The 72,089-nt window shown below is 39.0% G+C and overlaps 1 protein-coding gene and 1 long non-coding RNA gene across 9 annotated transcripts; one reads left to right on the top strand and one right to left on the bottom strand.

Annotated features, from left to right (window-relative positions):
- Window positions 1–26,359: 26,359 nt before the first annotated feature.
- On the bottom strand, window positions 26,360–39,915 carry LOC110713328 (folate-biopterin transporter 1, chloroplastic). Of its 2 annotated transcripts, XM_021891784.1 has the most exons (10): window positions 39,582–39,673; window positions 39,157–39,317; window positions 33,305–33,537; window positions 32,046–32,110; window positions 31,785–31,947; window positions 29,108–29,256; window positions 28,772–29,026; window positions 27,657–27,825; window positions 27,491–27,583; window positions 26,360–27,145 (listed from the first exon to the last, which is right to left on the bottom strand). In XM_021891784.1, exons 3-10 carry the CDS (start codon window positions 33,419–33,421, stop codon window positions 26,846–26,848), a joined length of 1,311 nt encoding a protein of 436 aa, XP_021747476.1. In that variant the 5' UTR covers window positions 33,422–33,537; window positions 39,157–39,317; window positions 39,582–39,673; the 3' UTR covers window positions 26,360–26,845. The 2 variants fall into 2 exon arrangements, with proteins under 2 accessions (XP_021747476.1, XP_021747475.1); XM_021891783.1 differs by lacking the exon at window positions 39,157–39,317 and having other exon boundaries at window positions 39,582–39,915.
- Window positions 39,916–46,688: 6,773 nt separating this feature from the next.
- LOC110713326 lies at window positions 46,689–61,742 on the top strand. Of its 7 annotated transcripts, XR_002509855.1 has the most exons (13): window positions 46,689–49,519; window positions 49,651–49,818; window positions 50,364–50,419; window positions 51,342–51,450; window positions 51,561–51,594; window positions 52,661–52,803; window positions 53,133–53,269; window positions 53,366–53,438; window positions 53,544–53,721; window positions 57,409–57,661; window positions 57,766–61,114; window positions 61,214–61,234; window positions 61,335–61,742. It is a non-coding gene; the product is annotated as an uncharacterized LOC110713326 (long non-coding RNA). The 7 variants fall into 7 exon arrangements; XR_002509856.1 differs by lacking the exon at window positions 61,335–61,742 and having other exon boundaries at window positions 47,512–49,519; window positions 57,766–59,146; window positions 59,285–61,326; XR_002509858.1 differs by lacking the exons at window positions 57,409–57,661; window positions 57,766–61,114; window positions 61,214–61,234 and having other exon boundaries at window positions 48,353–49,519.
- The last annotated feature ends 10,347 nt before the right edge of the window (window positions 61,743–72,089 follow it).

Here is a 72,089-nt window from a genome sequence, read left to right as displayed (position 1 = left end):
GATACAAAATGTAGTGATTCTCAATAAGAATAGGAAAATAGATCTGAAACAGCAAAATTAAAAGAGATTTAGACAGAGCATATCATAAACAGAACTCTTTAAAATTTATGACATTAAGTTTAGCATAAATATACCAGATCAGCATCCATTATATCACATTTTGGATTCTCATAGCTAACCCAACCTTCCCATAGATCGTGCAAATCCTTAACATCACTAGAAATGTTACCTTTGCCAATATTGTCACAAACATGCAAGAATGAAAACTATTAAAGTATAAGATCTCAATTATATATATATAAAGTAAATGTGTTAAAATATATATAAAAAAAGAATGAAATAACTTACACGCTACCTAACACCAAAAAAGAATTTTCGAGGACCAGTAGCCTCAAAACATGCTTTCTCATTCAAATACAGGCAGTAGCAATCAATAATGCACCATCAAATCCTGAGTGGAGCAACAAGGGACACCATGTCTTCTCTTGGAATTAAAAAGTTCATTCCAAAAGTAACAAGGATTTCACTCAAACAATAAAAAAATAAGATCAGCATTAATATATATATATATATATATATATATATATATATATATATAAGAAAAAAAACAGATAAAAAAATAATTATCATAAAAAATGACACATAACTTCCTATTCATTGAAACATCCTTCAGCAAACAATAATCGAGAATTTCCAAATGTAACTGAGGCAAATTCCTGAAAATACGAGCATTGCTCTTCAAAAACAGAGTTACAAAAGGCACCTGCACACCTACAGGTCCACAATCCAAAGAGCATAGAGATTTATTTGCTCTGATGATACGTCGAGCAGGTTCATTTTGATCAATATGCCCAACAGGAATATTTTCAGCAGGACCAGGAATGATAGCAGAAGGTCCAGAACCATTAAGACCTTCATTAACTATTTTTCCATGACCATTGTCATCGTCCTTAGGAATATTTTCATTGAAACCTTGTGCAGGTTCTTTTTCAGGAACAACATCTTTATTACCTTCTATAGGTTCATAAAAACCGCGAAACAAATCATGTACATACTTCATTTTATTACACTCATCAATTAAACCATCTAAAATCTTCAGATAATGAGGATCAGAGAGTAGCTGTTCAGTTTGAGAAAGTGAAACAGAATCACCATAAGATAATGAAACACTTCCGCGAGAAGTAATCAGATCATTCAAGGTTTGAAAACCAGTTGATTGAACAAATAATAAAACATCCATATTTCTTTTAAACAAAAGAAATGTTTCATGAACAACCTACAAACATATAAACAAAGAAAAATAAATAAATGTTACAAATAAAAATAATAAAATAAATAAAAATCCAAAATATATGCTTAAAGTGACCCTTTTAAATGCATAAAGTTATCCTTTTATATGCATAAAGTTACCCTTTTAACTTAATATTTAGGATATTTTTAATGCATATAAAGGGTAACTTTGGTGCAAATAAAGGGTAACTTTTGTACACAAAAGGGTAACTTTTAAGCCATAAAGTAATAATAACTAAACATATAAGAAAACAGAACACTTACATCAGTTGAAATTTCTTTAATTTCTTCATCAGTCATAATACCTTTTGGAAGCTCAAATGCAACAATGCGGCCAGTGGCACCACTTGTAGAAGCACCCTTATCATAACCCAAAGTAGGAGCTGGCTTAAAAACAGTTTCCCTAAAATTAAGCTGTGACACAGGATATGTAAAAGTATCCAACGGTCCCTGCCCATAACCACCAGCTTTGATCTCTAACTTAATCCGCTTCTTAATCTTTACATCTGTCCAATGTTGAATCAAAGGAAGAGTACTACTTTCCTTTTCACCTTGAAAATGTAGACGATGAAAATACATAATTTGCAAAGCCAACAAACAACCACTAACATTTTGAGCAGTTTCATCATCCTTATACTTCTGAACAGCCTTCTTTAATTTTTTCAAAACATATGAACACCAATCGAAAGTTTTAATTTAATCAACTTTTTCAACAGCTTTTAGCAACTTTAATGAAACAGTCCTATTAGTAGTAGGAGCTAAAAAGCTAGACATAGCTTGAAGAACAAAAAACCTCTTAAATTCTTCCCCTCCATCAACCAAATCAACCATCCGAGACTCCAATTATGACAAATGAAGAGGTTGCTTACCAAAAAGACCATAATCAGATCTCCATGCCTGAATGATACGTTTATCTACACTTTCATCCTCAGAATTTTTATTAAGTTCAGGAACGCAAATATCACTCAAAGGCAAGCAAAACACATCGCATATATCATTTCTAGTAGGGGTGTTCAAAAAAAACCCGACCCGATTGTCCAGACCCAATTCCCGATGACCCGGTAAATACCCGATGGGAAATTTAGGAGAAAAAACAGTTTTTTCGAGTCGGGTGCCCGACCTGGGAAAATTGTCTTCTATCCGGGTCGGGACATGGGGCACATTTTTTCAGAAACGGGTACCCGAATACCAAATTAAAATTAAAAAAAAAAACGCTACTAAACTTGGTAAACTAAGCCCAGCCCATTTTCAATATTAGGGTTATCATTTTATCTCTCTCTTCCTCTCTCTCTCTCTCCGCCGTTTCTCTCTCTCTTCCTCTTACGTTGTTCCTCTCTCTCTCTCTCTTCCTTCCTTCTTCATCCTTGATTTCCTTCTATGTTCTTCCTACTTCCATTGCTTCTTCTACTTGTCTATTCACAAACTCTCAAAATCGATTCTCAATCGCCTTCTCATTCAATTCCCTCACTTTCGATATGCAATCCCCACTCCGACCGCCGCTTTGCCACCTCCGTCTGAGGCTCGCTGCTGCTTTAAGTAACTCCGTCGTCGGTGGTGGTCGCTTCTACTTTGCCCAACAATAATAACTATGTTGGTGGTCGCTGCTACTTCGCCCAACTGTACCAAATATTTTTTTTGTTTATAAATTTATTTATTTATTCGCATATGTAACTATGTAAGATCTAGTTCCTTGATAACTTGATGCTAATGCAATTTCTATTTATATATTTTTTTTCTTCTAATTCTTTGTATATTTTAAATTTTATTATTATTATTGAATCAAAGCTTTGTGTAATTGGTCATTTTGTATCTTGGTTGTTCGATTGTGTGGAGTTTGGGTAGTAGATCTAAATTGTTTTTCAATTTTTTACCTTTTGGGAGCAAATTAATTACAAGCATTCAAAAATCCGGGTACCCTATGTTCCGGGTACCCGAGATATTCGGGTCGGACATGGGACAAATAAACAAGTACCCGGATTTGAACACCCCTAATTTCTAGTAACAACAAATTCTTTACCACTAGCGATGGTAAACATGCAGCTACCACTATTGAAGTTTTCAACAAGCCAAGGTAGCATTTGATGATTAAGAGTTTTCAATTTCAGATGTAATAAACCTCCAAAACCATTTCTTCAACAACCTGTTTTTGCTCAGGACTAAAGTTCTGCAACAAAATTTCCAATGAATAGGGTCTACACCTTGCAATCAAGCTTCTTTACTCCCTAAATAATAATAATAAAATGTAACTGGAACAATATAAACTAAAAACAAAATATAATTAAAAAATGTAAAAAAAAAACTATGTATACTTACACAAAAGATTCAGAATCAGAATCAGAAAGCATTTCATAATCAGAATCTTCCACTGTGTTAGCTTTCTTAGGTACAATTTTGGCCTTCTTAGGAACTATTTTGGCCTTCTCATACTCTGGTTTGTCATTCTTAGATATCATTAAGCCCTTCTTAGGAATTGTCACAGCCTTTTCAGGTACTACTTTGCTCTTCTCAAGAACTATCTGGGTCTTTTTTGGTACTGCTTTAGCCTTAGCAGGCTCTTTAGGCTTTCTTTTTCCTTTTGTAGGCATTTTATAACGATAACTACCTATTGAACCACCTGTATCTAATTATTACAGAGAAATAACAAAAAATTACAAATTCAGAAATTACTCATGGAAAATTTTTGAATAATGTGCATAAATGACCCTTTTAAATGCATAAAGTGACCCTTTTAACAGCACGAAGTGACCATTTTAACAACATAAAGTGACCCTTTTAACAAAACAAAGAGAACCTTTTAACAGCACAAAGTGACCCTTTTAACAGCAAAAAGTGACCCGTTTATGTGCATAAAGTGATCCTTTTAACAACATAAAGTGACCCTTTTAAACACAACAAGTAACCCTTTTAACTGAAAAAGTTACCCATGTACCAACATACAGTGACCCTTTTAACAGCATAAAGTCACCCTTTAATTTTAACATCATAAAGTGAACATTGTCAAAGCATATAAATGACACATATGTCTATTACTCAAACACAATGAGCAATGCACATATGCATGTTAATCAAACACAGATGCACAAACACAATGCACATATGCCTATTATACTCATACTCAAACCAAAACATAAAACCTAAACCTAAAATCAGTTTAATTAGCATTCTCTGCTAAAAATCTAACATGAAAAATTAAAATAATAATAAGCAATGATAAAAAAAAAACTTCTGAAAATAAACATGAAAAATAGGTATAACATACAACAACACAACGACACATATATAACAAATTTTTAACAAATTATAAACAATGAACAAAAAAAATAAAGCAATATTAAACATATTAACTTCAAAATTCAAATTCAATACTCAGAATCTGCATGAAAAATCAAGTAAAACTACAAAAATAACATGCACTACTAATTCAACATATATTAGCGAAGATTCAATTGAAAATTTTGAAAAAGTGATGAAAAATTAAAGTAAACACACCTTCTTCAACATCTGAAAACTTCTTTGTAATCTTCTTCTTAACCATTGCAGAATAAAACACTACGAAAATCGAAAACAAAAACAAAATCAAAAAACCTAAAAATCGAAGATTCAAAACAAATTAAAACTAACAAAAATCGTAGAAAAAAATAAGTAAACGAACCTGAATTCAGCAAATAAACTTCAAAATCCAAACGCAACAATCGATTGTAGAAGAAAGATTGAAGAGAGCGAAAATATTGTTCGAAGAGAGAAAAAATGGCGAATTGGGGAAGAAACAAGAAAGAGAAAGTAGTTTACTGAATAATGAAGAAGAAAGAGAAAATTAAGCTTTTTGTTAAATTTGAAAAAACTGACAGGCGTACCTGTGAGTAAAAAAGGAAACAATATTTGTTTCCTTTAAGAAGCAGATTTACACTAATTTAGTGTAAATCCAATTTTAATAAACATTTGTGTTGTTAGATTAATATTACTATTTATTTTCATAATCTTATAACTTATATTTCTTATTAATGTATATTTTTATTTATTAATGATTAAACTAATACGTTTGCATGTGTCATCTATGCAGATCAAATTGTTATAAATGCTTTGAAACTAACCCTAAAACTAACTTACAATTATATTGAATTGGATCAGACACGTACCACCATGGGGGCATAAATTCCATAAATTCTTATAATGTTGAAACTTAAACCACCACCTGAATGAGATTGATTAATCACATGTCGGATTAGAAGAATATGTACGATTTAATGAATTTCAATCAATCTCTATCTTATTTAAAAGCAACTTCATGTTTAAGGTTTAAAATATATATTAAGATTTTATCATAAAAGTTCCATTATCCGATTCAAACAATCTCTATCCTAATTAGTTATACAAAAAACCCCTAGCGAGTCGCCTGTAAATGACCTAATGAGTCGCTTCAAAGGCGACTCCACAGCCACCGACACAATAGCTTCCAACTTTAAGAGTCGCCTCTGAGGCGACCTAATAGCTTTTATACAAGTCGCCTATTAGTTGTTAGGCGACTCTATTTGTTAAGCTATTGCGTCGCTTGTGTTTAAAGAGGCGACTCCATAGGTCAATCTATTGTGTAGCTTGTGTTGAAAGAGGCGACACGTAAAAAATCAACATTTTTTTCCAACTATTTTTATTAGCTCATATAATGTCATTGTTTATGACACTGAGTATGCTTGATCTCTATTTCTTTGCATGGAAGGTTGAAGTTCTTGCCATTATGCCAAAGTTACTTTACACACACACACACACACACACACATATATATATATATGATTTTGTAACTATTTTGAATACATTCTTAAAATTAACCTATCGAGTCGCGTCTTACGTATTAGGAGACTTATTAGGTAGTGGTCATATAATAAAATACCTAAAAGTCGGACTTTTAGAGTCGTCTATATATAAAGTGCGACTTGTAAACATATTGATGAGTCGCGTCTTACGTATTAGGCGACTTGTTAAGTTGGGGTTAAAATCAACAAAGCACCTAATGAGTCACCTTATATACATGAGGTGACTTGATAGGTTTACAAGTCGCACCATATATGCATGTGACTCTATAATAACCCAACTTTTTCGGTGGCTTAAATTAGATTTTCAACATAACCTGTATATAAGGTGCCCCTCATTAACCTATCGAGTCGCCTTATACATATTAGGCGACTCATTAGGTGAGAGTTATAGATAACAAAACGCACCTATTGAGTCGCTTAATATGTATAAGGTGACTCGAAGGGTTTTCGAGTCGCACCTTATGTACAGGTGACTTTGAAAATCTAATTTAAACCACCAAATAAGTCGGATTATAGAGTCGCATGCATATATGGGGCGAATTGTTAACTTATCAAGTCGCCTCTTATATATTAGGCGACTCGTTAGATGCTTTGTTGATTTTAACCCCAACTTAACAAGTCGCCTAATAAGTATGAGGCGACTTGATAGGTTTATAAGTCGCACCTTATGTACAGGTGAATCTAAAAGTCCGACTTATTAGGGGTTTTTTGTAGTAGTTTTTTTTTTTTTAATAAATCCTAATTAGTTATTTGGGAGTCAGTAACCTAACTCATAATACAGTGTTATAAAAATTAATAATGATTGCAAAACTTTCGAAAAGTGTTAAGCTCATCCTTATTAATTATGTCCTTTTGGGTGTGTGAAGTCTTGCAAGCGTCCGATGTCCATCTCCAAGAAACTAGACTCCCTTATCACAAGGTTTTGCATTGGTGGGCAAAAAGTGGAGATAAAGGTATTCATTGGATAAACAGGCAACGAGTTCAACTTCCTAAAGGCATGGGGGGTTTGGGGATCCGCTCAATTGCCACTTAATTACAATGAGGCCTTACTCTTTAAAAATATCCACATAATGCATATGAATCCTTAGCTACTTGCGGCCAGGATTTACAATGCAAAATCTGATTGTCTCCTTTTCCCTTCTGGTGACTTGCGTAAGCCGCCTCCAGCTTCCTTTTCGTGTATAAGAATTGAAGGACAATGCACTACCTAGATATTAAAATGAGGAAGGATTTTGCGTGGAAAATTGGCTCTGGTAATAACGTCTTAGCTTCAAGCTCTACTTGGGTCAATAATAAAGTTCCAGTGGTGAATTCAAACCAGAATCTCAAACAAAGTGCTTTATGGAAAGAAAGTGAGATTATTACTCCTTCTTGGAATGTGGGAATTGTTCAAGAAAGTTTTGAGTGGTCGGGGATAGTGCACATGAGATTTTCACTATCGATCTTCCGAAGGATGAAGAGGATGACTTCTTATATTGACCTATGGCATAAAAAAGGTACATATACTGTTAAAACAGGGTATGCTTTTCTTACTAACCTTGGAGGGGGAGAGAGTCCCCTCATAGAAAAGAAATCTATGATTACTTTAGGATTTTATGGCACCTGGATATTCCTTCAAAATGGCGTATCTTCATGTGGAAGCTTGTTGTTAATGGAATCCATGTCAAAGCTAATCTTCGTGCAAGAGGGATTATCACTGACACCTTATGTGACTGTTGTGGCTCGGTGTTAAGGAGGAGGATGGGTTTCATCTTTTTCTTGATTGTTCAATAGCTCGGTATGCTTGGAAGAATTGTCAAATTCCAAATCACAAAAAACCTACCGGTTCCATTTATCTTCAAGATTGGATCCGAAGTCATATTTTGCTTTTTTATATTCAGGATGGAATACGAAGTAAGCGCATTCAGGCTCTAGTAGCTACTCTGTGGGGCTATATGGATTACAAGGAACAAGTGTATTTTGTCAGGGAGATAATGGGTACTTGAGATGTTACTTTGGTAATTAGAAATAAGCTTTTCTCTTGTTACATGACTTCAGTAGGCCGGATTCCAGGCTACAGAACCCAGGGCCTCCTACTGATTTAACCCTTATGCCCCCTCCGTGATTTTTACAGGCTTCTTTAGGACAACTGGATCATGTCCTATTCGAGTTGATGGCTCTTGGCACAAGGCTAGTAAACGCTATGGGGTTGGTTGGACGATCGAGCTTCAAGGCCACAAGGTGAAATTGAGGCAGGGGGTTTCTCTAGCTTTACAATCAGAGTTTTGGGCTTGCCTCTACATTTGAGGTGGGCTAGTGACAATGGCTACCGAGCAATAAAAGTTTTAACTGATGACTCTGCTTCTCTTTTCATGGATATTAGAAACAAGAAGCCCCTAGATATTCACATTTTCTGGACTCTGAAGGAGATTAGTAAGATCGGGAGCACCTTTCTACATTACATCATCCTGAAAGTCGATAGAGTGGAAGTCCATAACCCCCACCAAATAGCTAACTAGTGTCTGGTTACTTTGAATAGTTTCTCCATTACGGCTGTTTTTGATGCTTTTTAGTTGTTTATTTTTTTTTCCTTTGTTTCTGTTGTTGTTGTTAAAAAAAAAATAATTATAATAATAATAATAATAATAATAATAATAATGATGATGATGATGATGATAAGAATAATAATAATAATAATAATAATAATATTTGTTTTCGGTCTGGGATTTTTGCTCGAAAGGAGGTTAACGTTGGGTTGACTGGAGGGAACGATGGGGCTCTTCGACCAGCAGATGTGTTGCTTTATTCCTGGGATAGAGGCCTTGATGTATGTGTTGACTAGACGGGGTCTTCACCTTTGACACAATCGGGGTTGTCTGACTTCGTTCCTGGTCGTGTTGTGTCTGCGGCCGCTCAGCGGAAGCGAGACAAGTATGGGGCGCGTTGTAGGGCTATTGACTATGATTTTCTTCTTTTCTCCTTTTCTTCGTTGGGGGAATTAGAGAAGGATACTATTGCATTGCTGAAGCGGATTCAGGAGTTCGCTAAGACTCGGGATATTGGTGCTTGTGCAGCTGCTCACATCTTTAGTAGGATCAGGTTCGCTATAGCTAGAGGGATGGGGGCCCATATTGTATCTCATCTCCCCACCAATTTCTTGTAAATTGATTGACTTTGTAGGTTTTTTATAATAATAATAATAATAATAATAATAATAATAATAAATAATTAATACTCCGTGTACATTTACATGTATGTTTGAGTTCAATTTACCAAATTCTAACACAAGTTTAAAAGGAATTTAAAATTATAACTAATAAGTACACAAAATCAAGTACTTCTTACTCCCTCCGCCCCTTTATTAAAGTAGTTCAATTTACCAAATTCTAACACAAATTTAAAAGGAATTTAAAATTATAACTAATAAGTACACAAAATCAAGTACTTCTTACTCCCTCCGCCCCTTTATTAAAGTAGTTCAATTTACCAAATTCTAACACAAATTTAAAATTATAACTACTAAATACACAAAACCAAGTACTTCTTACTCCTTCCGCCCCTTAATTAAAGTCGCTTATTCCTTTTTTGCAAATCATATTAAAGTCCAATTTTTAGAATCTTTCCCTTTTTAGCAAGTATTTTTTTAAAATTACCATTTTAACCTCATTTTCCTAATTTAATCCCCAAAATATCCTCGACTTTTACTGATTTTTTGTTTCAAATATTTTTTGCATTTAATGTATTGTGAATAACATCATCTGTTTGGTCCTTTTTTTCTCCCATCCATTGATGTATTCTCTTTTTTCTTACTGTTCATTTAATGCATTTAATGTAATTTTGGAATTTCAATTACATGGTTTAATAATGAATCTACAATTACCTTAATTCCCGTGAAAAATGAGAAAAGAGACTTTAAAAAAGGGACGGAGGGAGTACTTTGTAACAAATTGATACTTCATTGCGAATATTTAAATATCATCATAGTTTTGTGTACATATTTTAAATCAAGTAAGATCTTTGGGAATAAATACTTTTATTTAACACTTAACGTATGGATTAAGTTGAGTAGCTCACAAGCCAGGTAGATTGCATCAGAAACAAATACATACCAACCTATTAAAAGAAAGCCACGTACGTCTTAGTACATAATAAACCAACAAGTCAAATCAATACCTGATCGATGTTCACCCATGAATGAAGATAATTACAACAATTAATTTAACGAAAAATATATAAACTCCAAGCTTTGCATTATTTATTAGAAAGCGATACAATGGAGTATTACTTAATAATAACTGCTATAACCAAAATCAATTGAAACAAGGGATTCATTAATTTACCAACAAACTAGACAAAAATTCCATGGTAATGTACCCTTTCAACTCAACAATTCAACATGTACCATATATGTAGTAATTATCTCAATTAGATAAATGTTGCTTCATCCATCATCTTTTGGATAAGAATATCACTTCTATTTTTGTGGTTGAACTGAATTCTGTGAGTTTAATTGCATAAACACAAAATCTTGTACAACGTATAAAAATTGACACCCTCGTGTTTATGTTTGAAGATAAAGGGGTTATTAGAGAAGCTCAATACTACCCGGCCTGACCGGTTTTTTTTTTATATATATATAAATATGTCGATACTACAACGTATAAAAATTGACACCCTTGTGTTGGACAAGTAATTTAATTAAATGTATTGAAACTCCTTGACACTAACCCACCTTTTCTCGACTTATGTCTTTTCGATCTCATGCTAATATAGAAATAAAATTGATGAGATATTTTTTACAACAGGAGGAAAAAAAAAAAGAAGATTAGTAGCAAAGTAACTATTATACCCTTATGGTGAACTCTTTCATTCTTTTCTGTCTCATTTCTTAATAATTGATTGGTTAAATATGTGTTCATTGAATTTCATAAACAAAATTGTGTCACACTCAATTACAATTTGAGAGCTTAAATCAATTGTAACACTTTCAACTCCACCCGTTCCTACCTTTTATTGGTTGTTGCAAATTAACAATACCCAAATGAACCTATCAAATGGTAAATACAACATAGGCGTCATAAAGGCAGTTGCAATATTTAGTCGCTATACAACCTGTTTGGGTCCAATTTAGTCCAATTGGGCCTAGGCATTAAATGATCCAATTAAAAACCCAAGGTCAAGGTTCAACTCTCCAATTGTGCTAAAGTCAAAGGTCAGCCCTCAAAGCAAGCCAATTGGGCTAAGGCCCAACTTCTCCATGTATGAAGAAGTATAAAAGCCATCAATATTCATGCATTCATAGATATATTCATAGATTCATATATTCTCATATACTCAAATAAAGCCTCAAGCAACAAATTCTCTTGCATAGTGTTCACTTTCTACACATTGTACTGACTTTAGCATCGGAGGGGCCTTCCTCGGCAACACCCCCGAGGCTAGTTTACGTGTGTTTACTGTGCAGGAAACCTTCGGCCCAACATAACTTGGACCGAATCCAGTCTTCTCCGTTTCAGCGGACCTTCGGCAAGGTCCCATTGTTTTCACCCGAAACAATTTGGCGCCGTCTGTGGGGAAGACTTTCAAAAATCTTTAAGCCAAATTTCTAACCAAGATCATCTTGCAATTATCTTAGAAGCAATGGCTAAGAACCGCAAGAGCAAAAGCCTCCGTCAAGGAGCGGGCGAAAAGCCTAAAATCCCTACACCATCACCCTCGCCGGACCAGAACTCTCCCAAGGGTGCCAGCTCGGGGGGAGGATCATACAAGGAGGATTCCCTTTCTCCTGTAATTCATGACTCTCATCATAGGCCGAGTCACTCTCGGTCTAGCAGGGGTGAGTCCGATCATAGGACACATTCAGTGCCCCAAAGCCAACCATCGGCTGTACGCCCTCATTCCCATACTCGGCCGAGGACCCCTTTGACGGGGCCCAGCTCGGAAGAGGTGGCAAGAGCGCTGGCAGTACTCATGGAGGCGATGAGGGCACAAAATATGCCACCACCTCGTGATCGAACTCCTCCGCATACCCGGCATCAGCGGAGGAAGTTAGACCATGATGGTGGGAAGCTTCCTTCCTTCCGGGAACTGGAAGAGTGGGAAGAGGATACCTGGAAGAATGAACAAGAGAGGAAAAATAACCCTCAATTTTTAAAAGGATCCTCATCCTCACGACCAGAAATGCATAAGAGCAGCAGCTCAGCTTCTCGGCCAGAATCTACTCACCGAGAACCTGAGACTGTTCGCCGAAGCGTCCTCGACCGACTCGGCGACAAGGAACCGAACGTGCGCAGTCGCCTTTCGTTCCCTGCAGCCGAGGCCCAGACTTCCCAGCCAGGGACGAAAACCACTCCTACCTCTCTAAGAGGGCGGAGCGCGGTCCCTTCGGCCAGGAACAAGGGCAAGGCCGTTATGCTACCCGCCAGTTCACCATTCGAGCAATGGATACTGGAAGAGCGCGTGCCCACGGTTAAAATACCGTTGCACATCATATATGACGGGACCTCGGATCCGAAGGATCATGTGGCCTCGTATGAGACTCATATGCATCTTTGCCCCAGATCCGAAGCGACTTGGTGCAAATATTTCCCAACCACTCTCAAGGGGGTCGCGCAAGCGTGGATCTCCAAGGGAGTAAAGCAAGGCTCCATAACAGGGTGGGATGATCTGTCCTCCAAATTTAGGAGCAAGTTTTCCACGGCAAACCGCCGAGAGAAGACTACTGCAGAACTCATGAGTCTGCAACAGGGGGAAACCGAAAGCCTCCGAGACTATCTGACCCGTTTCAGTAACGAGTCATCCAGCGTCTCTCAGCTAGACCAGGGGCTAGCCGTTTTTGCGATGCAGAATGGCCTTCAGCCCGGAAAGTTCCTAGACTTCATGGTCATGCATACCCCGCAGACCCTGGAGGAAGCTCTGAATGTCTCGGATAAGTTCATCCGAGCCGAAGAGTGGAACAAAGCGAAAACCCAACCTCAATTTGGGGGAGGGAAACAAAGACAAATACCCTTGTCTGAAGGCCAAGGCCATAAGGCAAAGGGAAAGTCAAAGGTCTCGGAACAATCTTCGGCCAGCGACCCAAAGAAGGAAAGATCTGCCTCATACACAGGCAGATACGAGTCCTACACTCCGCTCTCTCTTCCACGCGCCAAAATTTACAGCGTGACGAAGAAAGAGCAGAGTTACCGAAAGCCGAGACCACTCCCAGAGTGGTATCAGCGAAAAAATAAAAATCAGTGGTGCGAGTTCCACGAGTCTTCGGGACACAACACTGAGGAGTGTATCCAACTGAAGGACCAGATAAAGGACATGGTCCGGAAGGGATACTTGAAAAAATACATCGCGGATCACCGCGAGAAAAAAGAATCCGAGAAGTCAGCAAAGGACTCTCGGCAAGACCTCGACTTCCCCCGGAAAAACAGTAAAACGCCGGAGGGAAAATTCCCTCCGATCAATGTTATCTCGGGAGGAATATACTCTCGGAGGGAGCACAAGCGACACCTTAGAGCTTTGACTCACCAGGTGAACAACGCTGACATTCAATCTCCCCAGTCGCCGGTGCCGAACATGACGTTCACAGCCGCCGACTGCCGGGGGATTACGTTCCCTCACGAGGATCCGTTGGTGATCATCGCCACGGTGGCCAACCACGACGTCAGTAAGGTCCTTGTTGACGGTGGCAGCGGAGCAAACATTCTGTTCCGAAAGGCCTACAATCAAATCAAGCTGAAGCCCAAGCACCTTACGCCGGTACCCTACCCGGTATCCGGGTTCAACGGGGCTTCAACTTATCGAGATGGGAAGGTGACACTTCCTGTCACCATCGGCTGCGATGAGGCAGCCAGGAACGTCATGATTGAATTTTTGGTAATTGACGCTCCTTCAGTGTACAACGTGATTTTGGGGAGACCCATAATTCATGAGATCCAAGGGGTCGTCTCAACTTATCATCAGCTGATGATTTACGTCTCAGACGCCGGCTTCCCCGAAAGGATACAGGGCAACCAAAAGGACGCCCGAAGGTGCAACTACCTCAAGCCATCCAGTAGCCGCCCAGATGACGACAAGGATGAGGAGGAGAAAGAAAAAGAAAGAGAGCCAAGCACAAAAAAGCCGAAAGGCCTAAGTGCTTCGGCCCAAGGATCTGTACCCAGAGGTAAAGGGCCCGAAAGGGAAAAGGCTAGCTCTTCAGCTGAGCCGCAAGACTCAGAGAGCCAGCCGAAGAACAAAAAGACTGGGACACCTGCTGACATTGGCAGCAGGCCAGATTATGAAGAGTCTAGTCCATCAGCAATGGACATGGACCAACAGACTGAAACAGTTGAGTTGGTTGAAGGAGACGTTGAGAAATGTGTAACAATCGGGATGGACCTTGATCCGAACACCCGTTGTGAACTTATTCAGCTCCTTCGGGACAACAGAGATGTGTTTGCTTTCTCGGCAGCTGATATGCCCGGGGTAAGTTCAGACCTCATCTCCCATAAGCTTAATGTTGACCCAACGTGTCGACCAGTTAAGCAAAAGAAGCGGAATTACTCCGCCAATAAGAACCGAGACATCACAGCCGAGGTCAAAAAATTGCTGGAGGCAGGATTCATCGAACCTTGCCAATATCCAGAATGGCTGGCAAATGTGGTGATGGTTCAGAAGGCCAATGGTACCTGGAGGATGTGCGTTGACTTCACGGACCTAAATAAGGCTTGTCCAAAGGATTTTTATCCCTTGCCGAGGATCGATCAGCTAGTCGATTCGACAAGTGGCCATGCCTTGCTTAGTTTCATGGACGCATTCTCGGGGTATCATCAGATCTTTATGCACCCCGACGATCGAGCAAAGACAACATTCGTCACGAACGCTGGGGTGTACAATTACAAAATGATGCCCTTCGGATTGAAAAATGCGGGGGCAACCTATCAAAGGCTGGTGGATCAAGTTTTTGCCGATCAAAAGGGTCGAAACATGGAAGTCTATGTTGACGATTCGATCGTCAAAAGCAAAAAACCAGAGGACCATGTAAAGGACCTGGCTGAAAATTTCGCCACCTTGAGAAAGCATCAAATGAAGCTGAATCCGAAGAAGTGTGTCTTCGGCGTGAAGTCAGGGAAATTCCTTGGGTTCATAGTCAGCAAAAGGGGGATTGATGCCAATCCCTCTAAAGTCAAAGCGGCGCTCGACCTTCCTGAGCCGAAAACGAAGCGGGATGTTCAGCGGCTCACCGGAAGAATGGCAGCCCTCTCGAGGTTCATTTCCAGAGCTTCGGATAAGGGGTTACCTTTCTTCAAAGCCCTGAAACTCCCGAAAACAAAAGAGCTCGTTTGGGAGGAAGAGCAAAAAGACGCCTTTAAACAGCTTCGGGAGCATCTGGCTCAACTCCCAACGCTGTCTAGCCCAGCTGAAGGAGAAACTTTGTACCTATATGTGGCCGTTAGCCCAGCCACCATCAGCGCAGTATTGCTGAAGGAAGAAAGTAAAAGTCAGCAGCCGATCTATTTTGTCAGTCACACACTGACGGATGCCGAGACTCGCTATCCACTACTCGAGAAAGTCGCTTTCGCGGTAGTAGTAGCTGCTCGGAAGCTGAGGCCCTATTTTGATTGCCATCAGATAGTGGTCTTAACTGATCAGCCGTTGGAAAAAGTTCTCGACAAGGTTGAAAAATCTGGTAGGCTAGCCAAGTGGGCTTTTGAGCTCACCGAATTCAGCATCAGCTACCGTCCGAGGGCTGCCATTAAGGCTCAAGCTCTAGCGGATTTCTTGGTCGAATGCTCATACCAAGAAGCGCTAGACAGTGAAAAGAAAGTCTGGACCGTGTTTACGGATGGATCTTCCACCGAAAACGGTTCGGGGGCAGGAGTGGTGATAACTTCTCCCGAAGGCAAATCCTTTGAGTATGCACTAAAATTTTCTTTTAAGGCCTCGAACAATGAAGCCGAATATGAGGCAGCAATCGCCGGCCTAGAATTGTGCATCTCCCTGGAAGCCGATCATGTCTGCCTGAAAACAGACTCTTAGCTAGTTGCATATCAGATCAGCGGCAGCTACGAGGCCAAAGAGCCCTCCATGATAGCTTATCTTGCCAAGATCAAGTCAGTCATTGCAGAGCTGAAAACTTTTGACGTTCAGCTGATCTCAAGGGGTCAGAATACTCAAGCCGATGCACTCTCCAAACTTGCCAGTTCATCTCTTACCGAGCTGAACAGATCTGTATATGTAGAAGTGCGCCGAGAGAGAAGTGTCGACGAAGCACCTGAAGTGTGCTGCGCTGACCCAGAGCCTAGTTGGATGGACCCCATCCTAGCTTTCAAGCTTCGGGGAGAAACTCCCGAAGATAAAGCTTTGGCCTCCAAGATAAAGAGAACCAGCTCTAGGTTCATTGTCTTCAGGGGGGAACTTCTGAAAAAGTCCTCTCAGCCCCATTGCTGAAATGCGTGGGACCAACAGATGCAGATTATATCCTACGGGAGATTCATCTCGGCATCTGTGGGAACCACATTGGGGGAAGGACCTTAGCCCACAAGGCATTGAGGGCTGGATATTACTGGCCCACCATGATCGCAGATGCTAAGGAGCTGGTTCGGAAATGCGAAAAATGTCAAAAGTACGCTCCAGTTATCCATCAGCCAGCAAGGGATCTTCAGCCGATCCTTAATCCACTCCCGTTCGCCCAATGGGGACTGGATATACTGGGACCATTTCCAGAGGCTGTGTACCAGAAAAAATGGCTGATAGTTGGTGTCGACTACTTCAGTAAATTGATCGAAGCCGAAGCAGCCTCGAACATTACAGAGCAAACTGTCAGAAAATTTATCTGGCAGAATATCATCACTCTATTTGGCGTCCCGAGAGTATTTGTCTTCGATCATGGGAGGCAATTTGATAACTTGTCGCTGAAGCGGTATACAGATCACTTCGGCATCAAACTGGCATATTCAGCGGTATGCCACCCGCAAAGTAACGGACAAGCCGAAGCTGCAAATAAACAGATCTTAAATGCCCTCAAGAAGAGGGTGGAAGATCAAAAGTCCAAGTGGCTGGAGGAGCTCCCAGGAACACTTTGGTCCCTTCGGACAACTAAAAAAGAGGCAACGGGCTATTCACCTTTTGAACTGGTGTATGGTGCCGAAGCCGTCCTTCCAGTGGAAATTGGCTCTGAGAGCCTACGAGTGCACCACTTCTCGGCTGAGAATGAGCGACTGATGAGGGAATCTCTCGATTTCCTCGACGAAGTAAGAGACTCAACCCGAGACAGAATGGCCGCCTATAAGCAGAGAATCAGCAAATTTTATAACCGAAGGGTCCATGCAAGGCCTCTCAAAATTGGAGACCTTGTCCTTCGGAATGCTGCTGCAGTTCAGAAAGGCCGAATCCATGGGAAACTCTCAGCTGCATGGGAAGGACCTTATGAAATTTACGATGAGCTTCAGCCAGGGACATACCGACTTCGGCAGTTGGATGGAACTGAGTTGAAAAATCATTGGAACGCTGATGTACTGAAAAAATATCATGTGTAAACCCTTCGGGGCAGAACAATCTTTGTAAGTACATTTTGAACTAATGAAAGGCCTTGGAGCCGCCATTTATATAAATGTTTACAACTTTTTATCCTTTCAAAGTTTTCTTTGTTTTATCTACTCTTTAAGGGTTTTTTATTCAGCCTCGTCTGAAACCTTCGCCTTCGGGTAACTGGGTTTCAGATTGCTGACAAAACTCGTCTTTTTAAAGAACACTGGTCTTTCAGCTGAAGTCAAACCTCAGTAAGACTTGTTCTCCAAAGACATGAGTCCATGGACAATTCTGGGATATTGCCTTAACTGAGCCTTGTATCCCAGAGAGCCATTATCCGAAACATTGCCTTAAGTTGGCCCTGTGTTTCGGGTATCCATTTTTCAAAGATAGACAGAAAATCAAGGATAACAGCAACAGTTGAAAATTGTTTATTCAGCCTCGTCTGAAACCTTCGCCTTCGGGTAACTGGATTTCAGATTGCTGACAAAACTCGTCTTTTTAAAGAACACTGGTCTTTCAGCTGAAGTCCAACTTCAGTAAGACTTGTTCTCCAAAGACGAGTCCATGGACAATTCTGGGATATTGCCTTAACTGAGCCTTGTATCCCAGAAAGCCATTATCCGAAACATTGCCTTCAGTTGGCCCTGTGTTTCGGATACCCATTTTTAAGAAGTGAAGAAATTGTTTATTCAGCTGAAGCCATACTTCAATTTCTGGGGGGGGGCAAGAAGCACTATCAGTGCAAGTTTATGTTCAGCAGAATTGAAGAAATAGTAAAGCATTCAAAAACAAAGCAGCTGAAGAAAAGAGCATCAAATTAATAATTTATGCTCAGAAATTGAGCTACAAGTTCAATTAAACTGTATCGGCAGCCGCCCACAAGCGGAAAATAACAGCTGTCGAAATACGTACATAAGCAAAAAAATAAACTGTTGTACGACAAGGCAAGCTGAAGCAAAAAACAAGGCAAAAAATTCAGAAAAGCGGCAAGTCTAAAGTTAGGCGCATGATGAACCGCAAGATTCTGAAGACGACTGCCCGAGTTCCTATGCTTCAGCCCGAGGATCAGACTGATCAGCATTGTTGAGCCCCATGGTGGCCTCAACCCCAGCAGCAGAAGAAGCAGGCTTTGCACTCTGCCGAGCCTCCCTTTCTGTTCAGCCTCCAACTCCATTCTCTCAGCTTCTTCTTCGGCTTCCTCAGCCTTAAGAATTTCAGCTTCGACTGGAGTTGCATACTTCATATGAGGGTCTTCGGGATTCTGGACCCATTCAGCACACTTGGACCAGTCCAGCTTCGGCTCAGCATGAAGGCAGACTCTTCGACATACTCTGAACCCGTTTCTGAAATCCATTTCATATTCTTCCTGGGTATAGACACGGACTTTGAGTAGAGCCTCAGCGTCAGTCAACTTCTTCTGGGTCTCCTCCAAGTCTTCCTTGGATTTCTTCAGCTCATCGGCGAGCTTGGAGGAGGAACCTTTCAGCTCCTGCTGAACTTGGGAAGCCTCTGTCTGAGCCTGGGCCATTTCTTCTTTTTTGGCCATCAGCAGATCCTCAGCCTCTTGGAGATTAGCTCTCTGAGCTTCAGCAGCAGCAGCAGCCTCTGAGAGTTGGACATCCTTGGCCTGGAGCAGCTCTTCAGCAGCCATTCTGCTGGCTTCAAGAGCTTCTAGCCGTTGCTGCACTTCAGCTTGTGCAGCAGCTCCTTCCTGAATACGGCTCTCAACGGCAGCCTTGAATTTGGAGACGTCCACTCCCATGTGCTCCTGGAGGAATTTTTCCCCTTCCATCAGTGGGGGAAAAACTTCCTTCTCTATAGCGTCGCAGAAGGTTTTGAGGGCTTCAGCAGCTTTTTTCTCGTACTCCTCACCCTTCTGCTGCTTCTCTTCAGCTGCTGCTTGCTTCAGCTTAGCAAGCTTTAATTCCTCTTCAGCTACCTTCTTGTCGTGCTCGGCAGCGTCTACCCTATCTTGTAGGGTATCTATTAGCTCTATAGTGAGAGTCTGATTGTGCACGAACTGAAAACAGGAAGACAAGTTAAAAAATAAAAATAAATAAAAATAGAGCTGAATTTTAGAGGAAATAAAGGCAAGGAAAATCACCTGCATCACCAGTAGTTGGTTAGACCTGGCTGGGTCAGGAACTGATCTGCTGGATTCGCCCATCCCAGCAGTGGCCTTCAGCGACCAGATTCTTGCCCTATCTACTTCGGACATGCCAGCAAAATCGCCGAAGTAGGCTGCAGCACCTTCTCGGTTCTGACCCCATATGAGGTCCCAGATGTGATCTGGGATTGGAATTCGGGGGGCCGAGAAACCCATTTCTCCAGATTGCAGAGTCTGGAAGGAGGGAAAAGATGACGATGGAGCTTGTTTAGCTTTGAATGGCTCAGCATCATCCTTCTCAGAGGAGTCAATTACTATGACCTCCTCTTCTTCAGGGGTGAGGACGAAAGCCTCAACCTCTCTTGCAATGTCTGCCGTGAAACCCTCAGCACTGGGCATCACGGCATCCTTATTCTTGTGCTCAGCAGCACTCTCCTGAATTTCTTCTTGGACCCCTCCCTCAGATTCGGGAGTGTTTTGATCCACCTCCATCTCAGAAGGTGGCGGAGGGGTCTTTTGAGGTGATTGAGGTTGGGGCCGGGGAACCCTCGGCGATCCATTGCCTTCCTCGGGTTCCCTTATTTCAACGCCGATGGTCATCGGCCTCCGCTGAAAGTCATGCGGCCCGATGATGGCCATTCTTCGGCGCCTTTTCTGAAGGGGCTGCTCGTCCATGTCTGAGTCTGAAGACTCTTCTTGTATTTGGTCTTCGGGACGAACAGGGGCTTTCCCTTCTCTGTGTCTGTTACTCTCTTCAGACTGTAACAGACAATGGGGGAGGAAGAATGTGAATACAAAAACAAAAAAAAAAAAAAAAAAAAAAAAAAAAAAAAAAAAAAAACAGAGAAGAAGACAAAGTTAAGTCTGAAAGCTCACCGAGGTCTTCAGCAAAGCCTCGTCTTCTTCAGCTGCCCTAGCTGCAGCTTCCTCTTCATCAGCTCTGGAGGACCCTTCTCCTCCTTCGCAAGCTTCGAGAACCCGTGCAACCTCTTCGGCTGTACGGGCAGCTTCAGCTTCTTCGTCCAGCAGCTGAAACCAGGGGTCTCTCTTCTTCCACCAAGGCTTCTGCCTCTGATACAGAGCAACAGCCTCAATTTGGAAGTGGGAAGAGTCTAGATGAACTTCCCTATGCCTCGGCTCAGTGATAGACGGGGCCCGATCAGTTACAACTCATTCTCGGTTGACGCCAAGACGAGCGTAGTTAATGCCAACGTTGGTCTCGTCCCGCTCTGAAAAAAAAAAAGGGAAAGGTCAGTTCAGTTAGGTTGGCACAGCATAAAAAAAAAAAAAAAAAAAAGCGAAGTGAGGAGAAAAAGAGATAATTAAAAAGCCTCGGCCCCAGCCGAAGAAGCTTACCATCCTTAAACTTTCGGCTGAGGCCAATAGCTGCTAGCATGTTCTCTTGGAAAACATAATGCGTATCGAGGAGCCAAGTCTCCGGGATATGCTGCATTCGGCCGCTGCCCCCCCGGTTCGGCAGCTTGCCGAAGATATTTTGTTGATCAAGGTTCGGATCCGGCCCGTTATCTGCGGGGGGACCTAGACTTCCCATGTCGGGATCAGGCTCAGCAAGGTACCAGGGAGCGCTGAAGACGCAAGGGTGGCCCGGATCTGTGGGTGCCCTAACCCAAATCCATTGACCTCTCCAGTCCTTGTCTGAAGAGTCGTTCGGCCACATGGTCAGGTACTGGGGCCGAGACTCAATTCGGTACCACCCAGAACCATGGCTTCCGTGCCCACTTTGAATATTTGGCACTAGCCGATGAAGCTTTTTGAAGCAGTGCAGATTCGGCACATACTTGAAGAACTTGCAGACCCATAGGTATGTCATCACCCTTCGGATGCTGGTAGGAGTTAGCTGACATAGGGAGATATTGTAATGGATTAGCAAGTCTCGGACAAATACGTCCAAAGGGAACCTCAGCCCGTACTGAAGTTGTCTTGTGTACACCCCCACATACCCCGGGGGTGGACGATGGATTTTATCGGATGTCGCGGGCATTCGGCACCAATACCCATCAGCTTCAAAAATGCCGTAATGCAACTCAATTTGCTCGGCAAACCGATATTGTTCGGCATTCTCCACCCACCATGAGTAGGGGCGGTTCTTTATCATGGCCGAAGCTACTTCGGCATTCTCCCACTCTGAAAACCCGGGGAGGATATCCCAAAGGACAGCGGGAACTTCATCGTCCCGTCCAGAAGCGCTCGGCCCCTCCGTTCTCTGAGGAGGAGCCGAGGAAATTGGAGTCGCCCTAATCCCTTCAGCAGGGTCAGACTCTGGCCTTTGTCCATTCCAGGTCCCAATCCTGTTCCTAGGATCGGGAATTGGCCTTGCTCTTCTTGGAGCACGGGCTCTACCTCTAACTCCTCTTGCCATAGATTATTTCGAAGAAAAGAGTCGAAGAAAAAAAAGGGGAAGGAGTTCGAATTCGAAGAAAAATAAACTGAAATCAAAGGAATTTACCTTAATCTGAAGCGAAAGTTGCCGATTTACGAGTTCGTAGTGGCAAGTCTCAGTTTCTAAGCTTAATGCTCGGGGAATTTGCGAAGTTTTGATGCGGGTTCTTGGTTTCTCTCGAGAATTCTGGGTTTGTGTTGGTGAATAGGTGAGGAGAGATGACGCGCCTCTGTTTATATCTCCAGGAATGGGAATACGGGGAGTCCGCGTTTCAATTTCTCTTAAATACCCCACTAAGTAACCGTTAAACACACGACCTTGCGATTAAACTGCCCATTATCCGTCCAACTTCCACAATCATCCGCCTTAACCGTTGTTATCTCATTAATTACGGTTTAAATTCAAATTTTTGGATTAATTAAATCATTTACTTCCCTCCTTTTCTGAATTAAATCAAACCCGACCCGTCATCCTTCCAAATCGGGTCTGGGGGGCAAGTTGTTTGGGTTCAATTTAGTCCAATTGGGCCTAGGCATTAAATGATCCAATTAAAAGCCCAAGGTCAAGGTTCAACTCTCCAATTGTGCTAAAGTCAAAGGTCAGCCCTCAAAGCAAGCCAATTGGGCTAAGGCCCAACTTCTCCATGTATGAAGAGGTATAAAAGCCATCAATATTCATGCATTCATAGATATATTCATAGATTCATATATTCTCATATACTCAAATAAAGCCTCAAGCAACAAATTCTCTTGCATAGTGTTCACTTTCTACACATTGTACTGACTTTAGCATCGGAGGGGCCTTCCTCAGCAACACCCCCGAGGCTAGTTTACGTGTGTTTACTGTGCAGGAAACCTTCGGCCCAACATAACTTGGACCGAATCCAGTCTTCTCCGTTTCAGCGGACCTTCGGCAAGGTCCCATTGTTTTCACCCGAATCACAACCTAATACATGTCTTTTTATGGCAGTTGCTAGTCGTGTCCTTTAGTGATGGAATGAAACAAATGAAAATAAATCATTTTCTTCATTTATAACCAAGACTAGGACCCCTTTTGTACATTATGATCTAATGGATTAATGGATAGAAAACAAGCAAGAACCATGTGATGGTTTACCATTTATGTCCAAAAATATAGCAAACTCACATTTTAATGTTAAGGTCCACAAACACCCCATGGTTATAGCATGTGGGGTGGTATTATTTTTATCATATTATAATTTCATAATTTGGTACCAAATAATATTACAAAGGTTGTCATTTTATGGTAGCAATCCTCATATTTTACGGAGTTTAGGTATACCACATAATTTTATAAAGGGAGGGTCCATTTTTAGTTGGAGTCATCAGTTCAAGTGGCTATGAGGCCAAAGACCTGTCATTTTTAGGGTTTATTGACTAGCAGGAGAATCAACGTATAACACCTTTATCAGGTTGGTTTTGGTCACATTTATAGCAAATAATCAAAGGCGATGTCTTGCTTGTATGATGAGGCGTATTTAGAATTAATGTATTGGAAGATTGATGAGATGACACGATAATTTTAAGCCTCGTTATATACGTAGTAAAATAATATAGTCGTCTATCAAAACTATGTTTTGGACGATTACATAAGCTTTGTTCTTTAACTACTTCTAGTGTTCAAATCAATTTTTATTTCCCTCCATTATATAAGTTTTGTCCTAAAACACTTTAAAGCATAGACTCTTGAGCTAGGATTGGTTCATGTGAGGATAATTAATTTTTATTGTAGCTCTTAAGTTGTGCAATGAAGTCAACCTGAGAAATCTGGTATCCAATCTAGTTTCCCAAATTTTGGATAATATAATTCTGACCTTTGATAGTAGAATTTTAACTCCCTCTTAAGCCAATTAAGGGCAAATTTTTTGTACAGCAGCAATCAATCTTACTGAATTAATCAATAGGTTTTAATACAATTATATTAATCTTAATAACAATTCGTTTTTCATCTTGTATCAATTGTCACATGCATATGCACCGCCACCTAATGTCCTAATCCAGATCCTTATTAGTAAGAGTGCATTTTATTTACTTGATTTTCAGAGAGTGAGGGATAACTCAAGTGGTTAGAGTTTTCTCTCCAATTTCATGAGATCATGGGATTGATTCTCACCCCCACCCTTGGGCTCTCTAAATACCCAAAAAAAAAAAAAAAAAAAAAAAAAAAAAAAAAAAAACGTGATTTTCACTTATTTGAATTTACATGAGCTTATTAAAACTTATTTACATTGTAAATAGCAATTGGATAACTCAAGGAAAATTCTCAAATGAGTCCCATAAGACATAATCATGGTTTAGTTGATTCCTAAAAAATGATACCGTATATTATCCAATCATCACCTACAATAATTTGACCTTTCCTAATACTCCTCGTCAATTAACATAGTAGTAAGACTAGTATTACATCAAATGTTACCTTTAAAATGGGGTTATCAATTCCAAACTGTAAAAATACAAATAAACATTAAAGATTCCTTTCAACCAAGTACCAAGAAAATTTAGGTGAAATATAACCATTTATATCCAATCAAATTGGTTCTAAGACTTTTATGAATGATTAACTTATCCTTTTAATTATCCAATTAGGATGATTCAGGTACTATGAATTCATTTATAAGAGCAGCAACATATATTGGGATAACATAATTCATGCAATTAGTATATAACTTGTCAATTATTGTTGTTACATTTGTCTTGTATATAACAATTTAAGAGATGTTGGGGACTAGGCATGTGCAACAGTTTCAGGTACATCCAAATATTTGGGGCTATCACTATTAATTATTCACATTTCACGTTCAGTCTACGCATAGTTTAATGTAGATTTCTAGTATAGGCTTCTAGACTCTAATAAGATGTATATTTGTTTATTTATATGATATTTAATTTATGAACTAATCATAATGTAATTATGTTCACTGAATATTAGAGGGTAGTTAAGCTATGTAGCCGCAAATTTGCCTTGAGGCAGTCCAAATTATTAAAAAAATATTTGTCTTGAATTATTGAAGTGAGATAAGAAATAAAGAATTTTGAATAATGTCTAGAACTAAGGTTTAAAACAAAGCTATTTGGTATTTTATGTTTGTAACAGATCTGAAATTCCATTCTCCTTTGTTACTAATGATGCATTATTATTTGGTAGGGCGGAGAGATTTTCTTTGTTGACTCTCTTTGTAAAATAATTTATATTGCAAGTTAAAAAAAAAAAAAAAAAAAAAAAACAACCTCATTTGTTTGTTTCATCATTGAATACCTTTTATTATTTATACTCCAAACTCCATTTTTTTATTCGAGTAAGGCCCTGTTCTCTTCACCTTAAAAAAATAATATTAAGTAAAAATAATTTCAGTTCAGTAAAAATAAGTTCAGTTCAGTAAAATTAATTTCAGTTCAGTAAAAATAATTTCAGTTCAGTAAAATTCAGTTTTCTTAAAGAAGAATTATAATAGAAAATTAGTAAAAATAATTTAAGTTCAGTAAAAATAATTTCAGTTCAGTAAAAATAAGTTCAGTTTAGTAAAAATAATTTCAGTTCAGCAAAATTAAGGTGAATCAAATAGGGCCTAAACCCACATCGAGTAATCTATTTGATCATTGCAGTAACCTCATAATTAACTAAATATATTGTCTTATATGTTAAGTAGTCAAACTATATACTAATAGTGTGGCTCACCAAATATAAGAATTTCTGAAATATCACATCTTTTGATGATAACTAAAATTTTGATGATAACTAAGGGCATCCACGATAAGAGGTTTGTTTAGAGTTTGTGAAAATAAATTAGAGGTTTGTCCACAAACCTCTTATTGTGGAAAGAGTTAAAGAGGTTTGTTTTCAACAGGTTTGTATATACAAACCAGATCAAGGAGGCTTCCATGGCCCACTTTTAGTTTTTTTTTGTTTAATTATTAATTTTTTTCGCTTTAAACATTTAACTTCTTTGTTTTTGTTTTTTTTTTTTTTTTTTTTTGATGAGTTGTATTGACAATGGATCCCATACATAAATCTTTGAATAGGTTTATCTATTGTTGATAAAAGATTTGTTAAATGGGGGGTTTGTGTGATAATAAGGTGGCAAGTGAACAAACCCATTAGAGGTTTGTTCTATTGCTCATGCCCTAAATTTTGCTTCCAAATAAACTATTGACATTATTGCACACAATGCATCGAATATAGGGCTCGCTATATCAGTAACAACTTTTCTTAAATCAACAAAAAATGTAATAAATATATACCCCACCAAGATATAAGGAATTTTTATCCTTGAATTATAATTGCAAATTCACAATATTTATGTTTTTCCTAAACAGTTCTCCGTGTGTAGAAAGGTCCCATTATAATAAAGGGACAATATCATCTGCCATTAGTATATGCTTATAGCTTCAAAGAGATCTTGAGCAACTTAATCAAGAGTCTCGGTTGTTTTATACAGATAATTGTATCCGAAGAACTATATTAAGAATCCTAATGTCAACTGAAATATTCTACACATCACAATTATCTGTGTGAATTCTTTCGGTGAATCCTGAGGTGTTAGACCATCGCAGGAGAGATGATTCCGTCATCTGCAGGAAGCAACGGCTACTTGGGAAAAGAAGCAACAGCTGCTTGGCGAAGTGCAACTCGTGTCACACAACATATAGCAGCTAAACACTATTGCCTAAGGCTCAGTGAGTAACAAACGACTTCTGCATGCGATTGCTACTTGAATACAATATATTAATTAAGGGTTCAATTCGATTTCATTTCAATGTCGCTCTCATCATTAGTTTTCTCATCAAAATCATCGGCAGGAAGAAAGCTGAGAAGTGGTAAGGGCAACAATGAGCTAAGGTTGCATAGGATAATGAGGGCAGCCAAATGATCAAATCTGTCCTTAGTGACACCAAAGACCTGGGTCAATCCAGCACCAATCAAGCCACCTAAGACACTTCCAGCATTTGATATAGACATCAATGTTGCAAACAGAGTAGCTTCAACTCCTTCCGGACATAATTTTGCGGCTAAGACAAGGATAGGCATAAATGAAATCTGTAATAGAGAGAATAGTCAGTACAGGGCTTATCTAAAAAATGAGAAAAACATTATCAATAACCAATCAGCAGGGATAAATGATTCAGAACGGCCTTGACCTTATAAGAAAAATTATTTCAAGCTAGAACTCCTATATAATGTCAGAAAAGACTAAATATGAGGCAATAATTTAACTCGGCACCACACTTTCAACAAATTGACAAGGCATCAGAACTACTCTATTAAAACTAATGATTATTCAAAACTAAACACATACTTGAACTCTCAATTCCATGTCATAGGTTTTAACAAACAGCAGAAGACTGAAAGACATGAACAACAAACAGCTTTAGGTGAACGTACCTGAGAAAGAACAGTGAGGATTAGGGAATCTCCCACAGCAAACCACTCGTCACTGATACCTAACTGGCGATTCAGTCCAGTTACAAGGAAAACCTGAAAATTGAATCCAAAACTATTTGTTTGAGTATTTTTAGCACCAGCAAAACAATGAATGTCATCAACAAACCTGTGTCATTCCTAGAGCAGTTCCAGCAATAGTTGTTGCCAAAAATATACTCCTCAATTTAACTTTCTTCAAAAAACCATTATAGAGTCCAACACCAAGCAGCGATGCAACAGACGTTACAAGCTTCACCCGCCCAAGAAATTCAGGGGTAAAACCAAGTTTATTTGTTCTGAAATCCAAAAAACTTGCAACTATTAATAATTTACAGAAGTAATCTAAAAAGTTAGCAATAAAAAAAATAAGAAAAAGATATGGTCCTAGATTTAATGGTAAATGATAGAACAGGCGCTAAACTTGATGAGTAGCCTAGAAAAAAAGCAGCTTTAATTCAACAATAACAATAATAATGTCTAAGTATTTAATTCCAATAAAATGGAGTCAACTGCATAGTGCATACACCAAAATAATTTATCTCCAGTGGTCGTCGATAGAGATCCTCTTCCTCCAAGTTATTTCCATTCCAACTCAATTTGGTCAGTTGTGAGGTTGCTTGATGAAGGATATATTAGGTAATTTTTTTCCTAGAGTTGAAAATGTTTAGAACCAGATGATACAGCAAACCCAAAAGCCACCTCCACAGAAGATTTCTTACAAAAGGAGAGATGACCTGTAAACCAGAGTTACTAAGCTTAATGGTAAATACATTGGAAAGGCTTATAAAGAACAGGGTGAGGAGAGGGAAGAAGGAGAATGACTTTTGGATATGATCACATTCCATAAGCTCCTTTGTGCTGTGGCTTGCATTAATTTGTCAAAGCTATTCATCTATTTTGTACAGTATCCTTGTGAAACGTACAATGTATAACAATCAGTAAAGTTCATATAGGCAGTTGCTGTTTATATCATATGCAACTTAGTACAGTAATATGGTGGTTTCACTTGGGTCATATGTGGGGGGTGGGGGTGGGGGTGGGGGGTAGGGCCAGATATGAGATAGTCCTAAATCGCAGCTATGTCATCAACAGTATATGATAACTGGAAGTGTAGATATATTTTTCAATGTGGTGACACAAGCATATGTAGCCCAGATGAAATTTAATGTGTTAGCATGAGGATCTATTTTTACCAAACGTGAAAGAATAAAAATGATTTACTGTATATTCACAAGTACATACGTGAAGTAGAACATAGCAGAATCCGACTGAGGTGTTGCCTGCCAAAGAAATACAAATAAGGTAGGATAATACACTCTTGGTTGCTTGACAGCATCCCACAACTGGACAACACTCAGGTGAAAGCTTTCTCTTAAACTGGGTACTCCAGCACTACGACTATAATCCCACACTGGCCCAAGTACCTGCTGTTCTCTAACCAGAACAGCAACTGCAGAAGTGATTAGAGGAAGCAATGCAGTGACGCCAAAAACAAATCTGAAAATCAAATGTAAGGAATTTTGACTCAGAAAAAGACAACAAAAGAACTATGACCACAATGTAAACATCGGAACAGACCTCACACCATAAGCATCCACCAAAGAGCCACTAAAATAGGCACTCACAATTCCCCCAAATGCTGAAGATCCCCAACACAATGACTGCAGAGAACCTGAGATACTTTGTGACTCACCACGAGCTCTCTCAACAACCATGGAATCTACAACCTAAAACATTAATCAGTGCCTGACATTGTAAAGCATAAAATAAAATCAAGAGAATAAAATTTCTGCTAACTCAATACCAATACATCCCCTATATTAGATATTTGGCAAAAAAGCATCATTATTTATATTTTATAAGACTGCAAACATTGTTTAGTCAATATACAGCACTATGTTCCTTCATTTACGTTCAGGGAAATAACTAAAGAATCAGAGCCTATGTATCACGATCTGGGATTTTGGGCACCACAACGTGCGGCGCGCTCTTGCCTTTTGGTGGCAAGGGCGCAAGCCTTGTGCGGAAATGGGGCTTGTGAGCACAAAGCAACACAAGCGGGCAACTTATATCTCAAGGACGCTCACATCTATTGGCGACAAAGTGTGAGTGGTCGGGACTTATGAAGGCCGACAATTCAAAGCATCCACAAGCGGGTCCGAACCACGAGTTCTTTTAGTATCAAGTTAGTGGGGAGGGGGAGTTATTATGCAAGCAAGACACAATATCTATAAAGGTCTATCAACAAACAAGCATAAAAGCAAAGCAATACTGGGTAGAAGGCTTTTTTATTTCATACAATCATTCACACTCTAAAGAGCTTAATTTAGCATTTACATTGAATCCCTAATGAAACCTGCAACGGCAGTAACGCAATAATTGCATCTAAATCCTAGAAAACTTAAAGGTGAACTCTAGGAAAGCATTAAAAGGGCATCTAATACATAGAAAGGAGGTTGGATCCTAACACTCTGGCTATCTGATGCTCAGATTAGGCCAACACTAGAGCAAGCAATGGTTTCCGGTAGGCGAAGGAACTGAAAAGTACAACATCCAAAACACCCCAACAAGAACTTACATTTATTCATATTACAATATTCCAAGGTTATCTAACACTTCTTATTTTTTTTCTTTTCTTTTTCTTGATTAATGTAAGAAGTTATCTGATTTCAAAAATCTAAATGAAAGTTTGATACGTATGATAACAAGTAATATATTATCGTGTGCAGATACATATCCAAGTATAAGACATGGGAAGAATTAAAGTTTTGGAGACTGTAACATAGCTAGAATTGGACACAGATTAGAAAAATGGCATTCATAAACCATTTTTCTGATTTTTTAAGACTTGTATGTGCTTTTCACGTTATAAATACATAAACACACTTGAATCCTTTGCTCTTAATAAATTTATGGTCTAAAGCACATTTGCAAGCTAATCATTACATTTTCTCTTCTTTTTCCTATCAATATATACATTTCTCTCCACAAATGTGGTTTCGGATAAATGAATGGTCCAATAAGGAATAAACACTGTTGTAGAAGTGTGGAGGGTGTAACACACAGTTTGATACAAATGGCCCATCTGTCCTTGAGATGAAGATTAACAATAGTATATAACCTTAATATTATTCATTTTGCAAAAAGGAAACCAGAGAAAGCATAGTAAGAAAGAGGGACTAGTATAGTTCCTACAATATTTTTCAAAAATTTCATCAATAAGCACAAAGTGTAGGATAAGGATATTAAAATAATAAGTATAGAGCAATCTAGGTGCATATGCCCTTCAAATTGAATTAATGAATCTTACTCAATATCCTTTCCAGAATAACACTGGTTCATGGAATCCATCAATAAGTTATTTGGCTCATCCAAGGAACCAAAAATGATGACTAGACAAATCATGAATAAGCTGGGCAAATGCTAATGATATCTCAAGTGCAAATCGATGTAGGAGTCATGAGCATAAGAGCTTCAGCATATAATGAACACTGAGCAATAAACAGTAAGCAAATGCACAATTATTGAACAATAGCATCAAAATTCTGACTACCAAACTCTAAGCAAAAATAAATTAAAGGGTCTAATACTACTAGAATTTAGTGAATTGTTTTGAAAATTCAATTCCTATGACCATGGATAATCATATCTTTGCTCAATAAAAGGAGCAATGTGCGAGAAACAATTTTTACTTAATCTTTTGACTATGGATGCTGCTAATATGAAGATATATCAGACAAAAAGACCAACATACACTTTTCTTTTCTTTTGTTATTTATAATTGTTGTATTATTACTGGAATATTATCAAAATTGATCTTGAAATTGTAGCAAAACAACATATGCTATTTATTAGGAGTCGACTCACATAACATATGTGTTTGAACAACCTTAAAGAAGTAATATTTTCTCATTATCAATTAAATTATTGTAGTAGACACTGTCCTCTATGGATGCCTTGGATGGGTGCACTCTCTATTCTCCAAACATAAGTAAATACTTTGTATAATTTTAAGACCTACAGAAACCAAAATCTGGTACATGTAATGGAAGTTACTATGTGCGACCCATACTTTTAATTAAATGGCTGTAGGATACTAGGATCTCATGAATCAGTTAAATACACATTTAGAATGCAGGCTCCTCATTATGACACGTCAAAGCTGTCTCCAGCCATAGAATTTTAACTAAGAGTCCAACACTAAGAGCTATAAAACATAATATTTTTCAGGTAAAAGAGCATTAGAAATGCTTACAACATCAGAAAAGGCGACTGATAGAGATCCAAGAAGTATGCAACAAGCAGCACTGTATTTGCTATCAACCATAGTGGCCATCAAAGTCCAGGAAAATGCACCAAGAAGGCCAGAAAGTACCAAATATGATCTTCTTCGATATCCAAAAAGAGGTATTGAATCACTGCAAACATTATTTTTCAATAAATTAATACAACAATATAAGAAAAACAGACAATGTGATTAGATATAAAATAAAACACACTTAGTAGGAACAGGTACCTTATAAATCCGTAAAGAGGCTTAACAAGCCAAGGGAATGAAGAGAACCCAGATATGACAGCTGTCTAGTCAATCAACAGTAGGTTTGTTAGTATTTCAATGTTTGGAATTGAGTAATAAACTTACCTTAAGCATACTACATATACTAGGATTACTATCAAATTCATGTGGATAAAAAAATTACAGCACCATCATCACATCCATATATTGCACCTTTCAGTGCAGAACTTATGACATTAGCAAGCCATTTGAAAAATCAAATGCTGCAGATTGTGCTAAGAAGTATCATGTTTATACACAAGATAAAAACAAAATACATACATTTCAAAGCAGTAAAGTACATAATAACAAAGAGGTCAGTGGTGAATCTGGTGATTGTTTAACACATAACTTTGCAAAGTTTAATAACTTGTATTGTGTAGTTTTGCCATTAGGGATATAACGCTCTAACCTATTTATTTCAATTTTGTTTACTACTACTTTACACAGAAATTGGAGCTGTCTAAGGTAACAATGTTATTTTTTTTATATACTGAGCTGTACCAGCCAACTCAACCTTATCTCTCCATTCGAATCAAAAGGAACATGAAATACAGCAACAGCAACCCATGCAGTGTTGCAGCCCACCAGTAGGAGCCCAAATTCGGGCCAAACTCTACAGTTGGCCTAAGTGCAATGAATCAGCATCATTCTTCAATTAATCAATTTAGACCCTTTTGACTGGAGCTGGACTTAATATTTGCACCTCACTTCTCATCAACTCTGTTAGAGCTACCGAATTATATAATCATTTATTAGTTCAGATCAGCATGACGCCTGACTGATCTAATGGCTAAATACACTAATATAGTTTAGATTGCTGATAACTTTGAAGAGATAAAGCAACAACGGAATAGGAGAGTGCAGCTTACGAGAATCGAGAGATATATTAGGGGGTGAATGAAGCAGAGAGAATTTAGGGTTCAGCTAGGAGCAGAAGTAGGCAATAGTTTTAGCTTTCTCTAGCAGTCCTCGACTCCAGCTAGTTAGTAGCATGACATATGTTTTTCACTCTAAGTTATATGGGACTAACTTTTCTAGTTTTATTACTTCAGACACCATGCAATAGTGGTTTGCTTGGTTTCCATCGAGATTCGCAAATAACAATACATACTGTTCATTCATGTAATAGTACTTCTGGCGACATGACATACATCAATGACATTATATATACAACTAATAATGAAATTGAAGGGTAAAGAAAAAGTTACATAACATACCTCTGCAGGATCTAGATGCAAATCATCTTTCAGATAAAAACTGACAGCAAGCCGTGAGAGGCCTAAAACACCTTGGACAAAGTAAACCATGGCAACAGCAATTGTATCTGGTGACATGTCCACACCAAAACAGCTAAACCAGCTCTTAGATTTGATTTTGCGCTTGCCTAATAATTTACTTGAAGACGCCTCATTCTCTGCCTCGGCTGTTAACAAATCTCCTTCTCTTGAATCTGGATCAAGAAAAAAAAAAAAAAAAAAAAAAAAAAAAAAAAAAAAAAAAAAAAAAAAACTCAGACGTCTAAGATACACAAGGGTAACTAACGTGATGATCCTTCAAAGAAGCCATGAGACAACAACTTTCTAAAAGACCATCTCATATATGACCAAAAACCTATAGCAAAAAGACAGACCTTAAAGAAAAAGATTTAAATTTGACAGATCCATACATTCTTCAAATAACATATGAGAACTTCAAGAAAATTAGAACCCCAAATATTAGTTGACCCTCTACTAATTAGACCCTTATTAACAAATGCCCTTCCCTGACATCTGCTAGAAGTTATCTTGGCATCTCCTACACAAATTATTTTGTTTTTTTTAAGTCAATGCAGTAATAATGCAACGAACGTGGTGGTTCGGACTAAAAATAAATGGTCGGAAGGTTAATTTGACAGGTAAAGCACAAGGCTTGCATACAAAGTAAATGGCTTTAGGCCATCACTCTCCAATAACACTAATAATTTTCTGCCTAAACTTCCTACCCTAGAATACTTCTATTTATACTACTACTAGGTCTACTACATTGCATAAGTTGGCAACAAGGCCTTAATTACTACAATTACTACTCTTTTCTTCTTCCTACTTTACCACAGTATCAAACAAACACCCAGACTGCTTGCCTGCAACTTTAGGTTCCCTCCCTGATTTTGTATGGGCCACGGCTTGTTGTTGTTGTTGGTCTGCTGCTCTGCTGCTGTCCCTTCTGTTGTCTGCAGTAGGTAAGAACGGTGGGTGGTGGGTGCATTGCAATACCGCACCCCAAAAGAGCCACCTTGTCCTCAAGGTGGAAGTCAAAAAGCTCATCCAACGGTTCCTCAAACACCGTGCTGTATGCTGCTGGTGCTCCTTGTAAAAATTTAGGTGGTTCACTCACTGACTTCTCTTGCTCATCTTCGAACTGATTTGACTCATCCAACAGCCCCCCCTTTTGTTTTCTAAAAGTCTCAAACATAGCCTTGCGAGTGATCTCCGTGTGATCCAAGCCCGAATCACCCTCCTCCCTTCCACCGAAAAACTCATCTCCTGCAATTTCCAGTTTGCCAACACCAACCCTAGTTTTTCCAGCCACTGTACACCTAGAATGACGTCAGAGCTCCCTAATTGAAGACGTGAAAAATCCTCTTCTATCACCAACTCATCACTGAGCTTCAATCGTACTCCACAACATTGCCCACTCCCTGTAATGATCTCACCGTTCCCGAGGGAAACTCCGAAAGTAGTGATACCAGAAATTGCTATCCCGAGCTCCTCAACCGATTGAAGCGAAATAAAGTTGTTAGTGGCGCCGGAATTGATCATTATCACAACTGACTTCCCTTTAATTTCACCAGTAAATTTCATCACATTTGGTTTGGGCAACCCGACCATCTAATTGAAGGAGGCGTTGGCCGGGATTTGTTCTGACGGAATCTCCATTGCCATAAACTCTCCCTCAGCGCCCTCATCCTCCTCCTCTACAAGCAGGACGCTCAGTCCCTTAACCGCGCATACGTGACTGGGGCCGGTCCACCAACCGTCGCACTTAAAACACAGCCCCTTTGATTTCTTCTCTTGAATTTCCCGCTCAGTCAGCCTCCGAACTTCGCCGCTGAAACGAGAGGAGCTTGGTTTGGTTCGATTTTGGTAGGCGGTGGGTGGGTGGTTTACTGACGCTATAGAGCTTTGTGAGGTTGGGTTGGTTTGGGAGTTAAAAGGTGGGTTGGTTTCAATTGGATTATATTGTGAGGTTGGGTTGATTTGGGAGTTAAAAGGTGGGCTGGTTTTAATTGGAATATAAAACTAGGGGGTATTATTTTGGGCTCGCCGGTTTCCAGAATAGTGTTAGTTGGGTTTCTAGTAAAATAAGAATACTGCCCAAACTTAGAAAACACTCCTCTCGTGTTCTGTAACCCTTTGAACCGATTACGTTCTTCGACCCAACTCACTAGGTCCATGGCCTCTTCAAGGGTTAATGGGTTTAGCAAACGGATCTCTGCCTTTACCTCCTCCTTCAAGCCATTGATTAAATGTCCTCTCATCAAACTTTCTGGAATGTCCACCAAGGGGGAAGCTTTCTCGATGAAGACTCGACGGTCCTCCACCTCGAGCCACTGCTCATGGAGGCTCCCTTCATTCACCGGCCAAAATTGATTCAAAACTCGAGTTGTGAGATCCTCCCACCCGATTAGTGGTCGGCGGCGGCTCTCCCATTGATACCACCTTAACCGTCCATGACTACAATGGCTGCCTGAAGCTTCTCTATCTCCGAGAGACGATAGAATTGAAAATATTGCTCGCTCCGTAGGATCCACCCATCTGGGTTATACCCGTCGAAAATCGGCATATCCAACTTTCGAATTTTCCAGTTTACCCGATTTTCATGATTGTCGTGGTGGTTGTTGTGCGATGGTCGTTGTAGGGGTCGTTTTTGTTACCAAATCTTCCTCCAGCTCCGGGTTCCCAACTGCTGAAACGGAGCCTGTTGAAGTCTCCAGCTCCCAGCAGTGGTCCTTTTAAACCTCCAGCACCTTGCGGCGGCTGCTCCACCTCATCTTCCACCGTGATTGGTTGTTTGCCCAAATCTTTGATGGTCGCCAACACTCCTTGAATTTCCTCAAAGAATTTATCTTGATTGTTCTTCATCAGTGTGTTCCGTTGGTTTTGCTCGTGTCGAAATTCGGCCTTCTAGCGTGGGTCAATGGCCTCTCGGTTCTTGCGCGATTCCTCCGCCTGGCTCTCATCAGAATATGTTGGAGAGAATTTTCTCCCTCCCCGATTTTCTCAAAAATCTCCTCTACTCGTTCCTCTAGCGCGGCTATTCGTTCAACGGTGACTGTCGGGGGCTGTTGGAGCCATGGTTGCTCTAATACCAAGTGCAACGAACGTGGTGGTTCGGACTGAAAATAAATGGTCGGAAGGTTAATTTGATAGATAAAGCACAAGGCTTGCGTACAACGTAAATGGCTTTAGGCCATCACTCTCCAAGAACACTCTATAATAATTTTCTGCCTAAACTTCTCTACTCTAGACTACTTCTGTTTATACTACTACTAGGTCTACTACATTGCATAAGTTTGCAACAAGGCCTTAATTATTACAAGTACTACTCTTGTCTTCTTCCACAGTAGCAAACAAACACCCAGACTGCTTGCCTGCAACTTTAGGTTCCCTCCCTGATTTTGTATGGGCCACGGCTTGTTGTTGTTGTTGTTGGTTGCTGCTCTGCTATCCCTTCTGTTGTCTACAGTAGGTGAGAACGGTGGGTGGTGGGTGCATTGCAGATAAATACAGGATTCTGAATTAATTTATCATTTTCAAACAACTACTACCTCCGTTAATTGTTATGTGCAACTTTGGGGTATTATTTGTGAGATATAAAATATTCTAAAGTTGCACATAACATTTAACGGAGGTAGTATATCAAAATTCAGTTACAAAGAGAAGCTAACGATTATTTACGGATATACATCAATGCACATGACGATGAAAATAATGATAGATTGATATCACCTCCATCTCCGTCTTCTAGACTTTAGTGACCTTCAATGATTAATTATGCATGTTCTACCATTTCCATAACTTTTAAGGTGTTTATTGTAAATTTACAATGTGTTTTTCCTTATGCACAATATTATGTGCAGGTACAATGCTGGACAATTTCACTCTCCAATGCAGCTTGTACCACGACGACCAAGACAAAATTTTCAGGCATTACTCAAGAAAAATATTCTCATACCTTGGCAGTTCTATGATTACAGAACATATTTTCCATAGTCAAGGAGTTCTACTCATTAGAAAGTAAATGCCTTTTGACAATTACCAATACCGACAAGGGTTGTATTTTTGGTGCTATTACACGGTAGAGAATTATATATTACAAAATTGATGGATACATACATAATTTTTTCAAAAGACTTTCAGAATCAGCAAGAAAAACCAAGAAGTAATTTAAGCAAGCGACCTGGAGTCCTAGAATCAGGGCAATTTTGTCCCTTTGATTCGAACGTTTAAATTTTGGTTGCCTAGTTTGATTTAAACCCCTAGTTATGTGTCTTGCATTGCTAATAAGGAATGTAAAGTACTCTGCATTATAAGACCTCTTTTCGCTCTATTACCCAGTTAATTATTATATCAAGCAACAGACACCAATCACCCAGGTCAAACTATCTCCTTTGCAATAATATTACCTCTAGAAATGGCACTTGGTTTTTATCCGTAAGATGTCAACTATGATTACACCGATGACTAATACAGTGGCATATGGTACAACAAACATTCTGGAAAGATTATTGGGTGGACGGGAAACGTCAATCCATCATCCCAAGTTCCCAACTTACACTGTCTCATGATGGTAACTTAATACTCAGCAATGGCGAGGGACAATCCATTGTAACTTGATCAAGCATATCATCCTCAGATCTTAATTCTAATACATTAGTTCTCGAGGACAGTGGTTAACTGGTGCAAAAGTCAATAAGCTAACCAACACACAAGAAGTCTAAGGTTCTGGTAGTATTTCTCTTTATATGGATATCAAGACATTGAGCTCTATTAGTCTTATAAGGATATTCCTTGAATGCTAAAGGTAACTATGTTAATGTTTTCCTATCTGGTTTCATGCTTTTAATAACTCCAAAATGTGCAAGAACCTTTTTCTAAATATACACTTTATAGCAACTGAAAATAAAAGGACTTTTTTCTTAAAAAGTTTCAAAAGAGTTTTTGAAAGGTTAAGATTAAGAACGTAACCTAAATTTGAAGTCAAAACATGACTGAAGCTGTAGGCATTAGGGTCCATGAAAAGAGCCCCTGATTCTGTATTCATGTAATATTGCCTTGGACTTTTTTTGTGGTCATCCTTTGGATTTATTCCTTATGAAATTGAACATAATATTGTTAGGTTAAGTATAAAGAAGAGTGACAAACTTTGTACTTAGATATGTTGGCTTTTATACCTCAACCTGTTGTTCGTCCCCCATAAGTGTCAAAGCTTAAAATGAAATTAATATTAATCGCATTAATTATTAATCGTATCAGAATATATTATTTAAATCATACATCATTGCAACACTATTAAGTTTTACAGATTATGTTATTGTGAGCTTCAATTTCAATAAGTTACTTGCTTTTAATGACTCACTACTTTTGAGCTTATTTTTTGTACCTATACTTGCAAGAAATTTGTCTCATTCTTAAAAACATTTTTTTAGATATCGCTAGATTTGTTTAATATAAAGTGCAAGTTGAAAATCCCAATTGTTGAAAATACCACTCCTTTGGTATCTTTTTGATGTTCTTGTTTCTTTTTTATGTTCTTGTTTCTTTTTGATGTTCTTATTTTGATTGTACACGCTTGACAATGCACGTCTTTTACCATTAATATCTCTTATAAGGTAAAAATTATAAAATATGTGATAAACGAATCAAAGAATACCCCATATCACTATATTTTTTCTTACATATTTGGAATAAAATATAGGAGATTCCCTCAAATTTTAACTAGTTGCAAGATTCTAATCAAGAACATCAAAAAGAAATAAAGGAACTAAGTAAGACATAGGATGAGGAGTATCCCGAGTAAATTAACATACTTTATGAGGTAGTTCAATGATATCCAAAGGTCCTAGTACATCGCCCTCTCTATAGTAACCAACATTTAGGGCTTTTCTTCTCCATATATTAAGAACTTCCGCTTCCTCATTGCTAAGAACTAATCCCCCTCGAAACTCGTCGTAAAATAACCCTCAAATTTCTAACCACAAAATAACATCACATTAACATCATTTAAAGATAGATAACATAATCAAATCAACAAATACTCACTTCAAATGCAATTAGAACACCTCAACTTTGAGCCATGCCAATATCATAAATCAAGATCATAAACAATATTCAACAAACAATAACCACAAAAATTCAACTTAGTAATAACAAAGCGTAACAATTAAACAGCTAATAAAACATGAATTAAGCAAAATCGACCCAAGATTACAACTTTTTTTTAAAACGCAGTTACCATTTGCGGAAGCAGAAAATGGGTCGTCATCCTTATCGCGGCGGTGGGTGGTGACCGGCGGCACCGGAATGGAGACTGACATGTCAGCTTCAAGGCGTTTCCGGCGAGGTTTCCGCCGAGAAGATCTAGATTTTCCGGCAACCAGAAACGGGGTTGGTCGGTGAATCTGGTAGAAAGTAGGAGCAGAAAAAAGAGAGGAAATTGAGAAATGAGAAGTTTTGGGTGGTACGATGGAGATTAACATGGAATAAACTTAATTTTAAATTTAGTTAATTGAATAATTGTAATTTTAAATGGGGAAAAGTACTATCTAGTTTTTGCATTTAGATAATGTTTGTTAATTGATTATGAGACATAAAAGGTTCATACTTTTTACTTAGTATATGTTCATGTAAAGTGTAAGTATAATTTGCCTTGGTGTAAAAAAACTTACCCGACTTAAAAATTTTATCTAAAATTTAACTATTTTAAATTATTTTGACTCGAGAAATCTTAGATCCAAATCTGACTTTAAGTCAATTCAAGAATAATTTAAACTCGACTTAACATGATAATTTACAATCCAAACTTGATCTAGAATCGACTCATAATCTACCTGAAACCAATAAGGTCTACTAATTCGCAAACTATTGGCCGCGTCCACCCGCACCCAACCGTTCACTATTTTGTCTTCTCTTTCTCTATCCTTCTTCTCTTCCCTTCTCTTTCTCTCTCCTCAGCTCCTCATTATTTCTAGATCTAAATTAAAATCTAAAATTTACATCAATTGCATAAAAAAATTATAATTAATCCAAAGGGGTATTGTTTCGAATTTGCTATTGAATCAAATTTATGATTTGTGATTTCGCACCACCATTGCTACGAGGAAAGAATTGCGGTCCCTAGTGGTGTAGTAGGAGGTGGCGGCGACGAATCCTTGGTGGTGGTTTGATGGTGGTGTAAGGAGGGTGTTCCCATCACAGGGGATCCTTCTCCTTAAATGCCCATGGCCCTTTAAAAGCCTAGGACTTTACACTTGTTAGGGTGTATTAGGATTTGAATTCCTGGCTGTTTGGGGAACTTGAATTAGAATTGATTCCATCATCACGTTTTTTTGTAAGAAACAAGTAGGAGTCACCAATGAGTTTTAGGAAAACTCATAAACCTCGTTCATGTCTTCCTCCCAAGTAGAGTTCATGGGATAATTAGCACGAATCATAAGTTTACCCATGCCCAAATTGGTCTACATAATTCAGAAATGAGTTCGGGAGCGAGGGTAAGATAACGTTCCCTTTAGAGGGGAATCGTTATCCTAGCCCTAGTGCGGCCTCTACTAGCTCTTCCTTTTTCACAATTTCATCACCAGACAATATATGCAACGCGATACCTAAAACTAAGTTAGTCGATTTTATTTACACGCATCAATCACGTAGGAATTACATTGCAAAGTCGTTATTCTTTATTTAATCAATATTCGTGAATAGAACCAAAAATAAACAAGATTTGCCTTGGCTTAAGTGATCAATCACCAATTAATTATTCAATTCTATTCTTATTTAACGCAAGATAATATGTGGAATTGATTAATTAAAAATCCGTTTAAAGTGATCAAATAACACCAATTAATTGATTAAAGTTGTTTTAAGCAATAAAATAAATATGATTGATCTAAGTGCTCGGGATTTTACCACGCACTTCTCTTTACTAGATCTTCGTTTAGGATACTTATGGGCTCCTTGTTCGGGAACCTCCACCATAGTAATAGGTATGAGGGGGGTGAGTGTTTAGGACATGAGGTTTGGTAGCACACAAGTTCACAAAGTTTCTGCCAGAGTTTTAGGTTAATTTCTGTCTGTTTGAGCCTCGTGTTAAGCCTCTATTTATAGGGAATGGGTGAGTTTAGGGTTTTGTACATTCTGCCGCAACAGGTGTCGCGCGAATCTGGATGAGTTGCGCGCGACATCCCAGGGCAAGTGATTTGGTTGCGCTGCTATGGGTCCATTCGAGAATGTAATCATGGCACCAATCAAATGATATTAGATCATTCGAGAATGTAACCCATAGAATAAAACCAGTGCTAGATATGCAACAGGCATTAACAGTGCCAGCAAATAATATGGATGAGATATTGACAATCTGGACTAAAGAATGAAGACAGTTTCTACATCAAACTTCTTGGGATCAATATCTACACCAATGGCTCTCTCTCTAGATTCTCTCTCTAGAGTGTTTTCTCTTTAGTTTTCACTAGAGAAGCTTATTTTCTTCTTGACTTTCCAATTGATTTTCTCTCAATCTCCTAATTTTCTCCCCTTTTCTTTTGCTTTCCATTTCCATCTTCCCTCATGTCATCGAATTTTAGTTATGCTAATCTCAATAGACTTGGAGTAGGCATCCCCAAAATGCCTTTTGACTCACTTGAGGACGTTGATAAATATAATCTAGCTGTTGTAGCTAAAGTCCTAGATGTTAGGGAGTTTAGTGAAATCCAACTGCAATCATGAGTGGATGTTTGTTGGAAAACAAACAGAGCAATCATAGTGGAAAAAGCTACTCACTCAAAGGACTTGTTCTTCTTTTTCTGTACTTCATGGGAAGACATAGAAAATCTAATCTCCCTTGGCTCTGCTTCATACATGGGTGCTCTCATTAACTTCAAAGAATGGGTAATGGGGTTGAATGTGCTCAACATGGACTTCTCTGAAGACCCAATTTGGATCAAGGTGGATGGCATTCCTACAGAAGAATGTCAACCTCAAGTTGCTAGAAGAATCTTGGAACGAATTGGTAGAGTAATCAGATTTGACCAAGCATCTCTAGATGATAGACCTCACTCCATTATGCGAGCTAAAGTTGTAATCCCGTGTTACAAACCTCTGATCCCTGGTTTCTTTAATGAAATCAGTTCAGACTTCATCTGCTGTCATTGTTTTGGAAAAATTGGACATAGGCAACCTCTATGTCGTGTGCCAATCAATTTTGCTCACAGAGAAGTCAATTACAGAATTAGAAGCATATGTGGTCCAAATCATGATCTACTCCCAGCTCGCCCCCAGACACCTTTGTACTCCAAGAAAATCATGGGTTTAAATGACATAGAGAGGCATAGGACCACCAGGGTGAACCTAAGGATCTACCCTCACCCATCACCAGCTTCTTCATCATCTGAACACACCCCTCCAAATCGTTCTCCGGAGCATAGGGAAACAGATAATCAGAACTTGCACTTTGACTCTTCAAGCAATCAGTCATCCTCATCCTCTTCGAGCAACCATTCTAGTCCTCAAGATCCAGGACCTAGCAACCGAGTACAAAAGAGACAAACTTCTGCCATGATTGTCTCCTCAAGCTCTGATACTTCAAGAGATGATGCTTCCAAGCACTTGAAGAAGAGACTCAAATTACCCCCTCAAGCTTGTCACATTGTCTGCATCCAATCATGTAGGGGATTAAGCCCCTTACCACCCCTTATTATCCCAGAGCTGCAATATATGGGAGATAGATTGAGTAAGTGGAAGGAAAGGATATCATCTCCACCTCTGGTGAAAGGGCATAAGCGTAAATATGCAACCACATGGTGCAAACGATCAACATCTGGTACTGGATCGGAGTCTGAAGCTGAGTATCAACGGAAATTGCAACGGCCAAACCCATCTTCACCATCGAAAGAGGAGAGTCCTGTTTGGTGTTCTCAGACAAACGATATTCCCCTCCCAGAAGCTGGTGCTGTAATATATAATAACGGGAAACGGAGGTGTACTCTTGGTAGTCAAAGTTCCAACTCCCTGCTACCAGGTAATCAATCTACCTACAGTAGCAATTTCCTTCAATTAATTTCTATTTTCTCCTCCTTTCCCCCTGTTGACTTGGGCTGCTTGAGCTCCGTTGACTGTCCCAACTTAGAGGACCTCCCATCTCCACGTAAGCTATCTCGAGACTCAACATTCTGGAACATCACTCAGTCTTGCCACCCTGTCTCCTTAGATAGTATTACACTTATGGGAGATACTTCTAATTTGCTTCTCTCTGCTTCATTCAATGAGTATTTGCCTACACTCCCAACCAACTGCATTTATGATATCTCCTCTCTCAAACTTTCAGTTCCTTTTCTTTATTCTCTGTTTAATTATGCTTACCCCTCCCCCATTTATTCGGTCAAAAGCCCCACCATCTCTTTATTTCATTCTCTCCTTCCTTATCAAGACCAACCACCAACTGTCATGTCCTTTTCCAAGCTGCACACTACTAATATGGTAAATTGAAGAAGACTTCCAAGTTTCCCTAGTCCCCACAGACAGAGTGTACACAAAAAAATCCCCTTCTCGATCCTTTTCGACCAAAAAGTGTATTAGTTGACCCTTTAATTAGGGAAATTGAATTTTCCTTCCCCTTAGTCATGGTAAACCCGGAAGAGCTTGAAACCTACCGTGCCTCTCAAGTTAACTCCTCTCCTTCCTACATTTCCTTAAACACTCTTCTAGCAAAAGCCAAAGCGTATTGCAAAGCCACTTGTAACACCAGCTCTCCCCTGAATCCGGCCCATGACTGGCCGAAGCTAAAAGGACCAGCTCACCGCTCCTCTTCTAGCTCTTCGAAATTCTCTCTAATCAATATGAATCTTCCAAGCCCACCAAACTCATCTGCTTCGGTTGAGTCGTTTAACACTGCTCCTTCATCAATCTCCTCTGACTCCCTTTAAGATGCTCTGAAACTAGAAAAAATTGGAGATTCATTCGAGTAAAGGTTCTTCGGACTTTGAGCAATAATTCTACAGCCATGAGCAGAGGAAATTGTTGTTTAAAAGGAGAAAAGGAAGGAGATTCTCGGAAGAGGGACCGAGAAAGAAAAAGTGGGGATCGAAAGTGGTGAAAGATCTGGAGGAAGGGGTTGAGTTTTCTCCTAGAGTTGAACGCCCTACTGGAAAGAGAAGTGCTAAAGAGAGAGGCTTGGGTGAGGGTAGTGGCAGTAGCAAGAGATTTAAGTTTGGACTAAGTGGAGAAGATGATCTGTGGGAGAAATTCCAAGATGCTGAGAATGGTGCTAAACTTCTAGTAAGAATTCAAGTCTTGAAAATCTTAGTTAAAGAGGATACAGTGAGCTCGGATGATGAAGTCACTAGTAAGCCTAACCTGATGATTGTTGATGATGGCGCGGCTGGCCCACAGCCTCCGGAGGAAAAATGAGTGTTTTAAGTTGGAATTGTAGGGGAATGTGTGACAAGAATTCCCCAATTTTCCCTATGATCTCGTTCTTAGAGGCTAGGTTTAATGTTGACTTTATTTTTATTAGTGAATCTAAATGTAATGTGTTCTCGTTAACCCCATTTTTAGTAAGAAAGGCTTTAGAGGGTTTACGGGAGTAGATGCTATTAACAACAAAGGAGGGTTGTTCCTTTATTGGTCGGATAGGGTCAGTGTGACCGTAGTAGCTACTCTTCCTAACATTATCCTTTGTAATATATTATTAGTAGGTGATGTTTCTTATTACTTGGCTTGTGTGTATGGTTTCCCTTATTCGTCCCAACGAGAAGAAGTATGGAAAACCCTGTCTGATCTTATGCTTCATTACAAAGGGAGTTGGATTTTAATTGGTGATTTTAACCAACTTGAGTCCTTGGAACAAAAGTTAGGGGGTAATTCGAATATTCCAGGAGTGCTAAAGTTCAATTTTTGGCTCTTGGAAAATAGATTAACAAGCATTCACTCGATGGGACTTAAGTATACGTGGTGCAATAATAGAGTGCAAGATCCAATCTACGAGCAACTAGATAGGGCTTACGCTAATAATGATTGGAAGTTCCTTTTCCCAAATGCCAAATTATGGAATCTTCCAATAATGTTCTCTGACCACTCACCAGTAGTACTTGATCTAAGTTCAAACACAAATAAAAAAAGGTGCCCTTATAAAATGGAAGCGTGGTGTCTAAAACTTAAGGAAGTTCATGATTTGGTTGCTTCAACTTGGGTTACACAGGTTCAAGTCTCTTCTCTTTTTAAAGCCCAAGGAAAGACCAAGATGTTCTTAAAGGATCTAAAAAACTGGTGTTTGACCAAAAGGAAGCTTCACTTACTTCAGGATTGGAAGTGCATCAAAGATGATCTAGAGGAATTGCAATCAGAAAACAAAATTATGGAGTGTGCAACCTTTGGTGAGGAGATTTCTCAAAGAAGAGAAAGCAACATTGCAATGGTGGTATTGGAGACAGAGAGCCAAATCAAGATGGGATGCATTTGGAGATCAATCAACTGCCTTCTTTTATAAGAGTGTAAAGGAAAGATCCTTGAAGGCTGAAATTTGTGTGTTACAAGATGAAAATGGAGTATGGGTTTCGAATCCAACCGAAATCAAGGCCTAGTTCCAGAGCTATTTCTTTAAACTCTTTGAAGGTGTTCAATTGGATGAGGCCCAGGCCCAAACAATAGAGGATCTCTCAAATAATTGGATTTCTGGCCTTCCCGTACTCATGCAAGCCTAAAAAGATTGGCTTGTTAAGCCTTTCTCTAAAGCTGAAATCAAAGCTGTTGTTCTTGCTCCGCACCCTCTAAAAACTCCTGGTCCGGATGGAACACCACCCATGTTTTATCAAGAAAATTGGGAAGTGGTAAAGGAGGACATTTTCAAGGGTGTTCAGCATTTTTTCTCTACAGGTCACCTATTAAAGGAAGCTAATAGGACCTACATCACTTTAATCCCCAAGATCAATCAGCCAAAGAAGGTGGATAAATTTAGGCCCATTAGCTTATGCAATTCCTTGTATAAGGTGATTTCAAAATGCATGGTAAATCGACTAAAGTCAATCCTTCCAGAGCTAATTGGAGATTTCCAGAATGCCTTCATCTTGGGACGATTAATGAGTGACAACTGCTTTATTGCCCATGAGATTTTGAGTAAAATCAAAGCAAAATCAAATCCAGGAAGAAAGGTAGTAGATTCGAGGGCATTTTAAAAATTGATCTAAGCAAGGCTTATGATAGGGTTCGATGGGACTTCATAGACAAGATTCTCCATCATATGCAATTCCTGCCTAGTTGGAGATCGTGGATTATGCAATAATGCGTGTCCACGGTTACTTATGCCATCCTAATTAATGGTGAACTAACACCCTTTTTCTCTCCTAAGGTGGGCCTAAGACAAGGAGATCCACTATCTCCTTATCTTTTTATTTTGGTGATGGAAGTTCTTTCAAGAAAGCTTCACTCCCTTCAGGATAGAAATGAGTTGTAAGGAATCAAACTGGCGTATAATGCTCCATCAATTAATCATATTTTCTTCACAAATGACGCCCTTCTTTGCTTTTAGGCAACCCCATTCTCTTGCAGGCTCGTAAAGCAGGTAATCAATGATTTTTGTCTAATTTCTAGGGAGGTAGTCAATTCGAACAAATCCTCAATTATCTTCAGCCCAAATACCCCTCCTAGATTTGTTAGAATCTTGAGAAAACCTCTCGGAGTAAGGAGTAGCAAAGAGTTAGGCACATATCTAGGATGCCCAATGGATGTCGATGGTCGCTCCTCTATAAAACTTGCTAGCATTCTAAGCAAGATTAAACAAAAAATCTCCTCATGGAAGTTCTCTTTTATTTCCCAAACAGGAAAGCTCTTACTCATCAATGGCATTCTTGTTGCAATGGCACAACACATCCTTTCAATTTTTTGGTGTCCTGAACTATTAATAGATAAAATCAATTCAACTATTAATAGGTTTTGGTGGAGTTCGAATGATCACCAGAGGAAAATTTATTAGAGGAAAAAAGATGTGCTCTACTCACATAAAACTGAAGGAGGTCTTGGAATAAAAGAGGTGAGAGCAATTAACAACAATCTTCTCATGAAGAATAGCTGGAGATTTTACAAGAATCCTCACATGCTAGCAAGCAAGATCTTTAAGGCTAGATATGGATCCAATCCTATCTCTCTAGGACTATCAAATAAGCAGATTCAAAGAGGCTCTTGGGCAGCCAAGAGCATGATCAAAGCTGTGAGATCTTTTACAGGAGCAATTGGGAAAAGAATTGGGAATGGTCAATCCACCTCTATCACACAAGACATCTGGGTTGGGAAAGAAACAATTTCTCCTTTGAATAATACCAATCTTCAGCAAGGAGCGAAGGTGGCAGATCTGATGACTAGCTCGAGACAATGGAACTCAAGCATCATATGGAGGAACTTTGATGCAGCAACAACTAGAAATATCATGGTAATTCACATCCCAGAACAGGATCAGCAAGATGAATACTTTTGGCTACATGATAGAAAGGGAGAGTTCACATTTAAATCGGGCTAATGGTTCCATATTAGAAATAGAAATGCTCAGTTTTGGAAGCCAAAAGCGCCACTCTTTTGGAAAGAATTCTGGAAACTTGACTTGTTGCCTCAATGGAAGTGGTTCATTTGGAGATTATCTCACAACATCCTCCCAACAAGTGATAATCTGCAGAAAAGAGGAATCCCAATTCAAAATGTCTGCCCATTATGCGATTCAGAAAGAGAAGATGCAAATCATATCTTTCGATTTTGTGACTTTACCAAGAGAATTTGGGCATCCTCTTCTCTTGGCATTATCTCCGCTAACCCTTGTTTCCTGTCTTGCAGGGAATGGGTAACTAATTTCATTAGTTATCTAACTCACAGGGACGGTCAAGATGATCCTCTCAGCATACCCAGATTCATCTCAATCCCATGGGCAATCTGGGGACATAGAAATGACATCCTGTTTAATGGCGTGAGTGTCAACCCAAAAGCTATTTTGGAGGCGGCACAGGTACACGTCAATAGATGGAAAACTGCTTCTACTCTCAAGACCTTGATCAGTTCTCTCCGAACTTCAAGGAATTTCCGCCATAGGCTACCTTTGATATGGACATCAGGAAGAGTCTCAAGTGGACCAAAACTTATCATCTGCGTGGATGCAGCCTGGAAAAATTTTAAGAGAAAGGAGAACAACTTTTGGCAAGCTAACTCACAGAGCTGTAATCTATCGGGAGCTAAGAGGGTTTTTGCATCATCACCAAGCCAAACAGAGGGACTGGCTATCCTAACAACAATCAAAGAATCCCCACAACACTATACATATCTTATCATTAAAACAGTTGCATTGGTGGTTGTGGAAAGTCTCAAGCACTCACCCAACTCAGTGGAAGAGCTCAAAAATGCGATACAGGACATCAAACTAGCAGCTCAAGAAGAGAATTTGTAATGTGCATCAAAGTATCTAGGAATTGTGTTTCCAAAGCCCATGCTCTTGCTACACATTGCAGGAAGAATGGGTAGCTTGTTTGTTATCCATTATAACCATTGTCTAAAAAAAATAAATAAATAAAAATAAAAAATAAAAAAAATATATCTACACCAATGATTCGTGCAGATTGTCATGGTTACATTCTCCAATGATCTAATATCATTTGATTGATGCCATTGCGTTGTCCATTTTCAATCATCAACCCTTAAAATGTTTCACCTTGTTCCCTTATGAAGAGTAACCACATGTGCCTATTGCATGTGTGAGATTGCTGACGTGGCAAGGGTGTGGCAAAGTTCTTGAACCTCGATTGTATCACTAAGCATGCATTGTTTGGAATCTTGACCATTGGCTTTTCTTTCTTTTGCAATATTTAACTTTTTACTTTTTACTTTCCTGTACCTCCGTAGTGTCTCTTCCATACGCCCCTTTTTTTTCTGTTCTTCCATGTTCACTTTCTCTACAACCATCAACAAGGCAAATGTAGCTTTCTCACCTCCATCAAATGCAACTTATAAACTAAGCTATTCAATTTAGCTGTGACCACCGATCAAGGCAATTCACAGGTTTTCGGTGTCGGAAACTTGCACGCTTTCTCTATCTCAGTTTAATTTCGCCGGCCTGCCATCCACGGCCAAATAGCCACTACAGAGATCGAGGAATGGAAGGACAAATAGCCGTTGAACGAGGAGATAGAAAACGGATCTAGAACACAGGTGAAGGTGAAATGATCGGTCAAAGATATTTGTTTTTGATACCAGTCAATTGCTAAATTTTACTAAGGGTTCGATTGATTGAGTGTTAGATGTTTATTTTGCCAATATGTGCTAAATTTGTTGATTTATTTTGATAGAACTGGTCTTCTAAATGGCGCCACATTCAAGATCAGAGCGGCTGGATCGGTCTTAGTTTCTGGTGGGGTCACATTGTGAGATTCTTGAAGAAGGGCTGAGATGCTCAGAAGGTCGGTTCTGGTTCTCCTGTCTACTTTTCTGCTGTCCTTGAGTATCTCGCTACTGAGGTACCATTTCCTCACTCCTCTCTTAATTTTTCTGGATTTTTATTGAGTAAATATGTAGATTTTTGGTGATTTTTCGGGATTAATGTATGAGTATAATTTGGGTTAATTAGAGAAATACCCAAAGTTCATTTTTTTTTGGTGTTAGAAGTCTGAAAGGGCACAATTTTCATATGATTATTGCTAATTTCTCAATGGAAATCTGGTTCTAACAAGTGTTTCTTGTTAATTTTGTTATTCATATTTAAATTGAAAGGTTTGTACGAAGTATATAATTTGCAATTGTCGTTTTGGGATTAAGCGTGTAAATTGGGGAACTATTCATGAAATTCTAGGGTTGATTCAGTATGGGTTCTATTAGCAAATACAATACAATCCGGTTTCAACCTTTTTTTTTTCAAATTCAGTTTCTAATTTGTGTTTCTCAATTTTGTTGTTCTTCTATTTGTTTTTTAAAAAAACCATATAATCAATGTTTAATATCTTCATAATTTTTTGAAAATTTTAGAAGCCTACTTACACTTGCAATGTTGATGCTTATTTCGCAGCTGACTCCATTTGTAGCGAGGAGGCCTTTTGCAGATGTTGATGACTATGATAATTGGTGTGTGGCATCTTCATATCCTTTTTTTTTTCATAAAAACTAAATCAGTTTGGCTTTGTAGAATTGTGCAGCCATCTCAAGTCCTTACACATTTAGTTTTTTTTTTCTTCTTCTTCTTTTGGGACAGTACACATTTAGACTATTTAGTTATTTGGGTTTAAAATGTATAATCAATTTCATTTTTTTTTAACTCTCATTTTAAGATTTTTTTTTTGTCTTTTTGAGTGGTTTTGTTTAATTTGATGTTAATTTTAGCTGTATGTTTGCTAATTTTGCTAGAAGTCTGGTTCAATCAAAGTGTTTTGTGATGATTTCTTTGTGCTTATATAAGTAACATTAAGTAACATTGTCTTTTTTTCACGCAAAAAATATTATAGCGAACCAAGAAATTGAGAGGATGACTGATTAAGTTTTTCATTATTCTATCCCTAAAGTATTGCCCACTTTGATATGTTTGACTTGATTAACAATTGTGCTGATGCTTATCCCAAAATCAAGGTGGGATGCAGGAAAAAATTATTCATCAAGTTATGTAGAAAGAACATGGCCTGAAATCCCACAATAGCAATGATTCATGGAATCTCACTAATGATGTTATAATTCAAGTTTTGAAACAAAATTGTCAGCTATCCCTAATATTGTTAGTGAGAATCATCTATTCTTCTTAGCTTTGGCATTATGTCTTGCTTCCCGGGTCATAAACTTATCAGAAGTTTTGTAACAATGCTGTGAAAAAGTAAATATGTTTTTGTTCTTGACTTCTTATGAATACTATATTTACTTCAGCAAGAATGAGCTATTATATACCATGCTAATGAATTCTTTTCATTAGTGGTTTGCTTATTAGTCGCTGTGTTTGAAGACATTTTCCCTTTATTGACTTGGATATATCATATCATTGACTTATTGGCTGCTGTCTCAGGTTCATTTGGGAGTGAATAGTGGTGCCCAAAAGTTTGCAATTGAAGGTCAAGCATTCAACGAAGCAACATTTTGCTATCCTGATGAGCTCGGGTGACAACTAACCACAGGTTGATAAGTTTTTTTTTCCTTCTCCTCTTTCCTCACCACTCTTCTCATTATAAGCTATGTAGCTTTGTTTATATTCAAGATATTAATCGTGATCCTTTCTTCTTTTCAGTCCTGACGATGTAGAAATATCTAATACGAGACAGGTAATTACCTAAATTTAATATTTTAATATGGTTTGTCACGTTATTATTTTTGTCTTTCTAATGTGGTAATGGTTTTGACATATGTTCTTCCTCGTGGTTCATGATTATAAAAAAAAGGTTGTTTTAAGGATTAGATGGAAAAAGATGGGCTAACTTTTTTTTCATCCTAGGCATTTTGATTTCATATTGCTATGTGATATCTTAATATCTTGTTTATCAGATTTATTATCAATAATCACTGTTGCAATGTGAAAAATGAAAATATTTTGAAGTATTGATCTATTTCTTAGTAGAACTTGACCTTGCCTTGTGATCACCCCTTTAAAACCCGGAGGACTGCAGAAGGGGAACATGGTATGTGTGTACTTGAAAACCTTGGGTTTGGGTTATATAAACAGGGTTCCTAACGATCTCTTAAATTTAGGCCCTTTTTTCACATTTTAGAAATAATGGCCTTTGTGCCCTTGTGTATAGATGGCCAATCCATGCATTGCGCATCATGGATCAGCCCTCTGGGCTGAGCAACATTGGATATTCTTTTTGATCAGTTTAATGGGCTTTTCTTGAATTTGTGTTATTCTTAATGTATTGTATTACGTAGTAGTTTTTTACTTTTAGGGTTTTAAGATTAATTAGTTTTAGATGTTTCATTTGGGATTACTATAGTATTTGTGTTAGTTTATTCTTGTTTGATATGGGTTTTGTACGATTTTTGGTGCTGAATGGTGTTTTCTGCTATTTTATTCATGATTTTTGCTCTAGGGTATTATCCAGATTTTGTTCGCCAACCTATTGTTGGCCACACTAGACAAAATCCTTTACCTTGTATACTTAGTTAGCAATAGCAATCCATTATAATAATAATACAACCAATTTATGAAACTCTTGATTCTCCTTTGTCTTTGTTGTGAGATTAAATTTTCTCTTTCAGATTACAATTTATGGACTTTGCTTCATTCTTTTTGGAAATGCAATTGGATTTTGTGCAGAACCCATTAGAGATATTCCCTTATTAGTTTGGTTTTAACTTTTTTTTGAGGGCTTGATGTATTGTTTGATATGACAGTGAAGGTCAAAGTATTGGAGTTTTTGAATAGGAAAGGGAAAGGAGTAGAGGCTCATGTGGGGAAGCTTGAGTTTGGGGACCTTCAAAAGTTGCTTGTCGTTCGCACTCTTAAGCTCAAGAAGCTTGAAATTCCATGTAAACATGTAAGTATTTCTCTTGATACCTTTGTTGCTGGGAGATTGTGCAATGTTAATTACATTTGATACATTGTTTGTTGATTTTGTGCTTGGTTATGAATTTATCTCTCAACTTCGTTACTGGTTCATTGTCTTGATTTCTTCAATTATATATAGGTAGCAATGGTATTCATAATTTCAAATTTGTAATACTGCTGTCTTTTTATAATGTTTTTGATGGTAGATTTCATGAAAGATTCTGTTAAAACTGATAATTTAAAAACATTTAGATTATGTTTTAGGAACAAGTTAATAAGATGAAGATGATCTCTAAGTGGTTGAGTTTCTGTATGTAGCTCTAACTTGAAGCCATTTAGAGCTCCCATTGCGTACCGTGCTGTTATGAGATATTTGATTGCATACATTGCCACAATGAAGCAACGGTGATATTTGGCTTTTTACCTTGGTTTACAAGGGCGTCGTCCGGGAATTTGTAATTCTTCTTTCTCTTTTCTTAATTTTTGATATTGTTCTTAATTTGTCATTTGATTTGTTGCAATTTGATTTTGTTTGTGAAACTTTGGTATAGGGTTTTGGGATCTTACAAAATTGGGTCAAAATCTAGGAGTTGAAACTATATGATGCAGATAGTATACAAAAAGGTACTTGCAACTTTGTTCATGTGAGAGGAGGAAAAGGTACTTGTCCAGTTTATTGGTGCTAGGATAGCATACTGATGTTAGTAAATTGTGCTCTCCTGTGTTCAGGAGTCTCTCCCATTGAAGGCACGGGGGCTACTATGCCCGATGACAAAGATGATCCCATAGACAATGATGGTAACTTGTTTGATAGAGGTTTGGACGGCCTAGACACCATGGGATTTGGAGCCTCATCCCATCACTAATGGAGCGTGTGAGGCAAGAGCTGAAGCATGAGCTAAAACAAGTAAGTAATATTGGTGCATTACTGCATTTAGATTAAGTTTTGGAATGTGATGGATAACTTGGTTTATTGCTTGGACATTATGCATAGAGGAAACATTGCATGTAATTCTTTTATTTCATGTTTTATTTAACCATCTGTTAAAGTGTTAGTTAGGATTTCCTTGTACTTTTTGTAGCCTTTTATTGTAAATTGCATAATGAGTACCTGGTAGTTTTGGTTTAGTGGTCAAGAGGTGTGATAAATGCCTCATCACCTAAATTGGATTAATTGCTAGATCAGTCTATTTGTTATGGTTAGGATTGGTATGTTAACACGTGTGAATGAAAGGAGTTGCTTGGCAGTTGATATGAGTGGTTGGTTTTCCATGGTGTTGAGCTTGAAGTAAGTGCAATAAGAAATGGGTAGTGGAGATCATTCTTTTTTGATGAACTACAGTTGTAACAAAAGAAAAAACAACGTGGAAGATTGATAGCTTTCTTGAGTAACATACAATGTATTAGATTTTCATTGGAAACTAAGCTAGCTAATGTAGTGCAATTTTTATTTAATATTGATTTTTAGGGGACAAAATGAGGTATTATAAGTTGAAAATTTCTCTTTTGGAGGAAAATAATTACTCAACTATGTTATTATTGGAGTTGGAACACTTAGAAGTAAAATGGTTGCTTTTTACTGAAACAATGCATGCTGAAATTATAGAAATTCCTGGTTGAGCTAATTAGTCTTCTTACATGATAGGAGTTAAGGAGTCTAACATAGGACTATTTTCCCCCAAATGGGAGCTAAAATTGGATAAAGTTATGTGATTCTCTTCTCTCCTGTATAAAGGTCTTTAAATTTCCTAATAGCTAGCTGTGGTGATTAATGTCTTTACCAATAAGATTTTTCTAAGAGTGTGTACTGGGTTATTGATATTATTGCATATTATCTTGAAAACTATGTCAAGTAAAGATAATCAATATGAGATGCATAAATTTATGTGGCTTTGGCTTGACAAATCTGTCTGGAACATGTCTAATTGTTCTCTATGGTGGTATAGAAAAAAAGGGGTTTGTGGATATATGATGTGTGGTTTATATTTGATGATGCATTTATACTTTTTTTTCTTCTTTTTTAATGCTTTGGGGGGAAGTTTCCAAAACATACATGTTCATCACTATCACAGGTATCCCATCGAGCTACAAGATGGGCAACCGTATTACTTGCTCTACGTACATGATCTCTCTGTAATTCTAAAGATATTTCTTCACCTTTTTGGTTTTGGTTTAGGCATATATTATTATATTTTAAGTAGCAAGTATGGTATTGAGCTTATTATTTGACATAATATCTTATTTTATTCGTATTCTAGGAAATTGCTCATACAGATTTGCCACCAACTCATTCCATTAGATTAGGTCTTGAGAACCTTAATTGTATTTCAAGTAATTTAGCTTAGCTTTTGTATGCCTGTTTATGTAATCAATTTTATTCCTAGGTGTTGCTATACATTGGTTATATACTGATGCCTTCAATTTGACAATTTCCATGTGGTAGAGTATCTAATAGTTCACTAAATTAATATATATTGATAGGCATTTGAAGAAGCCACATACTATGGGTGAAGAAATTTACAAGGACTGCTCTCTTATCATGCAACTATTAAGGGACAACCTCACTCTCTGAACATCAGACCAAGAAGGAGAATGAGAGATTTTTTTGACGCAATGAATGAGAGACAGATGGGAGAGAGGCAATGCATTTTTTTATTTTTTATTTTTTATTTTCTTTGGAAATAGCTTAATTTAAATATCACATCAGTTTCCTTTCAAACACATTACACTTTTAAAATACTACTATTACTTTGATTTCCATTCATATTTTACAATCTACCTTGTAATAAACAAGGCATTTTTTTAATTGTTTTTATGTTTCTTATCATATTGTCAAAAATATTGAAAGCTTGGAAAGTGAATTCGTTATTGGCCAAATAGACACTTTTAAGAATTGCCACCTAATTTGGAATGAACGAAAATATTCACACAAGCACATTCAAAATATATTTCTAAAATCTAAACTTAAAAACATCTCTAAAAGTATTTTGCAATAGACAATAATTAAACCTATTAACATATATACTTCTAATTTAAATCTAAGTTAAACAACTAAGCAAATAAATTCAGTATATTTCACTACATCGGGACACACTCTTGTGTGTGACCCAAGCTATTACAAGGTGTACACCAACCTCAAACGTAACTAAATCATCATATTTTTCATAAAGGTTCTATCAAATTGCTTCGCGCGCCACGACCGCGTGGAGCACCCCTAGTATTCCTAAGTTTTCTTCTGTACAAATTTTGGACGTGTCACTTGTCCCATTATAACCTCAGTTTCATTTATGCCCTTCAAGAAAGCAATTACTTTGTTTCTACTTGGAGTTGTATGCTTCTGCTGGAGGGGAGATCCAAAACTACTAGATCTATTTATGGATTTGTGCTTTGTTATTTTCAAGCATATATAGTGCAATTTGTGAGTTGGGGTTTTGTGGTTAATGCCCAGACTACTAATAATAGATAATTCTCGAGAATCTGATATTGTGCTTCATTGTTTATATTTGAAATACTTTCTATACTTTAGCTTTGTTGTATTTAATGTAGTACTAACTACTAAGAAACAATCTAAAGCTGTGTGTGTGAATTTTATGCTCAACTCATCAATTTTTCGTCTCTTGATTATTTTTTGCTCCCTTCAGAAATTGTTGCATGTTGCTTTTAGTTCAGAGCTTAGCTTTCAAGTTTGATGTGTAGGGATGTGATTGGTGTCAAGGCTAAAATAGGGAGTGATGACTCACTGGAAAAACTTGGAAGAGATCTTACACTATGGTTGCCAGAGGGATATGGGCTCACATATGTATAACATAGATTATCAGTCGGAACACTTAGAAGTAAATTGGTTGTTAAACTTGCTATTTAGTATTGACTGAAACGTTGCATGCTGAAATTCTAGATATTTGCAACCTTTTGGGTGTTATGTATTATTTCTCTTTCTTGGATATCAATTATGTTTACATGATAAAAACTGAACAAAGAATGGGTGAATTGAATTAAGAGGAATTAATGGTGGATTATACTCCATCAAAACCAGTTTCGATGGTGGAGAGAAAGCTCGGTAAGCAGCTTTTACTCATGTCCAATACATGAGCTGAGATTAAGCAACAAAATTAGTGTAGGTGATGAGCTAAGAGTAATTAGGTTCGTGCATATAGCTTTTGGTCTTGCTTTGATTATGTTGTTGGGATGACTTGAAATTTGGGAGTTGGGACAAAAGAGAAATTTTGATGTAATGTCCTTGTACTGGTGTAATACTTGAAGTGGGTGGCAAAATCAACGTTTAGGAGAATTGGGTGGCAAAATCAACGTTTAGGAAAGTGCTTTGTGTTACCATGTTGTAAATTAGGGAGTATATTACATATTACTTAATTGAATATATTGCTTTTGTTAATTTGCGGCGAATACATATTCATGCCCCAGATTAACCTGATGGCATGAATTGTAAATAAGTGGGAAAACCTTGGCCATTAGTTGAAGAATTTTGAACACCTCACCTTCAACTTTTATTTGCTCCGTTTTGCACCGTTTAGCAAACATTTGGATGCCAAGTTTGTTGCCGTTAGTTGCCCATCTAACGCTTGTTAACTATGGTTAGCTACTGTAGAAGAAGAGCAAAAGACAATAGACGACCTAAGCATTCAAGAGGAGCCTCTATAGCAATTCAAGAGGAGCCTCTATAGCGAATACCGTCTATAGCGAGCAAAAAAGTAAGTATAATAAGTTGATTTATCTTGTAAGAATTACTCAATTTGAATTGTAGGTGGATCTGTTGATAAATAGATGAGCTAAGCAATTTAAGAGGAGAATGTGAAATGGTATTGCCTCTATAGAGAATACCAAGCCCTAAAGTAAGTTCATCATCGCATCTCCTTTCTTGATATTATGATGGTTTGATGTATAATAAGTTGATTTATCTTGTAAGTTGATTAGAATTACTCAATTTGAATTGTAGGTAGATATGTTTTACGTGTGTTCAACTATGGATACGATTGTAGATGAAGCGATGATAGAGGAAGATGTTGTTACTTCTGTAGGTGGAATTCGTTTGGGTGATGATAATAACCCCAGTTTCATATGTTCTGAATCAATGACTTGTGTCAGTGCAGAGCCTGACAATAACATGGTTGATTCCGTCGTTGGTGAGTCCTTGTTGTGAACCCCTGATCATGCTATGAGAGGAATTCCAAGTAGTAACACTGTTGTATAGTCATCTCCGATCCAAACAATTGAAACTATTGTGTCTAACAACCGGGTTAATGTGGTTACCGTTGTAGAACCACCGAGGGTGGGTATGGTTTTTAGAAGCTGGCAGGATATTGAGATATATTATAAACAGTACGCCGAGCAAAAGGGATTTGGGGTTACTCGCACTCAAGGAAATTTTTCAAAGAAAACCAAGGAGCGTAGGGGGTCAAGATGGCGGTGTGAATGCTGGGGTGCTCCTAACATGAGGGCGCTAAGGGAGGCTAAGAAGAGGGCTAAGGCGATGGAAGTGTTCGGGTGTGGTGGTAAGGTGAATGGGGTTATAGGACAAGATGAGCTAAAGCACGGGAAGAGGACCTCCAAAAAGTGTCAATGTGGTGCTACGGTATATGCTGGTGTCAACGAGGAAGGTGAATGGGTTATAAAAGAAGTGAACAATGAACATAACAATCATAATCCTACCCCATCCAAATCTAAGCTGGTGAACGAGTATAGAATGAAGAGTCACGTCTGGTGTTCGGAAGCAATTAGAAAACTTATACGAACAGGGTGTTTTCGTAACTCAAATTCACGGTGGTTTATCCCGCCAGCATGTGGTGTTACCTAGTGTGAAGAACCTTGAACATGAGGTGTATAAGGCGAGGAAGCTTAAAATGGAGGGTGGTGACGCTGCAGCAATGATGCGTTACTTTGAAGATATGCAAGCCGATAATTCAAACTTCTATCACGCTCACCGTTTGGATGCGGAAGGTCGCCTAAAGGACGTCGTCTGGGTCGATGCAAGCAGTCGGGCAGCATATGAAGAGTTTGGGGATGTTGTGTGCTTTGATGCCACTTATCTAACAAATCGCTATGAACTTCCATTTGCAAACTTTGTTGGGGTGAACCATCACGGTCAGTCGATTCTACTCGGTTAGGCTCTTGTTTCTCGTGAAGATTGCGAGACATATTCTTGGGTATTCCGCCAGTGGGTAGAATGTATGAGGAACAAAGCTCCGATGGCCATACTTACAGACCAAGCTGCAGCGACGAGGAAGCCGTTAGCTGAAATTTAGGCCAAACTCCCGCCATCGATGGTGTATATGGCACATTATGAAGAAGATCCCGGAAAATCTTGGAACATTCACCCTGTAAGTTATTGGTCGTCGTTGTTTCATTCTTCTACAGGATTAAAAAACAAACTAAATTTTCGCAAGTATGTAAAAATACAGCTATACGTACGCTATCTTACTATTTATCATTTACTGTATTTGCACAATACGTGACAGGTACCATGAATTTAAGAGGCCGTTGAAAGTTGTTGTATACCAGAGCGTTACCGTTGAAGAGTTTGAGAAAAGTTGGCTGGAACTTAATAAGCTCTACAAGTTGGAAGAGAATGAATGGCTTAATGAACTTTTTCAGGAGAGGCATATGTGGGTACCTGCATTCATGAAAGAGTATTTCTGGCAGGAATGAAAACAACCCAAAGGGTTGAGAGCATAAATAGCTTTTTTGACAAATTTGTCAACCGCAAAACAAGACTGCATGAGTTTCCACTAAAGTATACTATGGAAATGGGGAAAAGGGTCAAAGATGAGAGTGCAGCTGATGCCAGATGTATGAAGTACGTTCGCCGCCTAATAAGCGGTTTCAAGGTTGAGAAAATATTTTAAAGGTTGTACACTGATCGTAAATTCCAAGAGGTTCAGAAGGAGTTGGCTAGGATGATGTATTGTCATGGTATGAGTGAAAGGGTTGTTCATGATCATACCAAAGAGTATGTACTCGAAGATAGGGTGTGGATTGTTCCCGAAGGGCTAAGCGAAGAGGTTATTATCGATAGAAGACGTTGGTACCGCGTCAGGTTTAACACAGCGACGAAAGAGGTGTCGTGTGAATGTCGTAAGTTTGAAACCCATGGCATATTATGGAAGCACTCTATAAAAATTATGGACCAAAATGGGGTATCTGAGATACCACAAAAATATATTTTAGATCGGTGGAGGAAAGACATAGTTAGGAAGCATACAAGGGTGAAGGTTGCTTATCATGACCCGACAAAAACCCAGAGGTGAGAAGGTATAATAAAATTATGACTGCTTTTGAGCCACTGTGTGACGAAGCATCTGTCGTTGATGAAAATACCGTGGACATGGTACTTGCATCTCTGTTCAAGCTAAGTGAGGTCGTGAAGGTACACCGTAAGAAGTACAACAAAACACATGATTGTGTTCCTCTCCCAAGTGTCGAATACCCCGTATCTGAAATAGGATCTATGAGTCACACTGTAGCTCCAAGGTCGGTGTCTAAACCACACAATGGTAGCCAGCCGGATGTGGACGTTACCCAAGAAGGGGGCGAAGGTGGGAATGGTAGCAGTGGTGAATGCCTTGACTGGGATGATGTGATCCCACAGCAGCCGTCTCAGCCGGTGCTTGATCCCACAACACGTAAAAGAAAGTGGGGAAGACCAAAGTGTTCCAGAAACAAACCCCCGTTTGAAACAATAAGGGGGTCGGATGTGGACGTTACCCAAGAAGGGGGCGAAGGTGGGAATGGTAACACTGGTGAATGCCTTGACTGGGATGATGTGATCCCATAACAGTCGTCTCAGTCGGTGCTTGAAGTTGATCCCACAGCACGTAAAAGACAGCGTGGAAGACCAAAGGGTTCCAGAAACAAATCCCCATCTGAAGCAATAAGGGGGTCGGATGTGGACGTTACCCAAGAAGGGGGCGAATGGGAATGGTAACACTGGTCAATGCCTTGACTGGGATGATGTGATCCCACAGCAGCCGTCTCAGCCGGTGCTTGAAGTTGATCCCACAGCACGTAAAAGACAATGTGGAAGACCAAAGGGTTCCAGAAACAAACCCCCATCTGAAACAATAAGGGGGCCAGATGTGGACGTTACCCAAGAAGGGGGCGAAGATGGGAATGGTAGCAGTGGTGAATGCCTTGACTGGGATGATGTGATCCCACCGCAGCCGTCTCAGCCGGTGCTTGATCCCATAGCACGTAAAAGGAAGCGTGGAAGACCAAAGGATACCAGAAACAAACCCCTGTCTGAAACAGGTTATAAGGCACCAAATACAAGAAGAAGTAGAAGGAAGCAGGTAATTCAACTTCTTCCCATATGTTTTCTATTTGTCAATTTCGTTTTTTGGATATTAACGAATACATTTGTTTTGTTTCCATGTCCAATTCCATTCTAGAACCATGCCACAGTGATACTGGTGCGTAGATAACTGATCTTTCAACGTATATGCATGTATGTATGTAGGTTTATAAGCAGATCTTATTGTTGACATTGAATATTTTTTTGGGTTGTTATAGCAGACCAAAGGTGGATATCGAGTCATGGATGACAGCGACAATGGATCTTTTGAATTTTGAGCTCCACGACTAACCTTGTTCATCTGTGGACAATGTGGGTATAGGTGAATTTGCTTTCGAGTAATAGTCAGAGTAATGTACTGCTTTTGTGTTTTGGGGATCAGATGGAGCTCTTAGTGTTTTGGTTAGTAAGATGTCTTTTATAAACCGCTTATAGCGTTGTTGGCTGCAAGAATGGTTCTCTTAGTACTTTCAGCCTTTTTTTAGATGTTGTACGTCTTTTGTAAACCCGCTTTCAGCGTTGCTGGCTGCATGGATAGTTCTCTTAGTACTTCAGCGTTTTTTAGATGTTGTATGTCTTGTGTAAACCCCATTTCAGCGTTGTTGGCTACAAGCATATTTCTCTTATTACTTCAGCGTTTTTTAGATGGATAGTTCTCTTAGTACTTCATCGTTTTTAAGATGGATAGTTCTCTTAGTACTTTCAGCATTTTTTTAGATGTTGTACGCCTTGTGTGAACCCGCTTTCAGCGTTGCACTTTCATTTGGTTCTCGAACATTCACCATTGTATGACACAATCGTTACTGATTTTATGTGTCAGTCCAACTAGGTAGCTCATTGTCATGTCCAACAAGGTAGCCCAAGTGTTGTCATCTAAATACCGATGTGGTCCAAATATAGTTGTCCTCAATTCGCCTTTATTCACAAAACAGTTGTGGTCATCCAATAGTAATTTCACATTAACACCAAAGTTTACATAAAAGGTTAAATTTTTTCACTCTTTAGGAAAACTCTTCATGGTTTAACTTATACTAAATCCTCTTTGGACTCCTCTTCTAGTGCCAAAACAATACTCCATGTGCTCACTTTTACTTCAACTTCTCAGTCTAAACCCCCCTATACACTGTAACAAACTAACAATTGCCTTCATTGCTCAAGTGTAACATAAACCTCAGCATTGCAATCCATACAGACTCAACCCTCTGACTCCAAATGTTGACAGATTATCCATTCCTCTCTAGATTCAACCCTTGGACTCCTAATGTACCAAAAAAAATCACTCTTCCATTGCTCCAATTTAGCATTAACCCTATATTGGGTCTCGCTAACCAAAAACAAGATAATTCTTTGTTTCTCCAGTTAGACAGCACATGTCCAAACATTAACTCTTACTCCCGAAGTCCCGATATAGAACAAAATCAATATAATTATGAAACATGCTCATTATTATTCAGTACACAGTTGTAGGGAATATTTTCAAGCCTTTAAAATCCCACTAGCTTGAATCCCACTGTGATCATACACTAAAGTACGGTGGCGTCCAAAAGGGAAGAAGGTAGAGCAAAAGAGTCGCCAACAAGTTTTTAAGGAACTTGTAAACCGTTCACGAGGTGAAGGTTACACCCCTTAACGATCCAAGAGATCGTCAACTCCATAAGGTCATGAACCAAATAAGGGTCCGGGGATGATGGTACAAATCCAACCTAAAAGAGATTGAACCTGCCCTAATAATAGGCCTCTACTTTATTCTGCTCGTATTCATGTGCGCTTTCTAATTAACATACAATCAATAGGATTAACCCTAAACCTGTTTATCTATGTTGGTTGAATATTAATGCACATACAAATCTATTATTGGCGATCACTTGAATTATAATCACAATTAACCTAACAAGATTATTAATTATCTTATTAAGCGTGATTGCAAATACCAATTCCCTTTAACCTGCAATAAAGATGATCAAGCAATAAATAATAATAATATGCATATCAAGCAACATAATGAATAATAATCATCAATCATAATCATAAATATTAGAAAGAACATAGGAAGCATCATATTCTTAATCATGCTTAATATTAAAAACACCCTAGACATGATACTAGGAATATCATAATAACAATATAAACATGATGTCTACATCAATAAAATCAATTAAATCAATAAAGTACTTACTTGGATGCCTCGTACCTCTTTCTAATTACAAAATACACACGTTAGTAACTTCAAGGAAAATAATAAACCAAAACAATTAAATTAAATAATTGAAAGAGAGATTTGGGACCAAACCCTCAGAAATTAAAACCTTTCACGTCTAGGGCGAAGGCAACTTCGAATATGGCTAGGTGTATCAAGTTCTTGTGAATGCGGAATTTTGTGTTTGAGAATAAAGTTTTGAAAGAATGAACGAAAGATTAATGATTCATAAACTAATTTGTTGACAATTGAAGATTGTAGATGAATGAACGAAAACGAATTTTATTAAAACTTAAGAATAAAAGAAGTGGTGAATGATAGATGATAATCCGTCCTCTTAAACAGAGTTTTTGATACGATATTTATAGAGAAAATCAGCCAAAAAAGATAATTTATCAAAACAGAGTCTGAAGATCGCAAAAACAACTTGGCGCCAGCCCTGGCTCATTGGCGCCAGGACCAGTGGCTAGCGCCAGGCGCCAATGGCTGGCGTCTGGCGCCAATCCTGGTTCCAGGCGCCAAGGCCTGGGGTTGGACGCCAAACCGACTTTTAACACGTTTTCGAAAATCTGATAATTTTACCGTACTGGAAGATAAAATAATATAATTTCAGTTGAAAATGCTATTTGATCTAATTAAAACTCTAAAGAATCCTAATTGAATTAAGAATGATAAAAACCTTCTAGAATGTTCTAGAAGACCAAAACCATTCCTAATTACATTAGGAATGATAAATCATATTAGGCCCTCCCCTAGATCATTGGGCCGTACTTAAAACTCAAACCGGGCCCAGTTTAGTAAATTGGCCATAAATTCCTCAATACTCATCAGAATTGGGCTTATAATATATCGTTGCAAAGGTCTTTGCAAACCCCATTCAACTACACCACTATTGGACCCATATCATGGACCAACCAAACTGGATTGGTTGTTTTCCTTAAAATAAAGTTTTCAAAAACAGAGAGAAGAGAAAAGAAAAGAAATAAAACTTTCCGCAACACTAGACATTTCCACACTTTCGTTTCATTCGATTATGATTCAACATGAAAGGCACTCATCACCGGGTTTTGTTTTGGGGAGACACAAATGGGTGTCTACAGAAGCTCCCACTTTGACTGAGTTTAGAGAAACGCAAGTTTCGGAAAACGAAAGTCAAAGTATCGACAGGGACGGAGAATGATTCAGAACGTTCTGCGATCCTAAATCAATCTTGTAACGCCGATACCTGCAAAACTAGCATTAATTAAACAGATAGAAGAGTTAAGAAACGCGTATCTTGCACCGTCGAGCACACGTCTCTGAAAGTAACCGATTGCTTTGATGACCTCCTGCAAGCTAGAGAATGTCATCCCGCTTGAAAACCGCTACGCCTTGTAACTGCTTCCAAATTAGAAGATTGCTTCGCCTGAAACTATCCTCTCCGCCGTGATAATATTCCACGTCTAAGGGAATACCATTGAAAATTATTTCTCTTGAAATAATTCTCATCCGCATTATGATCACGTTCCATGCCTCAGGAACTATGACCGAAGACAATTTCGCCCGAAATTACCTTCAGTTGTTTGTGACAACTTTCCGCAAGCTAGGGAATGATGTCGAAGACATCTTCTCTTGAAGTCATCCTCATTTGATGCGATAATCTCCCAAAGGAAAATACCGAAGATCCACGCCCGTCGATCTTTAAAAGTTCGCCTGAACTTTGCTTTTTGCTATGCCTGTACGTCGACGCTCTTTGCTCTTGAACCTATATGTCGGTGCCCTTTTTTTCTAATGAACCTGTATGTCGGTGCCTTTTGCTAATGAACCTGTATGTCGGTGCCTTTTGCTAATGAGCCAATGCTTAGGCGCTTTAAGCTTAGTGAGACGATCTTTTCATCAGGTCGATCACTTCATGTAATCAAGCCGATTACCTAATCATGTCAAATTGCTCAGAGGGGCTAACTGGCGTACCAAGGAACCCAAAATATATTGCAGAAGGCTAGCACTACCCCAAAAGATGGCTGGCTGCTTTGGCGTCGCTGAAAATCGATCAGCGCCAAACATGTGGCATTAGCGCCATGCGCTGAAATTGGCGTCTGGCGCCAAGCACAGAATGTGACGCCAATGCCTAGGGACTGGCGCCAGCATGGGAATCACTTTAAATTCCCGTTTTTTAGTTTATTTCGTGCTCTGGTTTGTTGCGAACGCTGCTCGAAAGAAGTCGAAACTTCAATTGATCGTTGCTCATTCGTTTCTCAACCAAATTTTCTCAAATTTGTTGCAAATCCAAGCTCTTTTCATCCATATTCCCGATCTATGTAATTTTCCTTCCAACTCACACCGGTTTTTATGAATTATTGGCATGTTCATTCACGAATTTCATGAAAATTCAAAACTTATAATGCTCAATTTGCTTTGTTTATCAAGTTTTATGCCATGAAATTGCTTGTTTATGTTTGTATATTGCCTTAGGAGTAATTTGAGACTTATTTGACTCAATTTGGCGAAGAAATGAGCAATCCGCCATTGTTGGACCTCCTAAGGTCGTGAAAAACAATGTGGCTCGTTCTTGATGTTTTTGCTAGCAATTCTTGTTCAATTTGTCACAATAATAACTATAGTGTTGCAGGAAATTGTTTGATTGCTTGAAAAATGCTTATCATGCTCAATTCGAATTTGTGCTCTGTTTTAGTACTATGTACTCTGTTTTTGCAAACATAGTATCATGCGACTAGGCAAACCTTTAAATACTATAGAACCTTGATTTATGATGATTCTGCACAATGTAGCATGGCTAGACAACGAGGCTCTGGTTCACGGTCCCGAAACACTAGACGGGAGCATGAGCCCGTGGAGGACGACACTACACCGTCCACTTCGCTTGGTCAGTTCCCAGAGTGGGATGAGCAGACCTTGTTCTTTGCCCCTGACCACCACATTTCTGAGAGGGTGAGACGGGGAACCGAGCTGGGAAGGACGCGACATCACGGCTCTGGCTGCGATGGTCTCGGCGATTTGTATAGGATGCATATCGCCAGAGATCAAGAGACGAGACTCCTATGGGAGTCTTGCGGGTTGGTTGCCCTGTTTGAGACCTCCGAGGCTATGGTCGCCTCCAGCGGGGGTCACCACGTAGTACGCGCTCTGGTGGAGTTCTTTTGGGACACCACCAACACATTTCATTTTCCATGGGGTGAGATGATGGTTACTCCTACAGATTTCAGTCTTATCACAGGACTGGAGTTCTCTTCTGTGCCGCTGCCATTCGACGGCGGTATCGACGTATTCTCTCCAGAGGTCGAGGAACTACTGGGGCCGATTGCTGTTCGGGCCCGAGCTAAGGTCGAGACGACTCAGTTTAGTGCTAGAAGGATTCGCCGCTCGACGCTGGCAGCGGCTCTTGATGACGATGCGACCACCCGAGAGCAGCGGGTGCGCATCTTTGTGCTGATGTTATTGTCAGGGACATTCTCCCCTGATAAGGGTAGTAGGGCATTGCTTTACTATCTCCCTGCTGTTCGCGATCTCCGGCGGATCGGGACTTATGACTGGGCCAGCTTGGCCTATACTGACTTCGTTCGCGCACTGAGGGACTCGTGTCGCCACCGGTCTCTTAGGACGAATGTCGCTTTGTCCGCTTTCTGGAAAGTTGTAGAGGTAAACATTATTCCCTATAAAATTTAGCCCTATACGTTTAGTTAGCATTTACTCAGGCTTTAGCCTTTTGTAGATCTGGTTCTATGAATAATTTCCTTCCATTGCGCCGGCGAGACCATCGCCGAGGGGGTATCCAGTGAGCACCTCTTGGGGCGGCCACCATGTAGACCTGTCTACTGCACGCGTCCGGAGTCGGATCATCTCGGTGCGATTTTTGGTGCTTTTCTTACTCTTTAGCGACGTTTTATACATGTTCTTACCCGATTGGTATTTTTATAGGGATCTGAGGTAGTATACCGGCCATGGGGTGGTTGGACAGTCCCTGGATTAGTTGCACAGTACTCTGCTGAGCGCCGTTATTTTCTGGGGACCTACGGAGCAGTTGTGTATTTAGGAGAGAGAGTTGCTAGACAGCACTCTTCCGATGTCTTTGTCGTTCCTGTTCCTCCACCACGCCACATGTTCGACGAGAGAGAGTTGTCGAGCATGGCTGAGGAGCCTGGTTCTCTTTGGCGGTCCCATGTGATCCTTGGGCGGAGTTATGCTGAGGAGCTACTTCCTTTGTTAGCTCCAGCCCCTGTGCCGGCCGAGGATGTGAGGGTAAGATTGTTGGCTTTTGGTTTTTCACTGAGTAGCCCCCAAGTAACACCTTACTGATTTCTTTCTGTTTTATCAGGATGGTCCCACTGAGTTTGTGCCACCCCGTATGTCCATCCACTACCAGGGGATGTACTGGCCGATCGAGGTGATGATTTCTCCAGCACCTGAGGGCGAGCGCTTCGTGGAGCGGTCGATTCCTCGTCACCAGACCAGGGTAAGTCTAGTTCTAATTCAGAATCTTGTATTCAGTTATCATGCATTTTAACTGACTTAACTTTCCTTTACAGTTCTCACGCGAGGTGGTTTCGGCTATGTCACGATGCATAAATGCCTTCCGAAGCCAACTCGTCCGGATGAGGAATGCAGCTACCTGTCATCGAGACGACGCTGTCCGAGAGGTAACTTTTCTTTACTTATTGTTTCTGCACTATGCTTCAGTTTTCACCTTGTTTCTGATTTATTTCTTTTTGTAGGGTCAGCCGATTGCTTCTCACACCCGTACGAGGCCTGAGGGGTGAAGAGAGCCGGCGAGGTCTAGCTCGAGACGTCGTCGCACTTCGTCAGGAGGTAGAGGTGGCCGTTCTGAGGCTGCTCGAGCCGACATTGCTGAGGGCTCAGGGTCTTCTTCTGAGGAGGTTCCGGCTGCACCGTTAGGAGAGGCTACCTCGGCTTTCAGAGGTGATGGGATGTACGAGGTTGGCTCGTCATCGCAGTAGCCTCCGCGGTCTCAGCCTCAGGTTGGCCTTGGCTGGAGCGGTCCTGTTTTGAGTTTCCCTCCTCTTACGGAGACTGGGACTGGTGCTGAGGCCGGAGCTGGTGGAGAGGTGACTCCTCGGACGGCGCAGTTTTATGGCATGATGGGCCTATCCTCCGGCGCCGTAGTTTATTTCTGTATATGCATTTTATTTTGACTTTTATAGAACTTTGCCTTTGACTTGTTACTTAGACACTCTGTTCTGTAAATCTATTATTATGTATTATTATTATGTTAGTGTATGTTAGTGTGTGAAAATGTGATAACAATTTTGCGCAGAAATTCCGTCATTTTTATTGTTGATGGAGGGTATTATCCGACTCTCTCCCCCAAAAGGAAAAAAATAAAAAGGGAAAATAAAACGGAGAGAAAGGCTGATTTTTGAATATAAAATCCAAAAAAAAAAGAATAAAAAATTAACTAAACATAATTGCTATATTTAATTAATTAAGAAAAGGATAGAAAGATATTTAGAAGAAATTAAAACGGGGCCATAAAGTCATTAACCGACTCCGATTTAATATCAAAACGCAAACTGAGCACACGCGGCTGTCCTGCTAACTTGGCGCCAGCCTGTAGCGCGTGGCGCCAGGCGCTATTGCTAGCGTGTGGCGCCAAGAGCTGTTGTGTGGCGCTAATTTCGGGTGTGTGACGCCAATTGACGCTGACTACGTATTCCAGTCAAGTTGAAATTCCTCGAAATTTGTGCATAAACAGCCCCCTGCTCAGTCGATTATTCACATAATTCCAGCGAAAAAATTATTCTTCTCTTTAGAAAAAATAGTAATCATGTCTTTAGCCACTAAAACCTTCACCCAATATTCTCATGAATGGTGTCGATCTCCCAATGCTAGAGAAAGAAAAGAATTGGATTTATTTCACTTGGGGGAATATATGGCATTAATGGGGTAGATCTAGACATAGACTTCATTCATACCGCTTTAGAATATTGGAACATTGACACACATTGTTTTAGAAAAGGGTATGATGAAATTAGCCCTTTGCCAGAGGAATTTGGTGATATTTTAGGCTTCCCTGCAATAGACCTGGTAGTGATCCCTAGAGTAGATGCATATTACTATAAGGATTTTGAGCGCTTCTTTAATTTGAAGGAAAGGGATTTATCAAGGATAGTGAATGGCAACGTGGTGAACTTAAAAGAATTCGCACGCTATTATTTTGATAAACCGCTTTCTGAATCTCTTCACATATATAGAAGAAGGGCGTTCTTATTCTGCATGCTTAATCAATATTGTCTTAGTAGTGGTAAAATCAATGAGGGTCGATCAATTATAACCACTGTGCTAGAACAAATTGAATCAGGGAGAAATCCGATGCCTTTAATAGTTGGAGAGACTATGATTAGTCTAGATGAGTTGAAAAGGGACCCAAAAGCACCTCTTCGCGGTTCTCCAATTTTATTACAGGTAGAAAAATAATATTTTTAATTACAGAAATTAAAAAATATATTTTTGTATTGTAATATTAATTTATTTGCATTGAATTTTTTTTTTTCTTCAGATGTGGCTGATGGAAAGGCTAGGATTAATTAGCCCTCCGGACGACATTGAAAGTTATACGCCCACTTGCTTTGTAAGAAGAAAGAAGCGCATCCCTAAAATTGGGCGCCATGGTTGGAAGAAAGTCTTTGAATTACGTGACTTTGCTATCAAGTGGGTCATCCCATGGTGGAAAATAAAAAGGATGGTTGGTGTTAACAAGCAACCTTTCTGCCGTCTTCCAAGCTTGTCTCTCATGACATATTATTATCCCTGCAGAGTAAAGAGACAATATGGCTTGCTTCAAAATATTCCTTCTGGGGATCTTCGTCCTCCCTATGAGTATCCCATATCTCAAGAAGTAGATAAATTTGACACGTACTGGAGCGCTAGACCGTTGTGGGAAGTGATTATCCAAAAGGTTCCTCCTTCTTTGCCTAATGATGTAAAGAAGTGGTTGCTGAAGAAGTCTTCAATTGATCAGGGTAAAACTGATGTGAAGAATCGTCTAGGTGACAGGGTGACACCGGCCAAGGAACGCTTAGGTGCAAAAATTGAGTTCAAGACACCTATAATACCTAAGAAGAGGAATACTACTAAAGACAAGGGGAAAAGGAAAGCTACCACTACAGACAAAAAGGTTTGGGTGGAAAAGAAGCATGGGGTGCTAGCGGAAGGGGAAACAATCCATTCCAAGATCGAATGTAGGTCCTCTAAAGGATGCCTACTAGCTAAAGTAATGGATGAAGAGGAGGAGGCAGAAAAGAATTGGAAAAGAGCAAAGAAGGAGAAGAAAGACTAGAACATTGCTTAGCTTTAGATTTATTAGATTCTTAGTTTTTATTTAAAGTTAATTTATTTCAGCTTTATTTAAATTCCATTGACAATGCAATTTTATTTTATCAATGAAATTTCAGATTTCAATTAAATTGTTACTTTAAATTTGTTTTATTAAAGCAATGAAAAATCGAAATTGATTTTCCAGAAATTCTTCGAGTACGGAAGTCGAAAATTTTCCGAAAAACGCCGAAATTCGCCCAGATTTTATTACTGAATTGGCGTCAGATATTGAGGTCTTGCGCTAGGCGCCAATACTGTCGTCTGGCGCTGATGGCCTTTTGCTGGCGCCAGGCTCTGTTCTACGACGCCAGTTGCTTTTCCGACTTTTGTTGACTTTTTGTTGATTCTGGAATGCGGAGATGTCGAAAAAATAAAGTGGTCGCACCCGTAATGGGTTGCCTACGTATCCTTTCCTAAGGAATCAGGCCGAACGTAGCTCTCTTGAGTGTCCTACTCAAGTAATTATGGGTAGTATTCTTTAAGTTGGTCAAGATTGGTGATGTTTGAGAATTCATTGCCATCCATGTCAGTAAATTTTGCTGCACCACCTGACAGGATTGTTTTGACAATGTAGGGGCCAGACCAATTAGGTCTAAACTTTCCCCTTGGATCTAAAACATTTTTCCTTAGTGCCTTTAATACCAAATCTCCTATTTTGATATTTCTTGTCTTGACCTTCTTATTAAAATGTCTAGCCATACGAGTTTGATAACACTGAGTGTGATGTAGAGCTTCTAGTCGTTTTTCGTCGAGTAGGATCAATTCTTCATATCGTGCCCTAGTCCATTCGACTTCATCGAGTTTACTTTCTAGCGCAATACGTAGAGATGGTATTTCTAGTTCGACAGGTTGTACGGCATCCATTCCATATACCAAAGAAAATGGTGTATTTCCTGTTGACGTACGGATTGACGTACGATAGCCCCACAATGCAAAGTGAAGCTTGTCAGGCCAATCCTTGTAATTTTCTGTCATTTTCTCGATGATAGTCTTTAAATTTTTATTAGCTGCCTCGACTGCTCCGTTTGCTTGAGGTCTATAAGGGGATGAATGATGATGTTGGATACCATATTTATGTAGCAATTCTTCACATTCGGCTTGAAAGTGAGTTCCATTGTCACTTATCATTTCATGTGGGACTCCATATCAACAAATGATATTTCTCTCGATAAAAAGTGCTACATGTTTTGCGGTGAGTTTAGCATATGATTGTGCTTCAACCCACTTCGTAAATTAATCAATCGCTACTAGAATAAATTCATGGCCTCCTGTCCCTGGAGGAGTGATCTTGCCAATTATGTCAATTCCCCATGTAGAGAATGGCCATGGTGATATGTAGGTGTAGAGCAGAGATGGAGGAACGTGCTGTAAATTGGCATAAATTTGACACTTAGGGCATCTTTTTACATATTGATGGCAATCCCTATTCATGGTAGTCCAATAATAC

The sequence above is a fragment of the Chenopodium quinoa genome, unplaced genomic scaffold (genome assembly GCF_001683475.1).
Source record: "Chenopodium quinoa cultivar QQ74 unplaced genomic scaffold, ASM168347v1, whole genome shotgun sequence".
In the NCBI taxonomy this organism is placed as follows: domain Eukaryota; kingdom Viridiplantae; phylum Streptophyta; class Magnoliopsida; order Caryophyllales; family Amaranthaceae; genus Chenopodium; species Chenopodium quinoa.
The sequence above is the reverse complement of the archived record's forward strand: the minus strand, read 5'-3'. Positions and strand labels throughout refer to the sequence as shown.

Bases quoted from the DNA above. Each gene is read 5' to 3' on its own strand.
- LOC110713328 (XM_021891783.1), bottom strand. From the start codon at position 39,825: ATGTTAATCTCCATCGTACCACCCAAAACTTCTCATTTCTCAATTTCC. The intron at 29,027-29,107 runs GTCTGTTCCGAT...TTTGATTTTCAG, and splicing joins GTGGATGCTTATGGTGTGAG to ATTTGTTTTTGGCGTCACTG. The intron at 27,146-27,490 runs GTACGTTCACCT...TCTCTATTACAG, and splicing joins TCCTCACTGTTCTTTCTCAG to ATTTCATTTATGCCTATCCT.